At 52.6% G+C, this 70,936-nt stretch overlaps 1 long non-coding RNA gene across 1 annotated transcript; it reads left to right on the forward strand.

Moving 5' to 3' along the window:
* Positions 1-1,034: 1,034 nt before the first annotated feature.
* LOC309807824 lies at positions 1,035-27,751 on the forward strand. The gene is made up of 3 exons (XR_014294675.1): positions 1,035-1,278; positions 3,055-3,245; positions 27,707-27,751. It is a non-coding gene; the product is annotated as an uncharacterized lncRNA (long non-coding RNA).
* The last annotated feature ends 43,185 nt before the right edge of the window (positions 27,752-70,936 follow it).

Consider the following 70,936-nt stretch of genomic DNA (forward strand, 5'->3'; position numbering starts at 1 on the left):
GGTTCCAAATAGTCCAATTATAAAATGAGAGACCACGCTTCTGTGAAGTTAATGAAAAGTGTATTATCTAGTGGGGCATGTTGATAATGGGGGAGGCTACGCAACGTGGATGGGGCTGTACGGGAAATCTCTGCACCTTCTATTCAATGTTGCTATGAACCTAAAGCTGCTCTAAAAAAATGTTTATTAAAAAATTTCGAATGAAAAAAAGAATTCCAAGTGAATAAACAACAAGGTCCTATTGTATAGCACCAAGAACTATATTCAATACAGTAATAAGTATATAGTAATAGTAATATTCAATATTACTAATTGAGTATAGTAATATTCAATATAGTAATAAACCATAATGGAAAAGAAAAAATATTCTGGTTTGGGAACACGGTTTCTTAGCATCATCAAGAAAAGGAGACCTTAGGTAGCTATAGTCACTGTCCTAAAAGAATTTCTGCATAAAATAAATTTTAAAATGTAGTAAGTACCTTTGCTATGCCTCTAAAAATTCTGAGCTATGGCACTGCTCTCAGCGAGGCAGCCCAATCCAGAGCTTTAATAGATGGCCTGTATGAAATAATTTTAAAAGACATATTAAATGATTTTCATAGTCAAATGTCGTAGTATAAGAATACTTTGAAATGGATACATTTTTAGTTTGGGGACTGATTTTTGTTTTGCAAGCGGAAATAAAGCAAACATTGAATTTAAAAAGTGGATTATTTTCCTGGCACAAAAAGTAAAGACAGTTCAAATTACACTACGCATAACTAAACTGACGCTGACGTGAGAAAGTCCCGAATGGTCACAGGCTGTGCTTCCTGGACATCCTGTCCCTGCCCCCAAAGACGTGAACTTGAGTATTTCCTTGTTCACCAGCAGCTGATGGTGGGGGGTAGCTGGAAGGCACGAGGAAAGCCCCAACTGTGCTCTGTCTGAATGAATGTTATGGCAGGATTTTCCTGTGATTCAAGCTCTATGATAAATGCTCCCAGGGTCTGAGACAGAATAGCAGAGGGCCGGCCCTGGGTGAAGAGGACCCCTAGGGAAGCTTCTCCCAGGGGCTGATGTTTGTGCAAGAGGAATGTATGGAAGGAGTTCGAGATTGGAATGAGGGGTAGGTGGGCTGCAGGGCTGTGGGCGGAGGAAGGAGACGGTGCTCGTGGGAATCCCAGAGCAGACCAGAGGCAGCAGTCCTGAGACCTCGGCTTGGGGAGCCCAGCACCCAGGCCAGGCCTGTTCTCCAGTGAAAGCCGGCGTCTGCATCTGGCTGCTTCTCTTCAGGTACCAACTGCAGTGTTCATCGTCTGTTTGCTGCATTGTTCTGACTTTGGCCCATCCTGACCTCTTTCCACCTCCCCCTCAACCCTAGGAAGTAGGTTCTGCTCTCATCCCCATTTTACTGCAAGGAGACTGAGACACAGCTTAGGTGAGCTGCCCAAGGTCACACAGAGGGTCAAACTCAGGCATTGTGTCTCAGAGCTGTGCTCTTAACCAGGGCCACCTGAAAGTGCACCTCACTGGGGCACCGCCTCACCGCTCCTGTCCCCTGCCTCCAGCCCTGCCAGGGCTGGCCTTGTGGGTGTGTCTCCACCTCCCTCACCTTTATGGCCCCTGCTGGGACATCAGCATGTGCCCAGGCCTGGCGGGCTGCTGCTGGGAGGAACAGGAGGGGAAGGCTTAGTGAGTGCAGCTGCTCACCACCCCTCCTCTGCCCCCCAGGGGCTTACGGAGCGTGTATGCAGGGCAGGGGCCTTCCTGAGACTCCTCACCCATGCTGGGCTCTGATCTCCAGCATCCTTATCACTGAGCACCAACTCCGTGCCAGACTCTGGGCTAATGCTTTCATTTCAAGATGACCCTGTGAGCAGGATACAGGTTCCAGCTATGGCTTTTCTGACCTTAGGGTGACAAGGGGTATTTGTTACTTGGATACCCAGAGATCGGGGTTTGGGGATGCAGAGACATCAAGGCAGCTTTAGCAATGGCCTTTCTGCTGTCTCTGCTTCTCTCTGCATCCATTCCCCTCTCTGCCAGCCAGACTGCTCCACTCACTTAGATTTCTGCTTCCCTGTAAGTCCTGTGGCATGAAGCCCACTGTGGCAGCCTCAGCCCTCACATTACGGGGTCTTTTTTTTTTTTTTTACATCTTTATTGGAGTATATTTGCTTTACAGTGGTGTGTTAGTTTCTGCTTTATAACAAAGCAAATCAGTTATACATATACATATGTTCCCATATCTCCTCCCTCTTGCGTCTCCCTCCCTCCCACCTCCCCCATCCCACCCCTCTAGGTGGTCACAAAGCACCGAGCTAATCTCCCTGTGCTATGCAGCTGCTTCCCACTAGCTATCTATTTTACATTTGGTAGTGTATATATGTCCATGCCACTCTCTCACTTCGTCCCAGCTTACCTTTCCCCCTCCCCATATCCTCAAGTCCATTCTCTAGTAGGTCTGTGCCTTTATTCCCATCTTACCCCTAGGTTCTTCATGACATTTTTTTTTCTTAGATTCCATATATATGTGTTAGCATACAGTATTTGTCTTTCTCTTTCTGACTTACTTCACTCTGTATGACAGACTCTAGGTCCATCCACCTCACTACAAATAACTCAATTTGGTTTCTTTTTATGGCTGAGTAATATTCCATTGTATATATGTGCCACATCTTCTTTATCCATTCATCCGATGATGGACACTTAGGTTGTTTCCATCTCCTGGCTATTGTAAATAGAGCTGCAATGAACATTTTGGTACATGACTCTTTTTGAATTATGGTTTTCTCAGGGTATATGCCCAGTAGTGGGATTGCTGGGTCATATGGTAGTTCTGTTTGTAGTTTTTTAAGGAACCTCCATACTGTTCTCCATAGTGGCTGTACCAATTCACATTCCCACCAGCAGTTCAAGAGTGTTCCCTTTTCTCCACACCCTCTCCAGCATTTATTGTTTCTAGATATTTTGATGATGGCCTTTTTTGTTTTTTGATGTGGACCATTTTTAAAGTCTTTATTGAATTTGTTACATGATTGCTTCTGTTTTTTTCTTTTTTTTTTGCAGTATGCGGGCCTCTCACTGTTGTGGCCTCTCCCGTTGCAGAGCACAGGCTCCGGACGTGCAGGCTCAGCGGCCATGGCTCACAGGCCCAGCCGCTCCGCGGCATGTGGGATCTTCCTGGACCGGGGCACGAACCCATGTCCCCTGTATTGGCAGGCGGACTCCCAACCACTGCACCACCAGGGAAGCCCTAAGTGAGTATATCTTAAAAGTTCCCATCACAGGAAAAAAAAATTTGTAATTATGTGTGGTAATTGTTGTTAACTAGACTTATTGTGATCATTTCACAATATATATAAATATTGAATCATCACATTGCATACCCCAAACTAATATAAAGTTAGACGTCAATTATAGCTCAATAATTACAAAAGACGATTAACAAATTTGGGGGATGTAATGTACAGCATGGTGATTATAGCTAATACTGTATCATATACTTGAGTGTGGCTAAGAGAGTAAATCTGAAATGTTCTCACCACAAACAAGAAATGGTAATCATGTGACAGGAAGGCGTGTTAGCTAAGCTATGGTGGTCATCATCTTGTCATATGTAAGTGTATCAAATCAACATGTTGTACACCTTAAACTTACACACTGTTCTGTGTAAATTATATCTCAAGAAAGCCGAAAAAATAAAAGAAAAACCAAAACCCAAACAAACGAAAAACCCTCTCCATTTTACAGATGGGGAAACTGATACTTAGAGCAAGTAAGTTATTCAGGGTCCCTCAGCTGGTCAGTGCAGGCGCCAGGATTTGCAGGCCTCCTCTGGACTCTGACTCTGGAGCCCACACCATCAGTCACAACTACACCACATCTTTAGAACTTCAGCTGAGGTGGGAGGTTGGGGGAAGGGGAGTGGTGGGGTGGGTTGGGGTCATGGCACTCATAACCTTGGGAGTTCAAGCAAGTCTTCCCAGATGGAGTGACACCTAAGGCTTTGTTACTCCTGGAGGAGGTAAGTTAAGCAGCTTAAAATGTGTGGGAGGAATGGTATGGGGATGGGTGTGGGGAGGGGAAGGGTGTTCCAGGCAAGGGAAACAGCATGTGCAAAGGCCTGGAGCACCTACTCTGTATCCCACCTGGTTGGTGCCAGGTGAGGAGATGGAACACTTACCTTCTAGGCCTGTGAGCATCTCAAGGACAAGGACTGTGCTGACTTGCCTGTGCATTCCCAGCACCCAGCCTAGTGTCCGACACATAGCAGGGCTCAAGAATAATTCTGGACCAGGGAACTTTAAGGGGAGGTGCTCGGTGACAGGGAAGAGGGACCAAGCTGGGAAACTGCCACACCCCTTCCTGGCAGCACCTTCCCTCGTGCCTTGGTGACATAGCAGGAAGACGGGCCCTTCCCACAGGCCCTAGTTTGGACATGGTGTCCGAATGTCATTCAGCCAGTGGCTCCTAACATTTCTGAGGCCGCATATGCCTTTGAATGGTTTGGGAAAGCATTTCCTGCAGAAAGGGCACCTGCTGCACCCACATGGCTCGACCTGGAGGCCCTCCCCCTTGAGGCCCACCTGGGAGGCTCCCCCTAGTGGAGTCTAGACCCTCTTCCTCCCACCCCTGCCTGGCCCTTCTCCCTCCTGACTCTCTGACACCTGCTGGGTTAGGTGATCCAGCCCAATCTGGGAAAACTCCTGACCAGTTTCTGCCTCTCCCCTCTCTCTCTTCCTCTCTCCCTCCCTCCCTCCCTCCTACCCACAGCTGGGCCTGAAACAGCCTGCTCCCAGCCTAGGCAGTCCAGCCTGCCCCGCATCCTAACTCAGGCTCCTAGACCTTGAACCTGAGGGGCTGCCATGATGCCAGAGGTCTCCAGTCCTCTGGGCCCCTCCCATCAGCCAGCTTTGCTCTACCCTGGCCCCTCCCTGTCTCTTCTGATTCTGCCAGTGGCCTGGGGAAATCCAGAGTGGCCAGGATCTCCAGTGGGAATGGCCCCCATTCCTGCCCAGGGCTCAACCAGCCCTGCCTTCCTCCCTCCTGCCCTCCCCTTTTCTGTACTGACTGTGCGACTTTCCAGCTATCCTGTCCAGCCTCCTCCATCAACTCCTTCCACAAGAGTTTTTTTTTTTTTTTTTTTTTTTAGTGTCATTAGAACTTCTGTTTTCTCCTCAATCCTCTCCTGTCTTCATTTTCCTTTCTAGTCTGCTTGGATGACATTATTTCTATCATTCCTGCTAACTCTAAATTCCCTTACCAATTTGCCCCTTTGTTGGTCCTGCTGAGCCAAACCCCAGCCCTGGATGGCTGCGGGGCAGAATCACTCCAACAAGGCGTCTGTTGTTTCTCCATGCTTGCGTTTCCCTCCCCCCTCCCACTTGTGCTCCAAAATCCCCTTCTATCACTCACTTGCTGGGCTGTTTTCCAGCTCCCCAGAGATGAGGGGAAGAGAGACCGATGGTGACTGAAGGAGAGCCAGGGGCAGGAGTGGGGAGCGGAGGAGGAAGGGGACCGGAGTACTCAGCGTTACTCAGCAGTACTCCAGCATGACCCCTCCCCTCGAGGCCTTGGCTGCCCCTGTGGACATCCTCGGCTGGCCCGCTGGGGCCGGGGGCTTGGCTGCCCTACGGGGCTGGATGCAGGAGAACAGGCCTTCGCCCCTTGCTCCCTCAGCCCGAAGGAAGGTAGACTGAACCGAGCCGGTGGGAGGATTCCTGCCACACAGGGCAGGGCTGGACGGCCCTGCACACCCAGCTGCCCTCTGTCCTGCACTGGCTTGAGGGCTGCGCCTTGGAGCAGCCGGGGCCCTCTCCTTCACCATCGCATCAGGGCTTTCACCAGGGTGTGTACTCCTGCTTAGAAGCCCCACTGTGTGTCTCTATAGTGACGATTTCAAACATCCAACTCTTTCCCCCTCCCCCCTGGGCTCAGGGCAGCGGAGAGCCACCATCTACTCGGTTTCCAGTTTCCAAAGTTCCAGTACGGAGCCTCCTCGCACCTGCAGCCACCCTCCCTGAGAGCCCTCTGCCCACCTCCCCTCCCCCTTCAGGGACTTGGATTATTGGTGGACATTTTTCTTGCCTGTATCTTCACCCTGTATCCTCCTCCTGGCTTCTTCCCACCAGAATTTAAATATCCACAGACTTTCTCCATCTTAAAAATATTCTGAATCTTTCTTTCCCCGTTTCTACATCACAGACAAATTTCTTGAAAGAGTGGTCCTTAGTGACACCTCCCTTTCTTCATCTCTCTACCCTCTGAGACCAACTCTCATCTTGTGCAGCTCTTCTGTGGCCGAGATGACCGATGGATGGTCCCCATGTCACCAAACCGAATATACCCCTGAATATACCCTCTCGAATATCCTCTTGTCCTTTCTACATCTCAGCAGTTTCGTAACAGCTGACTCTTTCCTTCCTCTTGAAACATTCTCTTTCCTCTGGGTCCAGGGCACAGACTTCTCTGGGTTTTTCCTTTGTCGTCCTGTGCTTGTCCAGTGGGCCATGGATTCTGTAGTTCCTCCAGACGTGGTCCCGGCCCACGGCCCCACCCATATATCTCCCAGTGATGTCTTCTATTCCCACAACGTCAGTTCTCCTCTGTCGAGTGAGAACCCCAGCCAAGACTTGAGCATGCCAGGTATGCCATACAGCCACCTGCCTGCCTTGGGTATCTCACAGGGACCTCATACCCAGGGTGTGCAAAATCCAATCTCTGATTTTCTTCCCCAACCTGTTCCCTCAGAAATCACCTCTAGTACCTCCCCTTCCTCTCGCCCCGCATTCCATGCATCGCCAGGGTCTCACAGGACCACAGCCGCCCTCTTTTCCCCACTGTCCCTGCCTTGTCCGCATCCACCCCCTCCCTTCTCACCTGGTACTCTCTCCCTTGGTACTGCCCCACCCCATCTCAACTTCCCCTAATCCACTTCTTTTTTTTTTTTTTTTTAGTACATTTATTTATTTTCTTTATTTACTTTTGGCTGCGTTGGGTCTTCGTTGCTGCTCATGGGCTTTCTCTAGTTGTGGTGCGCAGGATTCTCATTGCGGTGGCCTCTCTGTTGCGGAGCACGGCCTCTAGGCGCGTGGGCTTCAGTAGTTGTGGCGCGTGGGCTCAGTAGTTGTGGCTCACGGGCTCTAGAGCGCAGGCTCAGTAGTTGTGGCGTGCAGGCTTAGTTGCTCCGCGGCATGTGGGATCTTCCCGGACCAGGGCTCGAACCCGTGTCCCTTGCCTTGGCAGGCGGATTCTTAACCACTGTGCCACCAGGGAAGTCCCCCCCTGATCCACTTCTGCTCACACCTCTCCCTGTTGAAAACCCATCAAAGGCCTCCCAGGGCTCTTAGGAAATAATGCAAACCCCTATATGACCTCTAAGGCCCGCCCTTCCCTGGATGCTCTGCATTCCAGCCCCTGACTGGCTTCGCTCCCCTGAACTCAGCGCCCCACCTTGAACACTTCATCTGCCTGGTCTGCCATCCTCCACCACCTCTGCCAGGAGTTGGTCAGTGAGCACCCCTGAGTGGGGCATACTGCACAGGCGCGGAGGGAGCAAGAGGCAAGGGCCCGGGAGCTGTCCTTGGCGAGCTCCTCACCTGACGGGAGGGATGGGACAGGCCAGAGACCCAGGAGCGAGGGCGAGACGCACACACAAACCTTCACGGGGGGCCTGTGCTGTGGAGACACCAGGTAAGGGCTCAGTGACTTTGCTTAGGCCAATCCCAAGACATCACCCAATGTCACTGTCATCATCATTGTCATCAGCAGCAGCATGCTCACAGCTACTCTTTATTGAACACCAGCTCTGTGCCCTGCCCCGCCACAGGTGTTTTATACACATTACTCATCAGCCCTCCCTGCTGCCCTGACACTCAGCAAGGGTGATGACGTCGCCTCTTTGGGATCTGTTTTGGGCTGAATTGTGTCCCCCTAAAATTCATAGGTTGAGGTCCTCACCCCCAGGACCTCAGAATGTGACTGTATTTGGTGACAGGGCCTTTAAAGAGGCGATCAAGGTGAACCTTGAGGACATTATGGTAAATGAAATCAGCCAGACACAGAAAGACAAATATTACATGATTCCACTTACGTGAAGTACTTAGAATAGTCAAATTGAGAGACAGAAAGAAGAATAGTCGTTATTAGGGCCTGTGGAAGGGAGCAGTGGGGAGTTAGTGTACATGAGTACAGAATTTCAGTTGGGGAAGATGGTGAAAAGTTCCGGAGTTGGATATGGTAATGGTTGCACAACAGTGTGAATGTACTTAATGTCACTAAATGTACACTTAGAGTTGGCTAAAATGGTAAATTTTATGTATATTTTACCACAATAAAAAAGCGTTAATCATAAAATTAAAGATCCATAAACTGGGCTTCAAAATTAAAAAAAAAAAGAGGTGATCAAGGTAAAACTATGACTGGTGCTCCTCTCAGAGGAGGAGGTCAGGACACAGAGGGAAGTTAGAGGGAGCAGACAGCCATCTGCAAGCCAAGGAGAGAGGCAGCGGAAAAACCCAGCCCTGCCGACAGCTTGCTCTGGGACTGCGAGCCTCCAGAACTGTGAGAAAATAAACCTCTGTTGTGCAAGCCTCCCAGTCTGTGGTACTTTTTATGGTAGCCAAGCAAACTAATACAGGACTGGAGAGCTGGGAGAGACCTCAGAAGTCATCTCATGATCTAACCATTTCTTTTTACTGAAGTGGAGATGAGGTCTGGGAGGGAAAGCCCAAGGCCACAAACAAGTCACAGAGGGACTCCCAGCCCAAGGCCGGCTTCTCAGACTGGGGGACCCTAGGACTGAGGCGCTGGGGCAAGACGAGGCTGGGGGAGTGTGGGTGGGGAAGCTTTTGGAGGAGGGAGAGGGCGCCCCCTACTGGGGCAGAGAGGGAGCAGTGTGCTCAGGTGAGCAGGAGGCCCAGACTGTAGTCTGAGGATGTGTGCCAGGGTGTGTGTGTGTGTGTGTTTTGCGCATGTGTGTGCACATGCGTGCGTGCACACGTGTGCTGGTGGCTTGGAGACGGAAGACAGGGAACACATCGTCTCCTCCCTGCCAGGAACACACTGGGAAGAGGAAAGGTGACAGCTAGGAGCCCGAGAGGTGCCTCAGCAGTTTCCTGGCCCAGGAGGGCTGGCTGAGGGCGTAGGGACCCTTGGGTGGAGGAGGGAGAGGGGAAGAGAGCAGGCTGGATGCAGGAAGAGGGATGGCCGCTTGACCCTCCCACAGTTGCCCTAATGGAAGTTGTTTCAAGAACTTGAGAGGATCCAGCTCACTAGGAGGAAGACATGACCAAGAGTCAGCTCTTTCCAGAGCCATGCTGAGCTACCCCAGGAGGCGGGGAAGGGGCAGAATTCATTCAACAGACTCGTGCAGGCTCACGGGGGCTGGGATCCAGCAGTGAACAACACAGATGCGGTCCGACCCCCTCAGAGCTCACCCTCTGCTGGACGGCAGGCACTGAGAGCATAATCACGGCATGGAGAGCACGTTAGCTAAGGAGAGGGTCAGAGGGCTCTTCAAGCATGAACCCAGAGGGGCTTCAGGACAGGCTTCAGGGCAGAAAGGAGGAGGAGGCATTTGCGGCAGAGGGAGTGGTCCATGGTGGGGGAAGGCTGCCTGGCTGGAGGGAGTGAGGCGTGGTGATGGACAGCTGGAGAGGGAGGCTGGTCGTCAGGGCAGTTCACACCCCGGTGAGGACTTTGAACTTTGCCCTGAGAGCACTTCAAAGCACTGGATGGGTTTAGGCAGGGGAATGACACGAGTCCATCCATATATATTGAAGCTTGGAGTTGGTGGCGGGGTGGAGGTGAAGGATGACGGTGGCAAGGCCCAGGGAGATGGGATGGGGCAGAGAGCAGTGCCTGGACTCACGTAGGGCAGAGTCTACTGGAAGTTGACTGGGTTGGGAGTGGTGGAGGCTGGCTGAGGGGAGCTGGCTGTGTGCCCGGGTCACCCACTGCGTGAAGATCTGGAGTCACCGTTGGGCACATAGAATGTTAGGTCCCTGAAGATATCCAGGAGGAGATCAGGAGAAGGCAGGTGGATGGACTGATCTGGAACCCGGGAGAAAAATCTCGGCAAAAGACTTAACTTGAGAACTAAGTCTAGGTCACAGGAATGAATGTGAACACTCGGGAAATATGTACAAAGTAGAAGAGAAGAGGCCTGAGATGGAGCTTTGAGAAATACACACACCTACAGGATAGTCACTGGAAGAGGAGTGTCTCTGAGTTTTCTTGTCTGTAAAATGGGTACGATAATGCAAGTTGACGTAAGGACTAGGTGAGATGAAATAAATATATAAAGTGTTTGACACAGTGTTGGTGCTCATTGATGGATCTGGTATGTGTAGCATGTTTCCACAGTGGCCTTCTTCCTGGGTCACGTTGGTTTACTAACTTCCCTTCAAGAGAAGTGAGCAGAGGCCTGGACTTCCTCGCTGATGACTGTCCTCCCCCGGACATTAGGTTCTATTAATGCAGCCCAAGGTTGCACTTGTGATTTTAGCAATGCTGTCTGCTGGTAAGCGTGGGCTCAGACCTCTGTATCTTTGTCAGGGATGCTTTGAATCTAAGAGCCTACAAGGGAAGATGTAAAAGAGGGGACCAGGTCCTGTGGCAGGAGCCAAGGGCAGGCCTCAGACCTAGCATCTGCTCATGTCCTTTACAGACAGGGCGGGGAAATTGGCCGGCATCCCCAGGCTCCCTTCTATGCTCTGGGCTTTCCAGGCAGGTGTCAGGAAAGGGGGAACGAGGATGGTGATGGGGAATGTGGAGGGAAGGGGCAGGTTTGAGGAGATGTTGGGATGAGGAGGGGTCTCCAGGCTAGGGTGTGGCTGCTCTCGGTTCCCTCATCCAAGTCTCTTATACCTTCAGTGAGCCTGTCTGCTGCTTTGTCTTTGTCTTTGTCTTTGTCTGCTGCTTCTGATGGAGGGGGTCTGCCTTTGTCTTTGGGGAGCTGGGCTCCCGGCTGAGGGGCAGTGGCTGGAGCAACACTGCCCCCTCATGGCTTGCTCTGAAAGTGCGGTCACTGGACCCATCCCACAGCTGGGAGCTGCCTTCCGGCACCCCACCCAACCTCTTCTGGGGTCCACAGGCTGGCTCTGGATCAGCTGATCAGCTGACTTTGTAGTCCTTGGCTGTCTTTGGCAGCCTGTCCTGTGTACCTAGGGGTATCGCTTTGTTTCTGGCTTATGTTAGCTGTCGCTGCCTGGTATATCTCTGTCCTGCTGCCTTGGGCTGCCTGTCCCTGTGTCTGTAATTAGCACCTCCTGCCTCTCTTCCCGTCAGTCTCTGCCCGGGTCTCTGTTTCTGCATCTTCTTCTGTCTCTGACTTGCTCCCTGCCCCCCTCCACTGTCCCTGTGTCCTGGAGCTGGGGTCACAGCCGCCCTCCCCCCAGAGTTGGACTGATTCTTGAGAAGACTGGTCTTTTTAGCTTTTTCCACGATGAGTCAGGAACTCCTTGAGGGATGAGGGCTGAGACCCCGCCCAGCAGTGGCCTCAGAGAGGATGTGGGAGGTCAGAGGAGTCTTGGGCTGGGCTGAAGACTGTGACAAGACTTTCCCAAATATGCTCATGGGGCCAGCAGGAGGCTGGGCGCATTCCTGCCATGTCTAGGAGGCCACCAATGTGGAGCGGGGCTGTTCTGGCTGCCACCTCTGTGCAGACCCTTCCCACTCTCCTCACTCCTCACCACGCTTTCTGTTGTCTCAGGGCCTTTGCACAAACTGTTTCTCCTTGAAATGGTCTTTCCCCCAAGGCCTTAGAAAGCACTCCCTTTAGGAAGTCCTCCTGGATCCACAGTGTCTGTGATGGGGCCCTCCTCTGTGCCCGGGCAGCATCCTCTATACTTGGTTTAATGTTACCTGGTTGCAGTTCCGCCTCCCTGACTTTTGTGTCTGTTCTGGGGAGGGGTGGGTGGGAGCTTTCATGTGCATAGGCAGGGAAGCAGCAAGTGCTGGACACAGGGAGGGGTGGGGGGCACCTGGATGACCCCCATGGTAACGGCCTCCCCCCAACCCCCACTTGTTCTGCCTGCTTTTGTCCTGTTCTTTCTTCCCCCAGGTTTCTTGATATCTTTGTGCCAGAAGCCCTAGAAGTTCCGGGAAAATCCTTCTGGCCTCTGGCCCAGGAACAGGCTCCGAGGAGGCGGCGGGGAAGGGTTGCCTGCTGTCATCTGTCTGTTGAATCCTCTGAGTTGGCAGCACAGGGGTTGGAGGCCACCTGTGGGCAGCCTGGGACTGGGATAGAGGGGGGAGTAGGGGGGCCGGGGGCACTGGTAGCCTGAGTCCTCTTTGGGGGAGTGGCCGTGTCTCAGTGTGGTTGTGTGGCATGGGCACGCTGGAGGGAGAGCCTTCCCGGATACTCACCTTGGTTATGGGTCTGCCAACAGCTTGGAGCTGTCCCTGAGACCACAGACCTCCCTAGTACCATGCGAGAGGGTCAAGGTCCAGCGCTCCCCCAGAGAGCTCCTAAATCTATTCCAGAAAAGGGAAAAGGAAACACTCAGAGGGTGACCTCTGGGGCATGGAGGATGAGGGGTCCACCCCCCCTTCCCCCCTTTATTTTCTATGGGCCACCTGGACCTCCTTTGAAGTCTGAGGCCTGCGGTTGCCCGGCTGTGTGACCCTGAGTGATGGGGCTGGGAGGCTGGGAGACTCATTGAGAAGTGATGGGGCCATTATGGATGATGAGGGGCTGTGGTGGGGAGGTGGGGAGAATGCTGGCTGGGGGCTCAGGAGCTGACGGTGAATCCACCGGTGGAATCTAGCCCGGGACCCCTTGGATCGCAGACCTGAGGCCACTCACTGCCTTGGCACCGAGGGTTGGCTCCAGAGCTGAGGCTGGAAGCCCAGGGCTGGGGCAGGACAGGGCTGGCGGCTGCATCTGAGTCTCAGCACAGAATCCTGGTTCACCCAGAGGAGATGGAATGAGGAGAGGCATGGGCTGTGGACTCAGGAGTGGAGTTCATGTCCCAGCTGGCGACAAAGGCCCTGTCCCTGTCCTCTCTGGGCCTCAGGCTCCTCATCTGCGAGGAATGAGGAAGCCAATTCCCGTGGGGCACTGTGAACGGATGTGTGAATGTGCCTGCTCGCGGCAGTGCCGAGGGGTCCCCTCCCTCCTCCTTCCACTGGCTCTTTGTCCCCCAGGTTGTTCTGGTGCTTTCCAGCTGGATGGACAAACACTGTGGGAGGGCACCCCCCACACCCCGGCTGCCACAGCCCAAGGAAACCAGAGACAGTGCTCAGTCCCACCCCTCCCTATGTCCGTGAGTCCCAGACAGGCTCACTGACCCACGCTGCCCCATGTAGCCACCATGTGCCGCCCACATGGCATGTGATCTCCTCCACCTGTAGCGGCCACCTGGGTGCCAAGACTTTTGACCTGGTGACAGAAGCAGCTCCCCACCTTCCATGAAGCTGGGCAGGGGTAGCCCCTGCGGAGCCCACGGCACAGGGTGTGGGCTGTTGTCCCCTGGAGCCACGTCGACTGGACAGTCGGGTGAAGTGTCTGTCTGTGGTTGGGTGAGACCCGCATTCCCAGCTCCCGAAGGCCCAGGAGGGCAGGCGTCTCAGAAGCTCTCCCACCTTCCACCCTGGCCCTCACGTCCCACCATTGACAGTCACCCCATTGGGATGAGCACTGGCTTCACCTTTTTTTTTTTTTAATAAATGTATTTATTTATTTGTTTATTTTTGGCTGCATTGGGTCTTTGTTGCCGCACGTGGATTTTCTCTAGTTGCGGCGAGTGGGGGCTACTCTTCGTTGTGGTGCACGGGCTTCTCATTGCGGTGGCTTCTCTTGTTGCGGAGCACGGGCTCTAGGCACACGGGCTTCAGTAGTTGTGGCACGTGGGCTCTAGAGTGCCGGCTCAGTAGCTGCGGCTCGTGGGCTCTAGAGCGCAGGCTCAGTAGTTGTGGTGCATGGGCTTAGCTGCTCCGTGGCATGTGGTATCTTCCCGGACCAGGGCTCAAACCTGTGTCCCCTGCATTGGCAGGCGGATTCTTAACCACTGTGCCACCAGGAAAGTCCCTACTGGCTTCATCTTAATTCTCGTCCTGAAGTGGTGGTCAGATGCCGTCTAGTGCACCCACCCCCTCATTTTATAGATGAGGAAACCAATTCCCAGAGGGCAAGGCACAGCCCATGGGGCCACGGTGGACTGGGGGATGGGGGTCAGAGCAATTAATTCAGCAAACACGATGAGCGCTGCCTGTGTGTCAGGCGTGTGCAGGGCTGGGGCTCTGGGTTGAGGAAACCATAGCCTCGCCCTGGAAGGCACACGGCCCAATCAGAACATCACAGGACCCACAGCTGCGGGGGAGGGAAGTGGGAGGAGGAGGCCGGCCTGGACCATGGGTTCCCGGGAGGTGGCCTCTTTCTCAGGTCAGTGGGCTGTAGCACCTGGGGCAAGGGACTTAGCCTTTCGTGCCTCCTTCTTATTTGTGTTTAAAAATCTGCTACGAAGTGAAAATAGTAATATATGGAACCTGTGGGGTTGTTGGGAGCTCATATATGAAGTGTTTAGAATTGTGCCTGGTACACAGTAAGTGCTATATAAGTGCTGGGTATTATCATTAGGGCAGCTGCTTCCGTTGCCTTTGGTACCTTTGGTTCCAGTGCATTGATCAGACACCTTCCTGCGCAGGGAAGTGGCTGGAGGGGAACAGTTGTATGGGGGGAGGGGAAGGGGAGGTTGGGGGGTGGAGCTGGGAAGGCAGGCAGAGGGAAGGCTGCCGGGGACCCACTGCGCTCTGGCCAGGCCTGGCGTCTGCCTCCAGGGACATGGCAGGGCACAGTTGTCTGGGCTGGGGGGATGCTGGCCCCGCAGGGCTCCCTGACCCAGGGCAGGAAAGGAGCCAGGGATAGGGTTGGGGGCACAGCAGTTCTTCCCTTTTTAAATTACAAGAGCATCTATGCTCCATGTTGTAAGTCCAAAAAACATAAAATGCATCAAGTAAGCAATGAAAGTCCCCCTCTAAAACCCTTTTGATCCCTTTAACCCTCTTCAACTCCTTTCCCAAAATCCACACCTCAAGATTAAACATCACTAACAATGTAAATCGCATCCTCTCTAGATCTTTTGTACCATTTAATAACCTATGTATACACTTATAAATACCGTTTTTGTTTTTAAGAAAAGAAAAGAAAATCACGTGACATTACACTCATTGTTCTGCAACCTTTCCCCACCTAATGATGCTGCGTCTTAGCATCCTTCCCTGTCACACACACAGGCTCCTCCAGTGTCTTTACTGCTCTAGCGCTTCCGTAGCACGGACGGACCAGAATTTATTTGACCATTTCCCCATTAATGCACATTCGGGCTGTTTCCAATCTTTTACTATTACTAACAAAGCTGCCGCAAACATCCTGTACATACATCTTGTGTCTATGTGCAAGAGTCTCTGAGGCTAGATTCCCTAAGAGGAGTGGATCCCAGGGTGAGAGGGATGTGCATTTACAATTGTGAAGGCTCACGGGTGGGCATCTTTAGGGTTTGCTGGTGCCGCACCACCATGTGTGTACCTGTGTGTTCGGAGATCAGGAGAGCTGTGTTGTGTGGGGAGCATGGAGCCCCTGACCCAGGTCCCCATACTCTCAAGGCTGCTGGGGCTCCCCCCTCCTCCCCAGCACATCCCTACTGCTCCTCTGCCTTCCTCACCTGGGCCTCAGCCCCGCCCTGCAATCCTACTCAATGTCCGGAGCCCATCCATTTCCTCTGCTTCATTCCTCACCTTCGCTCTTCCTGGAACCGCCCCCCTACTCACTCTCAGCTGACGACCTCACCGCCTGTCTCACTGAGACAGTAGAAGCCACCAGGGGAGAACGTCCAGGGTCGCCCACTACCACACCCAACCGCCTACCTGCTTCAGTGCCCGAGTCCTCTGCCTGTTTCCTGGGGCCAAGGCAGCCCCCCTACTCTGCACAACCGGATCTTTAAAAAACAACAACTATTGTTGAGAAAAAAAATCACAAAGCATAACATTCACCCTTTTAAAGGGTGCAGTTCAAAGTTCTTTAGCATATCCACCAAGTTGTGCAACCATCACCACTACCTGATTCCAGAACATTTTTATCACCCCCAAATGAAACCCCATACCCGTTAGCAATTGCTCCCCATTCTGTCCCCCACTCACCAGTTCCTGGTAGCAGGTAATCTACTTTATGGAAAAGTCTAGTGTCTATGAATTCACCTATTCTGGACATTTCATATGAATGGCATCATACCATCTGTGGCTTTTGGTGTCTGTTTTTTTCCACTTAGTGTAAGGTTGTCAAGGTTCATCCATGTTACAGCATGTGTCAGTAGTTCATTCCTTTTTATGATTGAATAATATTCCACTGTATGGATATACCACATTGTGTTTATCCACTCATTAGTTGATGGACATTTGGGTTTCCACTTTTGGGCTATTATGAACATTTATGTACACATTTTTGTGTGGCCGTATGTCTTTATTTCTCTTGGGTGCACATAGGAGTGGAATTGCTGGGTCATATGGTAACTCCATGTTTAACTTAAAGTTTTTTTTATTGAGATATAATTGACATATAACATTATGTTATATACATACACGTGTACAACACAGTGATTCAATATTTGTATGTATTGTGAAATGATCATCACAAGAAGTCTAGTTAACATCCATCACAAATATTGTTACAAAATTTCTTTTCTTCTGATGAGAACTTTTAAGGTCAACTCTCTTAGCAACTTTCGAATATACAATACAGTATTATTAACTATAGTCACCCGCGTTTAACTTTTTCAGGAACTGCCAGACTGTTTCCAAAGCAGCTGCACCACTTTACATTCCCACCAACAATGTACAAGACTTTCAATTTCTCCACATGTTATCGAACTGAATCGGGTTCTGCTGCTCACGGCTTACAAAATCAATACTCACAGATGTTGGTAGAAAAGAAAGATGCCTTTAATCAGAATGCTGGCAGTCTGGGGAGGTGGTGGACACAACGTCCCCCCAAAACCACCTCCAAAGACTCTGCTCGGCCATGAAAGCTTTTAAAGGGAAACAGGGAAGTAATCTAGTTAATCACTGAGACAGGGGGTCAGAGTTGTCGCCATCCCCCACCGTGTGCAGGCTTATGTGAGGATTTGTCAATTCCTCGTGATCTTCCTCTAGACGTTACCTTGTTCGCAAAATTTGGTCACCCAGTTTGTTCAGGAGGTTGCTGAAGGGGAAGCTAGGGAAGAGATCTGGTCACCAGTTACGTATTCTTCATGTCTACTTCTTCGATCTATGGAAAGAACTGACAAGTTAGACAAGGTATTGTGTGACTTAAAGATCTGAAAGGTGTGCTTGGGCCGGAGACGAGTAGAGCATAGGGGTGACTGGTTTAAAAGTTGGTTACGATATAGTTCCGTTAAAGTGACAAGAAAAGGGGCTTCCTGCTGAGGGCAGTTCCTGAAAAGAGCTGCTTACACGCATCCTCACCGACACTCATTATTGTCTTTTGGGTCTTAGCCGTCATAGGGGGTGTGAAGTGGTACCCATCGGGATGAACAACCGGATCTCATCCCTTCTCACCTGCTGGAGAACAGTGCTCCCACGATTCTCCCCTACGTCTCCTTCAACAGGTTTCTCTCTCTCTCTGCAATCACCCCCGCCAGCATTCAAGCAGGTCCTTATTCTTTCCCACCTTAAAAAACCCCAAACCAACTCCTCCTCCAGCTACCTTCCCATCTCTCTCCTCCCTTTTACAAAAGAGCCCACAAAATCCACAAAAGAGTGGTTTCAACTTGTCCCCAGTTTCTCTCTTTTCATTCTTTCTTGCACTTGCTCTTTTGGTCTCCATCCATTTCCAGAACTGTTCTTCTCAAGGTCACCGGCGCCCTCTATCTTGTTGAATCCAGTAGACCCTTCCCAGCCCTGGGGGAATCAGCAACTTTTTGATATGATTGCCTACCCCTTCCTCTCTCTTGACTTGGGTTCCAGGATCCCAGCCTTCTGGTTTCCTCTCTTCGCTGCCTCTTCCTCTTAATTTTCCTGCATCTTCCTGACCTCATAAGTCAAGGGTTCCGGGGCTCGGTCCTTGGTCCCTCACGTTTCTTTCTACCCTCTTGGATCTCATCCAGTCTCATGACTTTAATGTCACCCAAGAGCGGATGACTCCAACTGTATCTCCAGGCAGGACCTCGCCTCTGAGCTCCAGACTTATTTATCCAACTGTCCCCTGGACATCTAATGGGCAACTCTGACTGGACAAGTCCCAAATGAAGCTCCCAGTTCCTCCCGTCAAGCCAGCAAACCCTGCATCTCAGTAAGGGCAACTCCATTCTTTTTGTAGTTTACGCCAGAACCTTGGAGTCGAAGATGGTGCCTCTCTTTCTCTCCCACTCCAGAGAATCCTGCCACCCCTCCCACTGCCTCAGCTACCCCCGGGCCAAGCCACCATCACCTCCTATTGGAGGTTTCAGTGGCTCCCTAACTAGTGTCCCCGTTTCCACCCTTGACTCCACACAGGGCCCAGAGAGGTCCTTTAAAAACTCAAGCTGGGCTGTGCCATTCTTCAGCTCAGCACCTGCGATGAAGCCCCATTCTGCGGGATCAACAGCCTTACAATGGCCTCTGAGCTCCTACAGAATCTGGTCCCACCTCCTACCACTCTCCCACCCTCCACTTAGTCCTCACTGGCCTCTTCTGTTCCCCAGTCACAGCAGGCATGGTGTGGCCTCTGCACTTGTCTGGAATGTTCCTGCCCAGAAATCTACATGGCTCTCTCCTCATCTCCTTCCAGACTTGACTTAAATGTCACTGGCTCAGAGAGGTCCTGTCTGACCACTCTATCTAAAATCACAACCTCCTGGGCAATCCCTACCTTCTTTTTTTTTTTTTTTTTTTGCGGTACGCGGGCCTCTCACTGTTGTGGCCTCTCCCGTTGCGGAGCACAGGCTCCGGACGCGCAGGCTCAGCGGCCATGGCTCACGGGCCCAGCCGCTCTGCGGCATGTGGGATCTTCCCGGACCGGGGCACAAACCCTTGTCCCCTGCATCGGCAGGCGGACTCTCACAACCACTGTGCCACCAGGGAAGCCCCCTACCTTCTTCTTGATTTGTTTTTCTCCTAGTGCTCACCCTTCTAGCATGCTGTATATTTACAGCATGCTGTTGGCCTTGTTTATTGTTTCCCACACTAGAATATAAGCGCCAAAAAGGCAGGGATTTTAGTCTGTTTTGTTCACTACTATATACTCAGCCCCTAAAACAATGCCTGTCACACAGCAGGTGCTGAATAAATATCTGTGAATGAATGAATGAATGAATGAATGAATGGATACCAGAAGTCTGGAAGTTCTTCCCCAGGCTCAAGAACAGCCCCTACAAGCCATGCCAGCTACTGCCAGCAGGTGGCACTGTGACTACAGAAATGGCAGGTCCCTGACTTCCCAGCCACTATTTTTCCCAGAAATTCACTCACTTAGATGCCCCCGTTTCCGCAATAAAATGCTGGAGTGTGTGTGTGACAATGTATGTGTCTCCCAGGTCAGTCTTCTGCCAGTTTTTTTTGTCTCCTGTCAGCAGTCCTGAGAACCTGTGATTATTTTCGGGCTGAGGAGGATCACCAGCCCTGGCCCTCAGCTCCAGGCATAGGTGATGGTGAGGTGCCTGGAATTGGGCAGCCAGGTTCTGGCAGCTGGATGGATTTGGTTAGACCCTGGGGAATCTTCCAGGGAGCCCTGGGAGAGGAGTGGGGTTTCACCACCTGTCTCCTCTCTGCTCTCAGCCATGGGACCCTTCCCGCATTCCCGGGGCAGCCTTGAGCACTTGGGCTCTGTCCAGCTCCGACCAGTCTCAGCAGCCAGGGAACCCTCTTTCCTCCTCCACAGGAAATGAGGAAAGCTAAGTCCCCTCTGCTCTGTGCTCCTGCTGCTTCTCACTGTCAGCACGTGGAGGAATGGGCAAGGACCCTGGGCTCAGACCAGGGCCCATTGCTGGCTCTGTCACTTGCCTGCTGGATGACCTTGCCAAAAGCTGAGCCTCAGTTTTGTCATCTGTACAATGGGAGAGATGTGACTACCTCATTGTGGGGAAGTTCGGGTGCCTGTAAAACACCTCAGTAAGGACTAGTTCCCATCTTTCTTTTTTTTTTTTTTTTTTTTTTTTTTCCGTACGCGGGCCTCTCACTGTTGTGGCCTCTCCCGTTGCGGAGCACAGGCTCCGGACGCGCAGGCTCAGCGGCCATGGCTCACGGGCCCAGCCGCTCCGCGGCACATGGGATCCTCCCAGACCGGGGCACGAACCCGCATCCCCTGCATCGGCAGGCGGACTCTCAACCACTGCGCCACCAGGGAGGCCCCCATCTTTCTTTTTTTTTTTTTTTTTTTTTTTTAATTTTTTTGGCCATGCCACGTGGCAGGTGGGAATCTTAGTTCCCTGACCAGGGATCAAATCCATGCCCCCTGCAGTGGAAGCACGGAGTCTTAACCACTGGACCGCCAGGGAAGTCTCTAGTTCCCGTCTTAAAGACAGGAGTGTGAAGGCTGTCCAGGCACCAAGATCAGACCAGGAGAGAGGGTGGCTGGCTGGGCCATTGTTGTTCATTTGCTTATTCTGACGTCTGGGTGATCTGCCTCCTGTGAGCCCAGGGCTGTGTAGGGCTTTGAGGCACTATCAGGACCAAAAAGACTTTGTTGGCATTCAAGGGGCTAAGAATGAATGGAAGATACCGGACTAAACCTAGGTGAAAAAAATTAAATAACAAATACGAGACGGAGCACAGGAGATGTCAGCAGGCCACTCATGATGAATCGCCCAGGGATGGTCCATAGAGCAAACCAGGATGATGACCCCAGCAAAGGGCACCCTGGCTCCACTGAGGCTGGTGGGGGTGGGGGAGGAGCCACCGTCAGGATGGGGTGCTCCTTCTGGGGGCGTGTCATAAGGACACTTCAGATGCTGGAGACGACGCCCTCCTGCAGGACCCTGGAGTGAGGAGCGTCATGAAGGATGTTGCCATCCTTCCCATAAAGTCCAGTGTAACCTTCAGGCAACATACACTCTCCAGAGCCACGTACTGTGAAGACAAATACAAGCAGAGGTCGTGAGCGCCGATTCCTGTTGGGACCTCTGCCACCACCTCAGAGAACCTATGGGCCACTCCCTTCCATGAGCGCATTTTCCATGTTACGCTGAAGGCGAGAAGCCGTCGGGATCTTGGGTTTGGCATTTCCGAGGGCGGATACAGCTATAGCTCCATCCAGCTCTCCCCTGGGCCTTAGAACTTGTGGTCCTCCACCCTCCCTGCCAACATTCCTCAGAGCAATACTAGCCTGTGCCCAACTTCCTCTGCCAAATCTTAGGCCTCCTGCCTCTGCCTTTTTTCCTACCTTCCCCCTCTTTTTTCCGGTTCTCACAATTTCCCTGAGGAAGAAACTGAAGCAGCAGGAAAGGACCGAGGAGGCCCAGGTGCTCCCCCTCGCTGACCTCAGAGACCCTGCACCTGCCTGGGGAAACTGCCGTCTCGTGTGGCCCCTGGCAGGCATGGGGCAGAGAGGCCCAGGCCCATCCTGGACAGTCCGGCTGCCTCTGTCCCTCTCCCTGCCCATCTGGGCTTGGCACTGCTGCTCTGCTCGTGTCCTTGCTTTAACCAGCTGCCTGCCTGGCACAGAGGACTTCTGCTGGCCCCTCGGGGCCTGCAGGGCTGGGGCGGCAGCCGGCAGCTGGGAGGTGAGTCTGTTTACTCCACTGCCCCCCCCACCAGCTTCGCCCCATGGCACAGGGCGGAGGACTCACTTAGATTAATTAATCTGCTGCCCAGCCTGCTCCTCCAGCGCATCTTTTATTCATGGACAAGCGGCGTTCTCTGCTTTACCAGGACACGAGCATCAATATTTCATCCTTGCTTCGCCTGCCAGCATCCTGCTCCCTCCTTCCTGCTTCCCACCAGCTCTAGGACCCGGAGAGCTGGGCTGGGCTGGCCTGGCCCCGAGGCGTCATCACAGATGTCCACGCTGCCTTCTTCGGCCCCTCAGCCTGCCCACCGTGCTGTCGTTGGCAGAACCAGAAGCCTTTCTGTGTAAGTGAGCCGGAGATGCAGCGCAGGCAGAGGGGCCAGGCCTGGAAGGAGCGTGTGGGCTCAGGGTCCTGCGGGGTTGAGGGAGATGTGCCCTGGTGCGTGTGTGTTGGGTGGGGTGACGCTGCAGCTGGCAGGACAGGCTTGTCACCGTGTTGCTGGGTGATTGTCAGGACAGGAGATGAGCGCTGTGCCTGGCACACATCTGGGTACATGGCAGGTGCTCATTTTTCTGCCTTCATTTTCTTTCTTCATTTTTCTCTTAGATCAGGTGTCATTGGTTTTTCCCACCCCCCAGGCCTAGGCAGTTGGATGAAGGGAGTGATGCCGGCATTCAGGATTACACGTCCCTCCTGCCAGCACCCAGCCTGTCTCACCTTGTCTGCTTCCCAGCTCTCCAGGCTTCCACGTCGGGGCTCAGGACAATGGGGGCTGAACCTCGGATCTGGAGGGGCCCTTACCCAGATCCTAGCCCAGGGCTTGCTCAACCTGGGGTCCCGGAGGGGACATGAACCCTTGAAACACAAAGTCACTAAAATCACAGGTGACGTGTGTGTTTGTGTGTGTGTGTGTGTGTGTGTTTTCTGGGGAGGGGGACAGCCCTGGCTTTCATCAGATTCTCAGCGAGGTCTCAAAGCCATGAAAGGTTACAAACTACTAAATTCTAGACAGGTCAGATCTCCTTTTTTTTTTGCGGTACGCAGGCCTCTCACTGTTGTGGCCTCTCCTGTTGTGGAGCACAGGCTCCGGACGCGCAGGCTCAGCGGCCATGGCTCACAGGCCCAGCCGCTCTGCGGCATGTGGGATCCTCCCGGACCGGGGCACGAACCCGTGTCCCCTGCATCGGCAGGCAGACCCCCAAACACTGCGCCACCAGGGAAGCCCAGATCTCCGCTTTCTGATGTGTCAGGAAGAGAATTAGTGGGGTCACTCATCCAAGGAGCCACCTCGAAGGTGTAAGTGTGAGTGTGGCAGCACTGGGTAGGTGCTGAGGTCGCAGAGGAATACGCTGCAGTCCTGCCCTGGAGGACCTGGCTGAGTGTGGAGCCGGCATGGAAGCAGTAACTCTCAGGTGGCCTTTGGACAGGCTGTGGTCCTTTCCCAGGCTGGTGGCCAGCACTTTATTTCTGCGTTGGGACTGTGGTTGAGGGCTCCTGCTGAGCTGAGCCCGTCCGGGAATTGCTCTGTCCCTGGCTTGTGCACCAAACTCCCCCTCCCTCCCTGAGGGCCAGGTGAGGCGTCCCACTTCCCTCCTTCCCTCACACCCCATACCTGATCCGTCAGGAGCCCCTGCCCACTAAACCCCCAAATACCTTGTTATTCTACTTTTCTTCTTCCTGAATCTTGATCATTTTTAACAGAAAAGGGAAATTCATCATGGGTGTACAGTGTCTGGTGGACTGGCTCTGGACTCCGGGAAGCAGCTGGGGACCAAGGCTTCCTCTTGGTCTTTCTCTGGAACCTCTCTGGGTCACTGTCTCGGGCCTCTTCACCTCTATCTCTGTGTCTCTTTCCCCTGCTTCCTTCTTCTGTCGCTTGTGGACCTGCCTTCCCACTGACACGGCTGAATATGGGGCCCCACTACTCTTTTGCTTTGATGAGATCATCCATTTATATGTTTAATCTTAGAATATTACATGCATTCTTTTTAACTATTTCAGAATGTTTTGGCAGCAAGATGTGCATAGATTACTGCTTAGAGATGAATGTGCATATGTGCAGGGTGGGGTCAGGCTGGCTCCACCTGGAGAGAGGGGACCAAGTAGAGGATTCCCCAGAGAGAGGAAGCTGAAGGTGATACACCTCCTGTGTTGGGGGCAGGGACCCTTGCTGCCATTCCTCTTGACAGGCCCTCTTTAAAAGTCAATGTGATTTGCTCAGCCACAGCCCGGAAATTGCTTGGGCCAGGTGTACTTTTGTCACCAGCCTGCCATCTCCTGATAAATTCCCCCCTCCTCAGCCAGTCTTGGACTTCACAGCCTCATTCCGGCATGAAATCATGGACCATTCTGTCCTTGGCCCCCTGTTACTGTGACCGGGGCTGGGGTGGCCTTGGATCTGAAGTTTGGTGCCAGGAGAAGGGATAGGTGGGTGTAGGGTAGACAAGGGCAGCTGGCACAGAGGGCCAGAGGTGGGAGACCCTCAAGGGGGAGATTGGGAGGCTCCGGCTGGGGGGGATGGGGTGCTGGCCAACGTGTCACAGGCGTGCCCACGTCTCTCAGCCTTGAATTACACTCTCCCTCCTTCAGCACTGCAGCCTTGAGCAACTAACTAGACTCTAGGGGGGTGGGAGAGGGGTGTGACCAAGAGAGAAGGGGACTTTGGCCTGAAAACCAGAGGCAGAGGCATCCTCACCCTCCCTGTGGGCTCTGGGTCCGGGGTTCTCACTCTGACCCTTAGCCCCCCCCAACCCCCGCTCGCTGCCCCCATCCCCCAACATACCCCCTGGTCTAGGAAGAGGAACCTCAGTAGGGGAAGCAACTTCCTTGGTGCCATTGCTGAGGCTATAAGGTGTGGCTGCTAACTAGTCACATGCCTTTGGACAAGTTAAGTAACTTCTCTGTGCCTCAGTGTTTGCATCTGCACATTGGAGATAAGGGTTCTCACAGGTTTGTTGTAAAGATTAATTGAGTTTACACCTAAGAATTCAGCAGAATGTCTGCATACAGTGAGTACTCAATCAGTGTTAGCCACTATTATTATCATTTGAGATGTTCTAGAAGGTTCTTCCCACCCCTATATCTCCTTCTGGAATTCCTCCTCCACTTATTTCTTTGGATCATAGTTCTTCCAAAGGCTCCAATGAAGAAACACAAAATAGCACCTGACAACACCGTGTGAGGGTTAAGAACAGGAACCTGAGGCCTGGCTCCACACCTCGTCTGCTGTGTGACCTTGGGCAGCTCCACAGCCTCTCTGAGCCTTGATTCCTTCTTTTTAGATGAGATAACAACAGACCCAGCTGTAAGGTTCTTGTGAACACAAAACGAGACCAAGTGTTTAAGACACTCAGCGTGGTGTGCGGCGTGGCATGAGTGGTCAAGAAGCACAAGGCTGTCACTTTACGAGGTGCTGCTCATGCATCACCACATCAGATGCCGCCTCAATTCTCAGCCAGCAGTGCAGGGCTCACCACACCCCTTCCAGGTGAGAAGACTGAGGCCACGAGAGGGGAAGTGACTTTCTGAGCTGGGCTAGAACTTGGGCCTCCCGGCTCAGGGACTGGCCCTCAAAGCCTGGCCCAGGTGGCTGTCACTCTTGGCGTGAGGGGAGGAATCAGGTGCTTTGCTCCTGCTCTGAGGCCTGGAGGGTGAGAAAGGGGCCGCCAGGGGTGGTGGTAGGTGCGAGTGTGAGGTTACAGTTGGGGATGGGGACGAGGCTTCAGGAGACACAGCGAACCTCCCACTTCACAGCTTTGTCCCAACAGAGCCCTACTCTCTGCCGCTGTGAGCACACCCATGCACCCTCCTCCGGCAGCTGCCAGGGCCTGGCTCTGGGCTTGGGGAGCCCTAGAATAGAGCCCCATCTGCAGGACTAGAAGCTGGGTGCCTGCCCCCCACCTCCTGGGATGTGGCCCTCTCTGGTGCCTCCAGGCCTCAGGAGGGCTAGAGACTGGCCCCAACCCAGGGAAAAGCTTTAGACATGATTTCATTTTTTACTGAGATTGTAAGTGGGGGAAAAAGACAAGTAAAAAATAACCCATCTGGACCGGGGTGGGGGTGGGGAAAGCAATTTCCTCCTGAGATCCGTTTTTCTGATTCTTAAAAGATGCAATTTGGAAATGTCTCGGTGCCTCTGGCTGGGGTGTGGGCCAGGCCACCTACAAGGCACTTGGGTGGGCCCTGTGGCGTGGCTGGGGGCAGTGGAGGAGGTGGGGAGAGACTAAGGCCTTGCTGGGTTCCTGCTCAGCCCTCAAGGTCAGGCCAGAGGGGGAGGTGTGGGCGGGGAGAGTGTGGCAGAGGGACCGCTGAGGACCGAGGGCGGCAGAGACGGACCAGAGGAAGGGGTCGGGGGTCCTGATGGGCAGAAGGGTGGGGGAAGGTACAGCGAGAACCCCAGCCTGCTGGGGTTGGGACGGGGGGTGGCCCAGCACCTAAAGGAGGCCCCTGCCTTGGGTCAGGATCTCCGGAGATCTCATGGGGCAGAGGCACAAATCCCCCCTGAAGGACAGTGAATTCTAAGCCCTTTTCTGGAAGGCCCCCTGGGTGCTGGGGAGTCAGGTGGTCCCTCGGGGGCGTTGTCCGAGCCCTCTGGGACATGCGTGGTAAAGGGCCAGCCGGTGCGCCTCAGGGTTCCCGAGCTTGTTGTCCTCTTGGGCCATCCTCCACGTTCCCCGGAAGCCTCCTCCTCAGCCGCTGCTTCTGTTCGCAGAGGTGCTCTGGCAGCCACAGCACAACCGTGAGGATTCCAGCTTGGGGGGCAGGATGGGCCCCTGTGGGTAGGACAGAAATGGAGACTGAGGCCCACGGGAGGGGCCTGCCTGGGGCTTGTCCTTCCCCCTGACGTGGTGCTAACCCCATGTCCTAAAGCACCAACCCTCCAACTCACCCATCAACCCCCCAAGTCTACCAACTTACCAATCAAGCCGTCACCCCACTAACCAATTCAGTAACCACCAACCAATGTATGACCCTACATGGTGCCACACCACCACCCTGGCAACCTTCTAAGCAACTTCCAACCACCCCCGCAACCGGAAACCCACCAACCAGTCTGCCAGCTAACCTGTTCTTCCACCATTCTACCACCCCACTAACTAGCCTATCAACCAACCCGCCAGTCAACCCATCACCTTACTGTCCAATCAGAAGACAGAAACTACACAGTAGTATTAACAGGAAGGGTTTGATACAGACATTATTAACTACAACAGGGGATAACTTCCTAAAGATTACCTACCAACTATTTTAATAGGAGACTGCTTACCTACTCTAAGGAAACAAAGGAATAGCAGACATGGGGAGGGGTCACTGTCTCTGGGTCTGAGGCAAAGCATAAAGGAAGGAGCAAACCTGGAAGAGCCTTCCCCAGAAACACGCCCCCGGGGTTGATGACGTCACCACCCTGCTAAGGGAGGGAATGGCTGGCGAGGCCCCCTAGGTGCCACACAGGTAGAGCTTCCTGGGAAGCTGCCTTTGGGGTGCTGGAGGAAACCGTGTGCTGCAGAGGCCTTACTGCGGGGGCCTGGAAGGGAAACCCCTTCCTCCTGCTGTGTTTAGCCCCTTCAACTAACAAAGCTTAACAGAGAGCCAGCTGGTAAAGGAGAAACATGTACAGAGTCCAGCCATGATCACAGACTAGGTAATGAAGAGTAGATTTGAAGCTGAGAGGCAATAAGGTAATAACTGGCATGCCCATGCTCCCACCTCCTCCCCAACCCAGGAAGCCTCTAACCAACCTATGAGTCCATGGGCCAATCAGCTAATCAGCTAAGAAGCCTAGTCTTCCAACAACCCACCCCATACCCTACCAACTAGCAATCCTCTAAGCGGTATACCAGCCCATCTACCCACCTACCAGCCAACCCAGCAACAGAGTGTTCTTTCTTTTTATTTTTTTAGTGGGTGTGTATCTGTTAATTTCATACTCTTAATTTATTCCCTCCCCTCCTTTCCCCTTTGATAACCATAAGTTTGTTTTCTATGTCTGAGTCTGTTTTCTTGATGTTACCCCTTTCCAGGCGCTGTGCTCCGAGCTGTGTGGACAGTTTCCACCCTGAAGGAGAAACACTTTGGAGTAATTATCCAGCTGGGGAGACATAAGACCAGCTCAGGGTCAGCAGGGACCTGTCACACAGGTGACACCCGTTAAATGGACAAACAGGGCAGACAGCATGCTCTGAAGTTAGTAGTGGGAGAAATGGTGTGAGACAAGCTTCGTGGAGGAAGGGAAGTGATCTGGGTTTTGAAGAATGAGCAGAATGGAGGTTCAGATCTGAAAAGAGCTTCAGAAGGAAAGCAGGTGGGGACAAGCATCTCCAGTGTCTCTGGATCAAGGAGGACTTGGGCACATGACTTTTGCGTGAAGGGCTCACCATGCCCAGGGAGCCCTTTACCCGCAGCTGCACTGGGCCTGCAGGGAGTGAGTCACCATCTTGCCCATGATGGGCAAGAGCCATCATGGCCCTGGGAGAGGTGCTGGTCATACCATCAGCTTTTTTCTCAGGCAGTGGACAGACGTTCTATCTAATGGGGCTCTTCCTTTCTCATCAAGGACAAAAATGAAAAGAAAAGGAAAAAAGGTTCACCCAGTTTCAGGCAGACATCAGGAAGAACTTCCAGTCCAGACCAGCAGGAGTCTCAGGAATTGCTTCTCTCTAGACCTTAAAGAAGAGAGACTCCTATCCAGCTGGGCTGGCTGAAATATTAACCTGCTTAGAGGCAGGGGAATAACGGTGATGACCCATCCTAACCCTGCTGTTAAAGAGTTCCCTGCGCCCCAGGTCCACCTGTTCCCAGGCTCCCAAGAGCCCAGGTGCCATTAAGTATCTTGGAATAAAACTCTGACTTCAGAATCAATTGATGGAGAGCGGTTCTCCAAACATTCGCCAGCGAAGGTAATTAAATTCCGATAGGAGAAGACGGAGAGGTGTGACAGGCCGGTGGGGGCAGTGTGCTGGCGCCGGGCTGCTGAGCAGTGAAATCGCAGGCGTGCGCAGCCCAGAGCTGGTAGCCGCACAAAGGAAATTGGAGCAGTCAAACAGTTCCCTCCTCGTTGAGTTCCATTTACATGTTTATAATAGAGGTTCTTAAGGCCCTAATGAGAAGGCTGCTCATTGCAGGGAAGAAGATGATTAAGGCTCTGCCAGACACGATCAGGGACAGGAACAAAGGCCTGTTAATGACTACAGAAGGACAGGAGGGGAGCCAGGCTCCGCTTGCAGCTCCCCAGAGCCTCCCCTGGCTGGGACCTTCCTGTTTTCCAGGCTCACCTTTGCCCCCCACCCCTGTGACCTCCAAGGGGTGGGTTGGATACATCCCCAGGGCTCATAAAGGGGTTTGAGGATGTTCCCATGTCCCCTCCCTAGGGGGTAATTTCAGGCTGTACCTGTAGCACAGGAAGATCTGTCCCCTGGAGATGCCCCGCGGGGGCGGGGGAGGGGTGGGGGAAAGGAATCAGAAGAAACAACAATGCTGAACTGCTTGGCCATCGCATGGACACACTGCCCACTAGGAGGCAGCTCACAGGAATTTCCGGGCCCTAGAGGGGGCTCGCCACAGGCAGAGGATAAGGCCCCTCTTCCCAGGCTTCAGGACACAAGGCTATGTCTGTGTCGATCCAGGCCAGACTGGTGACCTGATGGCATCTGATACGAAGGCTGAGAGTTCCTGCCGAGTTGACTTGAAGGGATCTTTAACAACCGGAGTTCATGATGTGGTGGAAACTGTATGGGCTTTGGGCCAACAGACTTAGGGCCAGACGACCTAGGTTCAAATCCCAGATCTGCTATTTGCTAGTGAGCGTCAGTCTCTTCATGTGTAGAAAGGGGATAGTCACACCTAGGAATCCACACTAGGCTTGTGTGATGGTTCAGTGAAAAAATGTAGGTAAAGTCTGGCATACAGTTGGTGCTAAATGCATGTTGGTGACCTTCCGCCTACTCTGTGGGGCTGGCTTGGTAGGCTGAGGGGAAGACCTTGGAACTCTTCTCTCGGACCTCCCAGGGCCTGGGCCTGAGTGTGTGCAGCACTGGGTCCTTCAGCAGGACCCTGCTCCACATCTACTCTGCTTGTGCTGGGGTATCTGGGGATAATCAGGGAAGAGCAGCTCTCAGTCCCCCAGGGAAGGGTGGAAATCTGCACCCTTGGGCACTGCCTGCCTCTGGGTGACTGTTCACTGTGTGCTATCACCCGTGTTCCATCCTGAGGCCCTCACCTGTGTTCTGTCCTACTCCTCAGGGCTCAAGAGATGAGGGGAAGATGAGAGGAGAGAGATGAGAGGAACAGGCCTGGGTATCCCCCTGACTTCCCCGTGGGGAAGAAGGATCAGAGGAATAAGAGTTATGTCATACATGGTAGCGTGAATCTGGCAGTCAAAAGAGGAATTTGAAAAACTTTGATTTTTAGGAAAACAATCATCTCATAAAAGCCCAAATCAGAAATTTCCCAGTTAAGATCTTGATTCTAGGCCCAGGGGATATAGGGTCAGAGATGAGAATGATGCTGAAGGAAAGCCAAAGGCTTTACGATGAGAGACTTGGGACTTCCCTGGAGGTCCAGTCGTTAAGACTTTGCCTTCCAATGAAAGGGGTGCCGGTTCGATCCCTGGTTGGGGAGCTAAGATCCCACATGACTCATGTCCAAAACATCAAAACATAAAAACAGAAGCAATATTGTAATAAATTCAGTAAAGACTTTAAAAGTGGTCCACATAAAAAAAATTAAAAAAAAAAAAAAGATGAGCGACCCAAACTCGCTGGAGGATATGGTGCTATCTTGGCCTTCTCAGGGGTCAGTCTTGGGCGAATAGCTCAGAGGCTGTGATGCTGTGGAAGGGGGCAGTGGGGGAAGGCAACAAGGACTGTCTACCGTGTCTTTGCTCACCAAGGCACATTCCCTGGAGCTGTCCACGGTGCTGGCCTCAGATCTCATCTGGCACAGCCTTGCTGGCCACATCTCTCCAGGTGCTTGTCTGCCAGGCCCGTCATGTCCAGAACCCCTGCCCAAGCCCGTAGCACTGACCCCTGCTGCAAGTCCCAGAACTTTCAGGCATACCTAACTCTAAGGTGAATTTTACCTCAAGTCTTACTGTTAACAATAACCTGACCTTATAACAATAACCCGATTATAGCCTATAGTCTAGTGTTCACCTTAACCAGACCTCTAACACGAATGCAGACTTGGGCTTCCCTGGTGGTGCGGTGGTTGAGAGTCCGCCTGCCGATGCAGGGGACATGGGTTCGTGCCCCGGTCCGGGAAGATCCCACATGCCGCGGAGCGGCAGGGCCCGTGAGTCATGGCCGCTGAGCCTGCGGAAAAAAAAAAGAATGCAGACTTGAACCCAGTACAGATATGAAGTTCAGCCCCACCCTCATCCTTTCCTTAATATGAATCTTAATTTAAACACTATCCTCATTTCTAACCTCAGCCCTAGTATTAGTCAGCACTTGACCTCTAACCCTAATCTCAGACTATACCTGAGCCCTAAAGTCTTGGGGTTGGTTGAAGACTGGCTCCTCACTCCCTCCTCTTCTCTCCCTCCTTATAAACATGGTTGAGCACCTGTGTGGGCATAGAGAGATGTGTCACACCACCCCTGTTCTTAGGGAACTTGGCCATGTGCCCCCAGAGCCCTCACTATCAGACGGGGGAGCCCAGGGATTGATAAACTCATGCCAATGTCAGCACTGACAACATTCCCCAAGGGGGAAAGTCTTTGGAGGAGACATCGTTATCATTTTCCAAAGGCAAAGGGTAAAGGTGGGCCATGGGGTGCTTTGGATTCTGCCCCCAACTCTCCACCTTCCGTGTGTCTCTGACTCTGGTCCATCGTGCCCCTGGTGTGGGTGGAAGGGGGAACGCGGGTACCCCTCGTGGAGAAAACTCACAGAGGCAAGGCAAGGGACTGCTTTGTACATAAATGCTGAGGAGTGCTGAGTAGCACAGGAAGTATCAGACAGAACACCAGCATCAAGAGGCTCCTCTCACGCTCATCCTGTTGGAGCCTCACTGCGCTCTCTGAGTGGGGGATGCAGTCCCATTTTGAAGCTGAGAAAGCGGAGGTTCTGAGAGGTGAAATGACTTGCCTCAGATCACAAAGATACAAGGTGGAGGAGCGGGAGTCAGATGCAGGTCTTCTGGCTGCAAGGCCTCGGAGCTGTGGAAGGGGCCCTAGAGGAGGAACGCGGAGGGCCTCAGGATTGAGGGCATGGGGTTTTTCTAGCTACAGGGCACAGTGTTGGGAGGGGTGAGTTGGGGATTGAGGTGGGAGTTGAAGAAGAGAGGTTGGCCAGGGCTGAGATGGGTGGATGGGATGGGATGGCCTCTGTAGGCTGGTCTGGACTTTGCCCTGACTGGAGGTGGGGAAGCTCAGAGGGAGAAGAGAACCCCATGGCCGATTCCTCCTGCAGGGCCTGCCCTTGTGTTCCACATGGGGAACCCAGGGAGTGAGATGGAAAAGGGGGTGGGGGAGCATGACAGCCAGGAGAAGGCACGTGATGGTCCTGGGGTCCACGGTCCACTGACCCTCCGCTCCTCCACAGCCTCCCTCCTCCATCCTTTGGGTCTTCTGCTCACAGCAAGAGGGACCTTCTGAGATGCACATGAGGACTCTCCTCTCCAGGAATCTGGGCTGCTTCCTTTTTCCTGCCCAATTCCACCCACACTGCTCCTTGGCTTTCTGGTCACTTGTAGTTGGGGTGAATATATAACCTGTCTTCCAAACTGGGACATTGCTGAGACTGAAGGGAGTGCTGTCAAGGACTGTGGGGGGAAGCAGGTGTGATACTGGCGTGGACATCATGGGCTCAACCCTGAAGCCTGACCCCAGGGCTCCCCAACCCCACCCTCAACTCCTAAAGATCCTGCCAAGGGGCGGGCCTGCAGCTTCCTGGGCCTGGAGAGCTCTTTACCATGAGAGGAAAGGGCTGGCCTGGGGGTCAGGATTTGAGCCCCAGACCCAGCTCTCCACTCACTGTGTCCAGACCTTGGGTGGGGCACCCCTCCTCCCTGGCTTGTCTCCCTGTAAAATCAGATATTCACTCCTGCTTTGCTCCTCTCCCAACGAGATGCACTGCACACACGAGGCTTGCTGCAGTTCGTGTCCCGTTTCCTGCCCAAATTTTGGCCCAGATTATTTTTTGTATTTAATTATGGTAAAATACACATAACCTAGAATTGCCATCTTAACCATTTTTAAGTGTATGTTTCAGTAGTGTTAATTGTAATCGTATTATTTTGCAACACCTGTCCAGAATTTTTCATCTTGTGAGTCTGAAGCTCTGGATCCATGAAACAACAATTTCCTGTTCCCCCATCCCTTCAGCCCCTGGCAACCAGCATTCTACTTTGTGTTGCCCTGAATTTCACTACTCTAGGAACCTCATACAAATGGAATCGAAGACTATTTGTCTTTTTGTAACTGGCTTATTTCACTTAGCATAATGTCCTTAAGGTTCATTCGTGTTGTAGCATGTGTCAGAATTTCCTTCTTTTTTATGGCTGCATAGTATTCCATCATATGTATAGACCACATTCTGCTTATCCGGTCACCTACTGAGGGAAGCTTGGGTTGCTTACATCTTTTGGCTATTGTGAATAATGCTCTAATGAACATGGATGTACAAACGTCTCCTTGAGATCTTGCTTTCATTTCTTTGGGATATATACCCAGAAGTGGAATTGCAGTATCATATAATGGTTCTATTTTTAACTTTTAGAGGAACTACCATACTGTCTTCTATAGTGGCTACACCATTTTATATTCCCACCAGCAGGATACAAGTGTTCCAATTTCACCACATCCTTACCAACACTTGTTATTTTATGTTTTTTTTTTGATAGTAGCCATACTAATGGGTATGAGGTGATATTTCATTGTGATTTTGATTTTCACTTGGTCTCAATTTATTTAGGCCCCAATTTAGTTTAATTCCCCTCATCCACGGAGCCTTCATTTCCTGCGGCATCCAGCTAACCCCTCAGCATCTTCCAGATTTTCAGGTTGGTCTTGCAGTGGGTACTTGATTATCACCCCTCCTGTCGGTCACAGACTGCCAGCCCCATGCAGGGGAGGTGGTATTTTTCCTCTCTGCTAGCTTTAGCACAGACTTGTGTGCCCAGGGGAGCTCCATCAAGTTGATCAGCTGTTGATTGAACTGGTCCTTTGTTCAATGTTTCTGAAACTTGAATCAGAACCAGTGAATTGGAGCTGTCTGGTGGGCTTGATAAACCCTAAATTGCTAGGCCGCACCCCCAATTTCCGATTCAATAAATCTGGGGAAGGGCCTGAGAATTTGTATTTCTATGTTCTCAGGTGATACTGATGCTGCTGGGCCAGGGACTGCCCTTCAAGAACTACTGCTGTTCTCAGCAAAAACCTTGCCTGCCATCCAGGAAGCCTTCAGTCTAAGGGGTGGATGGGCTGAGAGGAGATGTTCTCACAGGGAGTGTGTGTGTGAGGAGGGGCGGCACCTCAGACACCCAGGAAGCGAGCTCTTCTTGCCTAGAGGCAGAAGCAGCCTCCTATGTTTTTGGAGAACGTTAGTGTTGGCTGTCCTCAGCCAGAGCTGCAACATCCAAGTTTAATCTGTGCAGAGCAATTAGAGGGAGGGAACTGAGTGGGGAGTGGGCGCTGGGGGAAGGCAGCTGCAGATTTCATGCTGTTCCAGGCTTTGAAGGTCCTGGGAAGGCAGGCACATGGCAGTCTGTGACAGCTTCATTGTAATGAAGGATGGGAGATGCACCCAGCTGTGGGGGCTGTGCAGAGCCTGGGGCTCATGGCGAGGTGGAGGGACTTCGGAGCAGGGAGGGGCGGGGGAGGTGGTGGGTGGGTTTGGATGGCAGGATAGGAGGAGAATCTGTCATCTGGGCCCCTCCTGTAGCCCAGCCCCCCCTCCCCCAGGATATAGGGGTGGTGGTGAGTTTCCTGGAAGATTTTCAGCTGTAGCCTCTAAGGGCCTGCCTCTGTCCCCAGGGGCACATCTGGAACATTCCTCTCCCTACAAAGAGATGTCTCAACAGTTGCAGAAGCTTCTGGCAGAGCAAAGCCGCAGTGTTCCTGTAATTGCCCCCAACTGGGCTCTGGTGGTATCAGGAGTCTCTGAATGGAAGAGAGTAGGGCTCATTGCTATTTGGTCTCAGATTCACATCCTGTTTGCTCCTTCCTCCTCCATCCCTCATCCCCAAACTCCCACCAGTAGAGGTCAAGGCCATTTTCTCTTTTTTTTTTTTTTTTGCGGCACACGGGCCTCTCACCGTTGTGGCCTCTCCCGTTGCGGAGCACAGGCTCCAGACGCACAGGCTCAGCGGCCATGGCTCATGGGCCCAGTCACTCCGCGGCACGTGGGATCTTCCCGGACCGGGGCACGAACCTGTGTCCCCTGCATCGGCAGGCGGACTCTCAACCACTGCGCCACCAGGGAAGCCCTCAAGGCCATTTTTAAACAGCTCGTAATTGAGAGCTTGGGAAGAATCCCTAAATGTTCTAAAAATGCCCCCTCCTTTCTCTTAGTTTTGGCCACACAGCCCCCACCCTCAGCACAGCCCTGATGTAGGAATTCAGCATCTGAGATCCAGGTTAATGGGGGAGAAAAGGGCGCAGCGTCCCTGCTCAGAGACAAGCTTGGCTTGGGAACACTGTCTGGGTCCAGAGTGGGGGTCTGCATGGGGTCAGTGACTTCTATTCTCAAGATATAGACTCAAGGGGCTCTCAGCACCCCTGAGTTGGCTGCATGGACAAAGATGTCCCCTCTGGGCTCAGTAGGACACCACGCCAGCCTCTGAGGAGACACAGAATCATTTAGAATCTGTGACTGTGGTTTCTTTATTCACAGATATCCAGATGATCATCAGAGACAGGGCAAGGTGTGGATAGCTGGACAGGAGTGAGGCAGCCTCTGCTGCACGTCTGGGCTGCCCCAGCCCTGCTCCATTTCTAGGGCTCCATTTGCCCTTCCAAAGGACTTTACGACCTTGGGGTAGGACGGGGCCCTGGGAGGTGAGAAGGGACGATGTGGTACGTCTTTCAGTCAGACAGACCTGGGTTCGAATCTGACCCTTGCTTCCTAATTTCCGAAGAGGTGACCTTGGGCAAGTCACATGACCTTTCAGAGTCTCAATTTGCTCATCTTGAAAATGGGAATATAATTTCAATTTTGCAGGGATGTTGTGAGGATATGATACATGGGAAACACTTAGCACAGTGCCTGGCACCCTGCGATAATGGGCATATGCAAGACCTTGAGAGGGATGCATTGAAGCTGCTCAGGGCCTTATCCAGCCCCAGGGGCCCGTCTCTCCAGTCCAGACCAGGTGGAACCAAGGCCCTGGCCTCGAGCCCCCTCCCTTGGAGTAAATTGGAGTGAGCATTCAATCCTGATTAGCTCCCTCGTAACCTTTTCATTAGGAAATTATGTTTAATAGAAATTGTTCTGACACCTCTCAGCAGCGTTTCCCTGCAATTCATTACCACCTCGGGGGAGGGGGGCAGGCAGCTGAGTAGCTCTTGGGCCCGGATCCATGGGGAGCCCCGCCCCCTTCCTTGTCCAGTTGTTGCCTGTGTGGGTGGAAGGGACGCAGGATAGAGGCTTGGCATCCCCACCAAAAGGCAGGCCAGCTGTTGGAGAATATCTGGATGGGAACAGCCTGCTCTTAGCACCCTCCCTTAGGTCCGATTTGGGACTACCCAGCTGCTGCCAATGATGCTTGTGTGTTGATGGTGTCCCGATTCTAGTTCTGTTGTCGCATTGCCCCCAGAAGGGAGAGCACACAGTGGTCTCCAGCTGCTGTGGAGCGGGAAGCACTGCCGTGCTCTGTCCTCTGCCATCTCTCTGTCTGCCTGCAAACTCTGTCCCTGTTCCCTGCTCCCTTCCTCCCGAAGCCTCCCGGGATGGGTTCCCTCCAGCTCTGGTCCGCTATCATTTCCTCCTCCTTTGGCATCTGGTCCAGGGGAGGAGGCGTTTATACCTCTTTCTCACCTGACTCGGGGGAGTCTGGTCTGCATCCTCTGGACCGGCTGGGAATGGGGAAACAGAGACTCGATCAATTCTTGGCCTCATCCATCAGGGCCTCTAAGACCTTCCTGAATCCTGTCTCTGTCCTAGCTCAGACAGTTCTGTTTCTCACACTCAGACTTGGAGCATGGGGTTTGGGCGGGAGTGCAGAGGGAGTGACACCCTGATCTGACAACCAGCTGGGAAGTTCTTCCATGCCCCGCCTCTTTTGTTCTCAGGCCCCAAGATGCTGCTTTCCCCACCTTGGTACCCTGGATTTTCTGCTCTGTGAAATGAACCTGGCCCCTCATCCTGTTCTTCCATGAAGAAAAGAGAGGGTGTGGAAGCTTGGTGCTGAACTGGTCCCTGCTTCACAGGCCTTGGAGATCCGAGGAGCCGGCTCAGATGCCCCAGTATGCTTTTCTGACCCAACAACTGGTGAGACCCCTTAGCATTTCCCTACCCAGTATCTGAAATTAGCAGCAGCCTAATCTCCCGCTGCCATATCACTCAATGGTATAATTGTGCAGAAAAAATGTATTAAAATGCAAAACACTCAGTTGTACTTCTTTATGTTAAATCCCTTCTTTGCTCTATCTCCCTTTTAATTTTACAAGGTTTTTTCCTCTCTCCCTCTTTTATAAAAGGGAAAGCTGCACATGCAGGGAATCATTTCACCTACTCTATAAATCTCCAAAATGAATACTTAACTTCGAGGAAAAAATACATTCTTAGACCTTTAATTTCCCTGCTACGACGTGTAATGAAAAAGCCTGATTATTTTTAATTCTTCCCTTTAATAATTCAGCGGCAGAGTGATTTAAGACTAGGATTCATAATTACCTTTCCGCTTTCTTGGCAAATGAAGTTTTAATAGAAATGAGAGCTCTGGTGACTGAAATGGATTTCAACAGGTGGCTGAGGGGTCAGGCCCGACACCAACTTGTACAGGAGCATCCCTAGGGCCCCTCCAGGGTGTGGGGTCTGGACTGGACATGTGGGCCCAGGTGGATGGAGGGAGAAGTGAATTGCTTTTGCCCACTGGGGACCATCTCTCATAACAGTAATGAATGGGCAGTGTGTGTGTTCAATGACGGACCCATTTATCCTGGAAGGGAGAAATGGGTGAAAAATGGCCATCAAGAAAGGCTTCTTAAAAAAAAAAAAGAAAAAAAAGAAAGGCTTCTTAATTAGCAATAATAAATGAATAACTGAGAGGTTAATGACAGTAGCTACCATTATTTGAGCAAGTACTATGTGCCAGGCACAGTGCTAAGCGCTTCAGAAACATTCTCCCTTCTGCTCCTCCTAATAATCTCTTCTATGCCTATGGAAACAAGAGGTTCAGAGAGGAATTAACAAGCCAAAGTCAAGGTAAATGGCAGAGCTTGGGTTGAGACTCATTTCTGTCTGACTCTAAAGCCACCACTCCCCTCTACTGACTAAGTTCCCAAGCACTGTCCAAAGTCCATCACCCAGACATGGTGCCTGCCCCCAAGGAGCTTACAGATGGAACCAGACCCGGTGGTGGGGTGCGGTTGCAGAGAGACAATGGGAAGTGTACCAGGTTAGGGAGGAGTCAGGAGCCCTGGGAGCTTTTACCAGCCCCACTGCCTATGAGCTTGGAGACACTGGGAAAATCACTCATCTTCTCTGAGCCTCAGTTTTCTCATCTATTAAATGGGGAAAATAAAACCTGACTTGTCTCAATCAGAGGACTGTAATGAGACGCATATGAGAAAATACATGTGGAAAAGCTTTGTAAATCCTCAGTTGCTCTGCCAGGGTAAAGTATAATTACCATTAGTTGATAACAGAATACTTAAAACCAATTCATGTCTATTCTTCTCCCAAAGCCATCTTTTCCTGCCTTTCTACCAAATCCAGCTCAGACTTTACCTCCTCTTCCAGGAAGCCTTCTGGATTGACCACTCTCAGGGCCCGTTATTCCATGACTCTCCACCCACCTCTTTCTCTATTTTTTGCATTTGGTTTTTTGAGTCCTTAAGTTCCTTGACAGCACAGGTGTGTGTGTACGTGTGTATGTGTGTGTGTGTCTGTACCCTCTCTCTCAACTGTCAGACCCCACTACAAGGTGTTTTTGCTCCCTTTCTTTTGTAACCTCAAAACTCTGCCTCTGTATTCAGGCTGTAACACATGAACACAGTTGATTCACTGCCTGAATAGAGACATAGATGGTGAAAACTCACAGATAATCCGAAAGCATGAAATATCGGTATTGGAGTGCAGAAGCACGCAGTGAGACACCAGGGCAGATACACACACACACACACACACACACACACACACACACACAGACTCACACAACCCCACCAACGCGCCTGCACCTGGCTCATCTGAGCTCGCCTATATTGTGATGAGGATCCACGGGGGACAATTGTGCCCAGCCCTCTTTTTACAGTTTACCAAGTGTTTTCCCGTACAGTAAAGAACAGGATTCTCGCAATAGCCCTGTGCAGAGAGGCAGGGCAGGGATCATTGCCCTCTTTCCAGAGCAGGAGATTAAGTAGCTTGGCCAAGATCCCTCTGCGGAGGCAGGAGAGCCTTACAAGGCCTTCACACTCCTGAGCCATGGCTCTCTCTGAGCGGAGCTGTCTGGCTGGAGAGAGAGAGAGAGTTCTGGTCTTTGTGCAAAGGGAGGAGCCTGGCCTTGGTCTTGGAGGACTGTCTGAGGGAGGAGGTGGCTGCTTGGGGCGGGGACTCAGGACTCCCAGAGGCATGAGCCTTGGAGACAAAGCCCTTCTCGGGCCCGGCAGGAATCTGAGCTCTGAGCCAGCCCTTCTGCACACATCTCTTTGAGCCTCTCTGTGCCCAAGGACCCGGGAGTCAAGCTCTCCACTCTGGAGTCCCCCACTCTCCACACTCTGGCATGAGGTAGCTTGCCCCTGGGGGCCCCAGGAAGCAAGAAGGGGGCTGGAGTCAGAGCAGTGGGTCTGAGGGCCTTTGCCCAGACCTGCGCCTCCCCTCCTCCTGTTAATGCTCCCTGGAATGAGAAGGCAGCAGAGGGGCCCTCAGAGACACTTGAGCCCTGATTGGGAATAAGTGTCTGATAATGACTCCCATCAAATGTCAAGCGGCCTGCTCAGCTCCTCCGGGGCTGATTGCTCCCCCTGGGTGATGGGCGGGGGGCGACGTCTGGTCTCGGATGCTTCTCTACCATGGAGACCCCACCTCGGGGCTTTGTTGGGCTTTGTCTTTGAGATGAACTCCTCCTGGTCTGTGGACAGCCTCGACTCTTGTCGCAGCCCTCCCTGTACGGACCCCTCCTGGATACTGCCCTGGGTGGGTATTGCAGGTGCCAAGGTGGGTGGGAAGGGTAGGGCTGGAGCTAGAACTGACTTCCTTGGTCCTGGGCTGGGCCAGACCTAGAGACTGGACAGACTAGGTAGAAACTCAATCAGGCTCTTTGCAGAAAAGAGTTCTGCTCCCTCAAGTCCCTGCAGGGGCACAGGCCTCAGCTTCTCCAGCCCTATGACTTGGGGTCTTTTCTTAAGGCCCAATGTATCTGTTAGATGGTGCTTTGTGACAAAGCACCCCAAAACTCAGGGACTTAAAACAATTATATTTATGATTTCTCATGAGCCTATGGGTTATCTGGGTGGTGCTTCTGGTCTTGGCTGGAATCACTCATGTCCTTGTGGTTGGCTATGGGCAGAGGAGGTACCTCTGTTGCTCTAGGTTGAGTTCTCATGTTGGGGGGTCAGCTGGCCATAGACAGGAGTAGGGAGGCCTCAGCTGGGACAACTGGCCTTTTACTGACTTGTCTCTCACCCTCCAGCAGCCTAGCCCAGGCCTGCTCACAGGGTGCTGGCAGGGCTCTAGGGAGCATGGAAGCTGGCAAGGTCTCTTGAAGTCTCGCCTTGGAACTGCGACACCATGACTTCCATTGAATTCTATTGGTCAAAGCGAGTTACAAGGCAGCCCAGATTCAATAGGAGGGGAAACAGACTCTACTTCTTGTTGGGAGAAGCTGCAAAGCCACGTTGTAAAGGGGCATGGATATCAGTAGGGGAGGATTTGGGGACGTTTTATAATCAATCTACTATATCTTCCAGCCTCAGAAGCCTCTTGTCTCCCCTCCAAGGTCTGAGTGGGAGAACTTGGCTTTGATTACCAGGGAAGGCCTGGCAGGGCCTTGACCACATGACCTTCTAGGATTCTTCTAGTTCTGACATTTTGGGGTGAGCTCATGTTCTTCTGTCAGTGGATCCATCGCATCACCTTCCAGCTGTGTGACCGTGGGCTACTCACTACATCTCTTTCTGCCTCAGATTCCCTGTGGGTGAAATGAAGTATTTGGATTAAATTTGACGATGAATTATTGGGACTGTATTCTGTGCCAGGCATTTTGCCAGGTATAGAGCTAGAGGATCAGTAAAGACCTTCCAGGCTGGCGCAGGAGGACATACGGGAAGAGGGCAGAGTGCCCAAGGGAGTCGGGGAAAGACTGGTTGCAAAATAGGTTCACATCCTTCTTTACCACTTTGGGGGAAGTTGGCGCCCCATTCTGAGCTAGATTCCCCATTGGCAAAACTGGACTGGGAAAGTATTTGGTAAGATACTACCCGAGAACACATTTGTTAACCGCTGAGTGTGGGACACACATCAGTTGCCACTCACCAGCCCCGTCCTGGGCATCGGCATTCCCGTGGATGGCTGCAAGGGTTTTACTCACTTCCGGTAAAATCTGATGTTGGTTTCTCACCATTAAATAAGTGCTCCTCAGGCTGAAGAAACATGGAGGGATTTGCTGAGTTGGACAGGAAGTGGAGAAGGTTGTAGAAAAGGGGTCATTATAAGTCTCAGGTAGAGCAGGCTTAGGGATCTAAGTCTCACTTCGAGCGTTTGTGCAGATCCAGGTTCAACGAACATCCCTGATCCCCCGCCATCCCAGGCACTCTCTTAGGTGTTACTGCATCTGACCTCATCCTATGACTTTTGGAGATGGTGTTCTTTTCCTATTGTACAAACAAGGATGCTGTAGCCTCTGGCCCACAGAAGCAGAGTGACATCTGTCCGTCCACACAGCTAGTAGTCATGTCTTTAGAACCGGTCTTACACTGATTGGATATAAGGAGGATCATGGCTAACAGACTTGAGGTGAGTTTGAACGTAGTTCTTCTGCTTCCAGCACCATTATTTTCCCTACTGCGTCACACTGGAGACGGCTGAGTTCCTGGCCCACCAGGAAGAGAACCAACTACAGTGGCCCTAAAAGGCAGTGGGTAGGATTCAAGGTAGATGAACCAAGAACTTCCTGGCTACAGGGAGTCATAATAATAATAATAGCTAAGATTATTGAAGACTTATTATGTGTTCTTTGCAAAAAGCCTCATTTAATCTTCAGAAGAACCTGTGACGTGGGTACTATTTAGGTAGCTTGCCCAAAGTCACTCAGAGAGTGAGAAGTGGAGCTGGGATTTGAACGCAGGTAGCTGGGCTCTATCTGAACTATGGCCCTGCTAGCTAAGGTAATGGGTCAGGTGCTTTCTGCCTTGGGCCTCCCCAGGCCCCCAGCTGAGGATAGGCCGTGTGCTGCCTGGGGAAGGGGCAAGTGCCTGTCTCGTCCACGCCCAGGAATGTGCAGCTGGGGCTGGCGCGAGTTTGCTCCAAGTGGAGCGGTGCGTGGAGAAAAGGCCAGGCTTTCTTTTTCACGGAGTGATGCATCACTCAGATACCAAGGCCATTAGCTCCCTCGATGGGTGCTGCTCTCTGCTTGGTTGTTTATCATGCCCAAGGCGTGAAATTGATTCCAGAAAACTTGTCCATTTCCTCTGGCTCTTTCTGCAGAGGGGGTAGAGAGTGTGTGTGTGGGCACGCTCGCAGGGCTGGCCAGGATAAAGGATACCCTTGGGTTGGCTATGTAACCCATCTGGGCATATCTCTCCAGGGGCCTTCGGGATGTCATCTCCAATGGGTCCAAGGAGGGAGATCTTCCCAAGGCTGCCCAGGGCAGGGTGGGAAGGAGGGCAAGGCTGAGATGGGACCAGCTGGTTGGCAGGAGTAAATGCAAGGCTGCCAAGGGTGATTAGGGAAATGGGCAGGGGTCAGAAGGCAGTCCTGTGGTATTTTAGGGGACTTTCTTGTGGGGACTGAAGTGCCTGGAGCCCATGGATGTGAACCTGGTCGCTGATTCTGGAGAAGGTAGGACAAGATACGGGCCATTCCCTGTGTGTGTTGCTCAATCCAGAGTCAGCCATTGGTGGCCTTTTTGGTGTCATTAATGAAGACAGTGGCAATGATCGCATTACAGCCAATACTTAGTGAGCACCTATTCTGACCCAGGTTCTAAACAGACCTGAGGATATAATGGTGCAAAAGGTGTGGTCCCAGGTCCCAAGGAGCTCAGAGTTTAGTGTGTGTGTTGGGGGTGGGGTGTAGTGGAGACACACAGAGGGGCTCATGCCTTTGTTAAGACTGCTGTTAAGGGACTTCCCTGGTGGTCCAGTGGGTAAGACTCTGTGCTCCCAATGCAGGGGGCCTGGGTTCGATCCCTGCTCGGGGAACTAGATCTCGCATGCATGCCGCAACGAAGATCTCGCATGCTGCAACTAAGACCTGGCGCAGCCAAAATAAAAAAAAAAAAAAGACTGCTGTTAAGAGGCATGAGCAAAGTGCCTGGGCTCAGTGGGATGCCAGGAAGGGGCTACCTGGGTGAGGTCTTCACAATGAGTAACCCTCACCAAGGATGGGACATGCTTCTGCATCAGGCGGGGTTAGCGGCCTTAGGCAATAGACGGGACTCTGACTGACTGAGTAATCTATATGTTAGAAGAATATGGTGTGTCTCATCTAGTCATATGGAGGGCTGGAGAGCCAGACTTGAGGCTAAGCTTCCAGGCCTGATGCCCCACTGCACACAGAAGCTGACTGATGGGGAAACCACAGCTGCTGCTGCTTTCCCACCAGGCACCAGGGAACCTCTTCTGCCACTCCCCACTGAGCACTTCTGGGCCAGGAACTTAATCCTGCTGTCACTTCTACCCAAAGCTGGACATCTCCACCTCCACCCTTGCCAGCACAGTGCGTTCTGGGCATTGCTTCCTTACTCAGATCCCTCCCTTCTAGAGCAAAGTCTCTTATGAGGGAGTCTGATTGGTGGGGTCTGAGTCACATGTCTGTGCCCCAGCTGCAAAGGAGACCAGGTAACTGAGTTTCTGGTTTCTACCTTGGGAAGGTGTGACTCTTTGAGGCTGGAAACTCCCAAATTTGGCAAAAATGTTTGTGCGCAGCCGAAACAACTGGCAACAAACATGATAAAGTCCACTGCAGGGATGGTAAGTCTGCAAGAACAGGAAATGGGCTCTTTTTTGCCAGTGAAACTTCTGCCCCTAGCTTGTGCCTGGCACAAGGTAGGCAGGCCAGACATACTTGTAGAATGAGTGAATAACTGGCAGTGAGGGGGTGATGCCAATCGTGGGGCTTGGACAAGCCATTCCTCCATTGATGGGTATCCTGGGAAAGAGTTAAGGCATTGGACAGCAATTTGTGTCTGATTTGGTCCAGTCTTGCCAATCAGCCTGAGATCTGGGTCACTGGTCTGACTCTCTACTCTTTGGGAGATGGGCAGCTGTGTGGAAGGGTGCTGTCCTGGGGTTCTTAGGATTAGGCAGAAAGGAATTGACCCATTTCAAGCAGAGGGGGGTTGAAACAAACATGGTCAACCATTAAAACATGTATTGATTTCAACTATTCAACTGTTACTCCAGTGGGTACTGTCTACCCAGCACCAGTCCCCACTTCCTCCTCCCTCACAGGGCCCCATGTTTGTGTAGGAAGAAGCTAGCCCCACCCCCAGCTCCTGGACACTCTGACATTAGGTTAGGATGGGCCAATGAGATGCAAGGAGAGGTTTTTTTTTTTTTTTTTTTTTTTTTTTTTGCAGTAAGCGGGCCTCTCACTGCTGTGGCCTCTCTCGTTGCGGAGCACAGGCTCCGGACGCGCAGGCTCAGCGGCCATGGCTCACGGGCCCAGCCGCTCCGCGGCATGTGGGATCTTCCCGGACCAGGTCACGAACCCGTATCCCCTGCATCGGCAGGCGGACTCTCAACCACTACGCCACCAGGGAAGACCAAGGAGAGTTTTTTTTTGAGGAGTTGGCGGGGAGCCTGCTTCACACTTCTTGAAGTGTCTCTGAGAGTCGCCCTCTCCTGGTTTTTTCTGAACATTGTCATGGTTGGATCTAAGGCTCTTAACTGCCCCTAGCCATCTCGTAATCTAGTCCAAGGATGGTGGATATACAAAAAAGAATCACAGGGAAACAGGATAAGGCTTCCAGATCACACCAGATCTACACCTGAATTTTGCCCAGCCTCCAGGTTTCCAGGGCTAGGAAATTTCTATATAATCTCAGCTACTTTGATGTTCTGTCCTTTGCCCCCGAAAATCCCCTAACAGCTACATGATCATGTAGCTCCCATGTAACGGTGGTCCAATCTCAGGAGATGGCAACGCTGGCATCTAGGTGGTACTAAGGGAGGGGCTAAAGAACGGCCCCTCTCCTCACCCTCAGAGGCCTTCCCATTGACACATGTGACAGTGCCTGAGATGTATCAAGGAAGGGCTTTACTTTCAAGGCAGCCCTGTGTCTAGGAGCCCCTATTTAGGACAGAAATGCTCCAAGGAAAGATGGCCCACAGTCAGGTAGTGTCTTAGAGAGTGAAGGACTTTTATCAGGGAGGTGCGAAGCCCCCCATTGCTTCGGCATCAGATGGAAAGAGACCCTGGGCAGAAGCTGAGGGGCACGGAGCCCCTGCCCCATTGTCACTCCCCAGCAAACAAAGATGGAGGAATTGCTTTCTGCCCACATCCGGGCCGTGGCCTGGCCACAGCTCTCCAAGGTGGAATGGGGTGAAACAGCCCTTGGTGAGAGCTCGGCCTGTCCTGTGACCCCAGCTGGGACAGCAGCTGTCAGCACATTTGTCTCCCAGTCACTGCCCACCCCGGGGGCCTGGGCTGCTCCCACATTCCTTAAAGAGAAGTGGAGGGCTCTGGGCTCCAGAGGGCTCCAAACTGCTCCATATTTCCCTGGGAGGGGATTTGGGTGGAACATAAATAAGACAATTTATTCAGAGAAACCATCTCTCCTATTTACATTTAAATTGAATAATTTAAAAACACCTTTACCCATTTCCATAAATTATACCCTGTTGGACGGGCAGTTCAGCTGCGTGGAGGGGGTGCTGTCCTGGGGAAAGGCCTAATTACATTCCCTGCTACAGGGATGGGGTGGGAGGGAGAGCGTGGGAGGTGGGGAGGCGTGGCAGGCCTGGGAGGAGGGAGCTCCAGAGGAAGCAGACATTTGTTTTAGAACTGGCAGGAAGAAAGAGGGAGCTAATAAGAAGCTGAGGTCTCTTTAAGAGCTTTACAACTGGGAGGTAAAGGACCAAAAAAAAAAAAAAAAAAATCATTCTCTTATCACAGGAGCAAGGCATTGGGACCAATCCCTCGCCTCCCAGCCAAGGGCATCACCCAAGTTTGACCTGGGTCAGCTGTGCTATGCTTACATCTTCCACAGACCCAGTCTCTGGTGCCAGGGAAGAAGGGGAAGAGGAGGAAAGAACAGGGCTTCCTCAGCGATGAATTAATTATGGGTATTTCCCAGGCACCCGCTCCTTCCGGGCTCTGTGCTGAGTGCTGAGGACGCAGGGATAACCAGTCACATCTCTGCCCTCCAGGGCTCTGGGAATGGGCGAGAAGAACTCCTTTCACACAGGCTGTGTGTGCTCAGAGCAGAGGTGGGGAGAGATAAGACCCCCTGGAGGGGGAGGAGAGAGGAGTTGTCCCAGGGCAGTACCCGGGTTCACAGAGGAGATGGCCCATGATGACCCTTGAAGGCTGGGCTGATTTAGGGAGATGCTGAGGCATCACCAAGAAGGGACCAGTGTGAGAAAAGGCTCAAAGGTGAGAAGGTTCCTGGTCTGGGGCCTGAGGAGGCTAGTGTGACTTCAGGGGAAGAAGGATGGGGCGGGTTTGGCTGGGCTCCATCCCTCAGGAGTTTCTGGAGGTGGAGCAGGCTCTGAAGGCAGAGCTGCTGCCTGGGCTTGGTGGCAGTGCCATGGCACAGTTTCCCTCCGCAGCATGCTGAGAGCTTGTGTGGATGGAGGTGGGCATTTGGATCCTTTGTCACTGACTCCTTCTAGGCCCCTCAGGAAGGGGAGCCCTCCTACTCCCCAAGTGCCTCCATTTCCCCAACACAGGGCCAGTGAAGCTGGAGGCTCTTCCCAGCACCCCTTCAGTGCAGAGGGGGTCTGATTCCTGGCATCAGCCCACTTAGTCTTGGGGGCCCCAGGGTCCCTATGCCTCCAGGATCTCCTGGGCTGTCTCCCTGCTTCCCCACCCTCTGGGATCACCTCCCTCTGGTCCTCCACAGAGCTGGAGCTCTCTCAACTCCTCTCCTTTCCACCAGGGAGGGGTGGCCCTGGATGCAGAGTAGAGAGAGCCTCAGAGGACTCAACCTCCTCCATGATTGAAGGCAAAATGGCCAGTGAAGCGTGTGGAGCAGGGGATGGTGAAGGGTGGCTTTGGCGGAGGCTGGGACAAGCTCTTTAATGCTTATGAAAACCCTAGGAAACAGGCATGATTAGCTCTTTTTAAGAGATGAGGAAATGCTCAGTGCTGGGGAAACCAGCATTTGAACTTTGTTCTGTCTGTCTCGAAAGCCTGCATTGCTGCCGGCAGCCTGAGCTGCGGGGCTCATGGGGATGCCAACCAGCAGTCTCCGGTGAGCCGTGCTGTGCCGGGGGCTGTGTGAACAGATGGGGCATAAACCTCTCTGGGAAAACAGATTAAAGTGGCCGTGGTGATGCTTAAATGCTGTGCAATAACCTTGCGTGTTAATGGAATCTTATCGATGTGATCCTTTGTCATCTCCATGGACTCTCCTGGGGGAAGAGGATGGATGCAGTGGTAAAAAGGGCCCTCAGGTCAAGGCACACCTGGTCCCTTCTGCCTTTTCAGAGCCAAGCCTCTTAAAATAAGCTCCTCTCTTCCAGGAAAGAGATGTCTCCAGTGGTGGCCTCTGAGCTATTTCTTAGCCTCCCCCCAGCACCCACTGTCCCCTCAGGTCAAATTCCCCTGGATTTTGTCCTCTCCAACTGGTATCAGACAGATCTAGGTTCAGATCCCAAACTGATCATTTGCTCGCTGTGTGACCTTGGGAAAGTCACTTGCTCTCTCTGAACCTGACTCTCATCAGAAGGTTGTTGTGCGCATTAGACGAGATTAGATAGTGAGCCGCATGGCATAGAGCTCAGCACACACACAGCAGTTGCTCAATAAATGTCAGCTTTTTTTCTGACAGTTCTGCCACCGTCAATGAGGTCCTTCCAGCTACTGCTGGCCTTTCTCAAAAGTCCCAGGGAACTTTGTCCAGGAGACCATCCACAGTTTGCTCCCTGCAGTGACTGTCACCCGCTCAGGATCCCCTGGGGACTGAGGGGTTCAGTTTGCAGGTACTGGCGTGTGAGTGGAGGTGGAGCCCGGCTCCATCAATTTCTTGCTGTGTGACTTTGGGCAGTTGACTTAAGCCATTTGTGTCTCATTGTCCTCTTCTGTTAAAAGAGGCAAAGTAATACCTACCTTACAATGATGTGGTGAGAACTAAATGAGAAATAATTTGTGCTAAGCGCCTCATGATGCAGGGCACACAGCAGTCACTCAGCAATTGCACTGCTATCTTTTCGTGGGCAGGCTGCTCCCCATCAGGTTGGGTCCTTCCAGGCAGAGACTGCCCCCCCTCTGTCTTGGGTCTCCCTGAGCACCAAGCAGAGACAGTCCCCATCCTGCAGGTTTCGGCTAATGAGAAAGAAGTCCCCCCTCCACTCCGTTCACAGGCTCTCAGGCCGTTCATCTTACAAACTTGGTAATTGTGCATTAACTGTTGGTGACGGGGTTGCAGGTGTGGCCAGAATAGTGGTGGAGCTATTTGAGGATGATTTTCATCTCTCTGTTGAGGTTTCCCATTTGAGTTTAGGGTGTCAAAGATCTACAAAAGTGGGCTCTCCTATTTCATTCCACAAAGAGATTTTGAGCACCTAAATGATTGAGGAAAGCCATCTCTGAGCTGCATCCTGGTTAGCATTTGGGCATTGGAGACACCTCAAGATCTCAGCCACAAGTGCCCCCCAGGTACCATCTTGCTCATGCCGGCCCAGCCCCAAGGATGGTTGAGTAGCCAGGTTATGTAGCCCTGGGAGAGGGAGGCAAGCAGGGACAGAGGCTAGTGTCAAGGGGGAGCACTTCCAGAGGTGTCTTGGATTATGGCTCAGACACAACTAGCTGTTTGATTTTTGAGTGTTTCTAATTTCTCTGGGCTGCAGTTTCTCCTAATACAAGGGATTGACTAGATGACCTCCAAGGTCATACACAAGTTTTAAAGTTCCGAGTTTCTAGGTCTAACCTGAATCCTTCTTGCCATATTTGAAGCCAACAGAGACTGTATACTTGATAATAAGTGAGCAGCACTGGGTAGAGGGCTCCATTTTGTTAGTCTCTTATGGTGGGAGAGCTTTGGTGGGATTGTATTCTAATTAAAAAAATTTTTTTTTTTGCAGTACGTAGGCCTCGCACTGCTGTGGCCTCTCCCGTTGCGGAGCACAGGCTCCAGATGCGCAGGCTCAGCGGCCATGGCTCACGGGCCCAGCCGCTCTGCATCATGTGGGATCTTCCTGGACCGGGGCACGAACCCGCATCCCCTGCATCGGCAGGCGGACCCTCAACCACTGCGCCACCAGGGAAGCCCCCTAATTAAATATTTAATGGGATGTGTCTGCCTTTGAAATCACTGCCAGCACCTTGGGGATGGCTCTCCTTTGTGTTCTTATTTGCTGCTTGCCTGTAAATTGCAGGGCTGAGCCCAGCTGGAAATCTCCCCCTTGAGACTGTATGGGATCTACAGGTCTAAATGGACTGCCCAAAGGGCAAAGGAACATCTCAGGGCTCTAAGCTTGCCCTTCTGACCCCACTTCCCAGAGCCTATTATGGTATCCCAAGCAGGGTCCCAGGATAGGATCAGCCCCATTTTGGGGGGCTGCTCTTCATCCTGTCTGCTCTCTGAGAGCTGGGGAGACTGTGTGCTTTTTCTCTGTGTTAATAAAACCCCAAATGAGTCTTCATTAAGGGTTCCATTAAGAAGCCACTGTTATTCTTGGCACTAATTAGCGTTCTGCTCACCACTAAATTGCCACACTGGTGTTTTCCCGGGGCTTTGCAGAGCCCGTTCCTGATGCTGAGAGCTGCTCTTAAGATGGACCTCGACTTACAGAGCCTCAGAGATGGAAGAGCTAGTCCTTCACTAGTTCATCTCATCCATGCCCCGGTCTCCGGACAATTACTTGTCCTATTCCTGAGCCTCTCTCGGCAGCCTATTTAAGGATTTAGTGGATCTAGGTGGAAGTTGTTCTTCTTGTCTAACTGCCGATTTGAACCCTTCACTAGGATAGTGAAGAGCATCTTTCTCTCTAAGAACACTTTGCTGTCTTTCTCCTGGTGAGTTCATGTCTTAGATTCAATTTGAGAAGTGATGAAACCCTGCCTCCTTCCTGTACCCCTGTGATAGGACCCATCCCTAGACAAAGCAGGTAGGGTAAGTTCGTCTCTTAGGTTCCTGCCCATCTCCCCCCATTCATGCCCTCCTTCTCTATCTCCTCAATGCCCAGCTTCGCCCTTGTTCTTTCCAGGCTTCAGGACCACTCTCAGGACCTCATCCAGGACCTGTGTCTGCTTGACCCCTTCCTTCCGAAGAATCAACTAACATAATAAATGCATACTATGTGCCGTGCCAAGCACTGTGCTGGGTCGTCTATCTCATTTAGCCAGAATCCCAGTCCCACGGTGGGGCAGGGGGCATTACTGGTACCATTCTGTAAAGGAAATAAACCCAAGCCTCAAAGGGGTTCAGCTCCTTGGTCACACAGTGGTCAAAGGTATAGCCAGAATCAAACTCAGGACTCCTGACTCCAATGTCACCAAACCATCCTTGTCTTCTTACCCCTTCAGGGCTAAAGGTAGTAATCAACTAACGTAAGAAAGGACTCAGATCCACGTCTGGTGGCTGCTGCTTATGTGACAAGAAGAATTAGATTAAGTTCTTTTCTCACAAAGTCAGAACTTTTACATTCAAGTGGATATTGTTCCCTTCAACGTAATCCACTTGGAAAGTTTGATACGTATTCCAATCATGTCCCACTGTCAACACACCTTCGCAACTCCCCTTGGGAAGTCTGTGGCATATGGTTTTGAATATTGGTGAGTGTTTATCTTGGGGTGACCTGGATCTTTGGAAATACCCCAAAGTCATTTGGATTCAAGTCTGGAGAATAGGTGAGGCACTAAAGTAGGTGATTGTTCTTTGGATCAAAAAACCTTTGAAAACAGTTCTCAGTGAAGTGTAGTGTCAAGACTCACTGTTCCACAGGCCCCAGCTTTTGGGTGGTACAGAGATTTCTCAAATGTTTCAGAACCTTGACATGTGAAATAAAGCTTGATTGGTTATTTGATGGGAGAGAGGGTTGGGGGAAAGGAGGGCACTGATGCCTGAAACCAAATGATCCATGATCTTTTCTCATGATTTGGAGCCTCTTTTTGGCCAGGGGAGCTGGAGTTCTCCTGGCAAATACGTGGGCTCTCTGGTCCTGGGTTAGCCGGGGCAAAGCAATTCATTGATGATCATTTTCTTGCCAGAGGTGTTGCTCAGTCTGACTTTATCTGGAAGACACAATAATGAGAAAGGTCTCTCTTCTGTCACAAGAATGCGGCTCAACCTTTTACAACACAGTTACTTATTTCCTTGTGGGACTCTGTTTCTTTGCGTTGGCTGAACTCTTCAGCCATCATTCTCACTGTTAATCATCTCTTTCAATGAATTGGATCTTTTACCTTTTTCAATATTTTCAATGGACTTGGGGAGGGGGTGGGAGGGGGCTGGACAGTTGCTTCTGGAAATGTCCTGCTTACCCTCCTTTCTTTAAGCCTGATGAATCTGTGTAACATACCACTGCCTTTGACATTATCTCACTTTCACACACTCCTTTGAGCCTCTCAAGTGTCCCCTTTGCAAGATTTCCATGACTTTGGCTCAGTTTGGCCTTGATTTTCAGGCTTCAAGCCTACCCACTCACTCAGCATACTCCTCCTGTCTCCGACAGGCTGGGGCCTTGGGGGAGGCAGGAAACGTGTGCTGGCTGACGTGGAGGAGTTGCTGCTGTGGGTGGATACATGTCAACCTCTCCTCCTTTGCTTTCAGGGAAAACCCATCTGGTAAAGTTATTGCCATATGAAGTATGTACAATTTAATAGGGGCCCCTGGAGTTAGGCAGGCCTCTGTTATTTTAGACAAGCTCAGTGAAAACTTTGGGAAATCACTCCACCTCTATGAGCTTCAGTTTTGTCATCTGTAGAGTGGGAATAACAATCATTACATTCTGGGAGGTGGTGAGGACCCAGTGAGATGATTCATACTAAGAGCTTGGCTTGTGACTGCTGCACAATAGGAGCTCAAAAACGGAAGCCATTTTTATGATTACCAAAATGGTCATCACTACAGCTCTAGTGGGCTGTGGGCTGGCACTGTTTTTGGCCCCGTGAAATAATTGATCACAGAGGGAGGGGAGAGGAGGTCAATGGGATCTGTCCATGGTTCTGATTCATTTAGCCAAGAAGCCATTTTGATTGATCTAATAAACATCAGTGATAACTTTTTTCTTCTTTCTTTCCTTCCTTCCTTCCTCCCTTCCTACCTTCCTCCCTCCTTCCCTCCCTCCCTTCTCTCCTTCCTCCCTCCCCTCCCTCCCTCCCTTCCTCCCTCCCTCCCCTCCCTCCCTCACTCCCTTCCTCCCTCCCTCCCCTCCCTCACTCCCTTCCTTCCTCCCTCCCCTCCCTCCCTCCCTTCCTCCCTCCCTCCCCTCCCTCCCTCACTCCCTTCCTCCCTCCCTCCCCTCCCTCCCTCCCTTCCTCCCTCCCTCCCTCCCTCCCTCCTTCCTTCCTCCCTCCCCTCCCTCCCTTCCTCCCTCCCTCCCTCCCTCCCTCCTTCCTTCCTTCCTCCCTCCCCTCCCTTCCTTCCTCCCTCCCTCCCTCCCCCCCTCCTTCCTTCCTTCCTCCCTCCCCTCCCTCCCTCCCTTCCTCCCTCCCTCCCTCCTTCCTTCCTTCCTCCCTCCCCTCCCTCCCTCCCTTCCTCCCTCCCTCCCTTCCTTTCTCCCTCCCTCCCTCCCTCCCTCCCTTCCTTCCTCCCTCCCTCCCTCCCTCCTCCCCTCCCTTCCCTCCTTCCTTCCTTCTTTCCTCCCTCCCTCCCTCCCTCCCTTCCTTTCTTCCTTCCTTCCTTCCTCCCTCCCTTCCCTGCACGGCATAGCTTGTGGGATCTTAGTTCCCTGACCAGGATTGAACCCCGGGCCCTGGGCAGTGAAAGCGCCAAGGCTTAACCATTGGACCATCAGGGAATTCCCAGTGATCACCTTCTTTGTGTCAGGTACTTTCCTAGGCACCAGGCTGTTCAGACAAAGGGAATGCCTTTTGTCTAGACTCCAAGACAGTCTCATGTGTACATAGGTGAGCGTGTGCGTGACATGCCCGTCTCATGTGCGTGCATATGTGTAGGTATTTTTAAAAACACTTGGGTGTGTAATGTGAGTGTAGTCTGTGTCTGTGTGTCTTGGGGGGAGGACAAGTGGGCTGGGGCTGAAACCTAGGAGAGGTTTGGCTGTCATGCAGCTCACCCGTGCACATAGCTGGTAAGAAGGGCTCAGGGTGGCCATGAGGAGAGGACAGCTTCCTAGAACTTCCTGGAGAGATTGAAAGGTGCACTGGCCCCTGCCCCTCTCCCTCTCCTGGCCACCAGAGCAGTGCAAATCTGAGGCCAGAGCTGAGCTGCCCTCCTGCCCGGCACTCCAAACTAATTTTTTGGTGCCTTATACACTTTGCCTTCTGAACGATCAATGGCCTTAAATGCTGTTTGGTTCCTGCAGCCAAATCCAAGAGAAATAAGACATAATCCATCTGGCTGATGTGGCCAGAGCAGGGAGGGAAGGAGAGAGAAAGAGGGAGGCTTGAGCTGCCCTGGGGATCTCTGCTGGGCTCAGGGTGGGGGAACTGGAGGGACCTGCCAGCTTTTGAGGTAATGGGCCTTTAAGAGATATTATTGATGGCTGGCTAGTCACAGCCCCATTTGTCTCAATGCATCCTTCCCACAGAGCTGCCACTCCCACAGGAGCTGAGCTCTAGCAGGGAAAGGCTGGGATAAGGCTCAGGGTTCAAGGTTCAGAGGGAGGGCCCTGGCGCTTGGTGTGGGTGTCCTCCAATCCTGGATGGAAGGATCTGGCTTGGGTCTCAGTGTGAAGTTCGATTTTTGGGCATAATTCCCTAGAAGCCCTGAGATGGCACCGGGCAGGGTATCCTGGGGGGCAGGGATGTGGGGTCCCAGAGTAGGCTCGGGGCTGCTTGGAGGAACCCACACCTGGCTCAGGAGAGGACAGCATGAGCCCTGCAGGCCCTTCCCCGGGGCTGAGCCTGGCAGAGGGTGGGATGCGAGGAGGTGCATTGGGGGATAAAGGAAGTCGACTTCTTCTGCTTCAGGTTATTCCCCACAGGAAGAGGGAAAACAGAATCACCCTCCTTCAGAGCATCTGCTCCCACAGGTGAGACTGCTAGAAGGATAAACAGTGGCACCTCAGGTGCCCCTGCTGCTTCTGACAGCCTGGCCAGGCGGACTGCCTCCCAAAGACCCCCACACATCTCCCCCACCCTCTGGCCTGTGTTCCACTCAGAAGAATGAGTTGGAAGAGTTGGGTGCTCAGCCCAGGGCTCAGTTTCCCCAGCTCTTTCTAGAAATAGTCACCGTCTAGAGACGGGTAGGTGGAAGACACAGACCTCTGCTGGATCCAGGGGCTTGGGCCATTTCCCTTCCCCAGAAGGAAGGAAGAGTGATGTTCGTGGTATGAAATCAATCAGGCAGTAGCCTGGTGAGATATGGAGGAAACAGGAACACATCTTCCCAAAAAGTTGTTTGGGAGTGTTTCCCAGGAAAAGGCACATAGGCAGACGGGGAGGGGATGGAGGTGGGAGGTGGCAGCTCTCCTGCCCTGCCCTGCACCTGGCTCTGGGGAATGCCACCCACCCTAAGTGCCTGGCTGCATCTCCAAGCACTGTCACTTGCCTAGGTTGCTGCTGGTACCACACCTGAGACACAGGTGACACCTCAGGATAGGGAGGGCAGCAGGACCAATAAGAGGGCCACGCAGGTGCCAGGGCAGAGGAGCTACAGGCAGGGGACAGGGAGCCTAGGGTGGGTACAGCCTCCATACAGAGGGGCCCTCAAGATGGGCTGTTAAGGGCTAACTTTGAGGGTGATGAAAGGGAGGAGAGAAGCTGTGCTCAGCATTTGCTTGGGCCAATGGGGGCTTGCGTCTTCACAGCCAAGGCCCGGGGCTCCCATCCCAGGCCTGGTCATATCCGACCCTGCTTAGCTAGAGCACTGCCCTGCTTCTTTGGTCCCGGACAACTCAGCCCTCAGCTGCTGCAGCAGTGAAAATCCAGCCGTGGCAGCAGCTGTCTGATAAGGGCGGGGCCCGTGCACTTCTCCGATGGGTAATTATGCTTAGAGCATGTTGTACGGAGAGGCGGGGCTTGTCTGACAAGGCTCACGCTTGTTCCTGCTGTCGAGGCAACTGGGAAGCTGAGCGGAGAGGCCAGGGGCTGAAGGTGACGCTGCTGCTTGGGGAACCCATCGTGGATAATGAGATGCTGATCCCAAGGGGCACTCATCCAATTGGGCCTCCTGTTCCTCCCCTGGCCCAGGAAGGACCCCTCGAAACAGAGGGAGCTGGGGATGTCACATACTCTGGTTTTTATAACAATTTATTGTTAATTATTTTAATAGCAAAGGTACCTAATATTTATATAGTGTTTTGTATTTTTCAAAGCATTTTCACATTTGATTCTCACCATAATCCTTTGATGTAGGGAGAGAACTTTAGTCCCATTTGAATGATGAAAAAGGGAGACCCAAGAACATCAGGTGGATCTGTCAAGGTCGCAGGGCAGAGCCAGGTCCGGAGCCTGGTCCAGAGCCTGGTTTCCTGACTCGCTGCTCAGGGAGATTTCTCTATCCCCAAGTTGGGCATCCCTCCCATTGAGTCCCCAGCCCCGTGTCACTCCAGAGGCCCTGTGTGTGTGAGGCCCAGGTGGTAGTTGAGAGGAGGGAGAAAGGGCAGCTCACCTGCCCTTTTCTGAGGGGTCCCTGCATTGGGATGCTCCTGCAGCAGGACAGGCATTCACAGGAGGTGGAGTGAGGCTGACCTGAAGGCACAGGTGATGAGAGAGTGAGACAGCTTGGTGAGTGTATCCACAGACACCATTCCTGCATCCTAGGAGGCTGTGACGCTGATTGCCCTCTGTGTGCGGGTCTGCTTTAAAAGACACTGCATGACAAGCAGCCCCTTCTGTGCACCGCACACGTGAAGATGGTGCCAATGAACACACTGTGGATTCTGTACTGAAAAACTGAGAGCCTAGAAAAGATGACAGGGTGGCTCAGTAGGACTGGGGTCAACCAGGGAAGGCTTCCTGATGGAGGCAGTTCTGAGAAGAGCCTGGAAAGAAGAAGAGGACAGGTGCCGTTCGAGGGGAAACAGAGGCCCTGGGGCAAAGGGGTGAAAGCATGTTTGGGATTGTGAGCATGTTAGCTTGGATGGCTATGGTTGGGGGGACTTAGGGCGGGTGAAGGGCCTGGGGTTGCTGATGATGGAGCTGGCAGGTCAGATGTGAATTTGATAAGCCAGAAATTAAGGAGCCTCTGCGGATGGTTAGAAGGGAAGGAATACGATCAAAACAGTGTGAAATGGGGCTTCCCTGGTGGCGCAGTGATTGAGAGTCCACCTGCCGATGCAGGGGACGCGGGTTCGTGCCCCGGTCCTGGAAGATCCCACATGCCGCGGAGCGGCTGGGCCCGTGAGCCATGGCCGCTGAGCCTGCGCGTCCGGAGCCTGTGCTCCGCAACGGGAGAGGCCACAACAGTGAGAGGCCCGCGTACCGCAAAAAAAAAAACAACAGTGTGAAATGCTTTGCAATGCTTTGTGTAGAATGAGGAGTGGATGGAGAGACTGAGGACAGGTGTGGGTGGATGAACACCCGGGAATTAGCAGCAGTCCACTATGACCTGGAACTCCGGCTGCTGGCTACGGAACCTGGGGTTCTCTGGACGGCTGTGGTTCTTTAGGACCCTCAGCACATTCTGACCCAACCCTGCTGCCCCGATGGATGTCTCCCACAGCCCACTGCCCCGCCCCACGGCGCCTTCCTCCACCCAGCCGGTACCCAGCCTTCCCTCTACAGGATGCCAGTTCGCTGCTGGATCCTGCCTCAGGCTCCAAGACAAATCTTGCTGCTCTGGGAAGATGCCGTGCTGCCCCTTCCGCTTCGCTTCGGGGTGACTGATGGCTGCGGTGGGTGGGTGAGGAGCCTGCCTCCCCCCACACTGCTTCAGTGGTAGGAGTGGTTGGGAAGCAGGGTTCCAGGGGAGCCAAGGACGAGTGGCAGGGAGGACAGGCCAGAGAGATGACCGGGGATGCTCCAAAGCATGGTTCTAGATGGAGTAGCTGGTGCCAGGGGCCAGGGGATGGTTGCAAAGTACCAAACAGTTAGCCCAATATTGGATTCTTCTGAGTAGGAAGAAGGTAACATTTTGCCACCTAATTTCTTGGTTTCTCAAGGCCACCCTGGACTATGGCCCTGAAAGACCCATAATGGCTGGGGAGCGAGGGCCTGCCCTTGTCTTCAAGGGGAAGCCGAAGCTCAGGGAAGAGGGAGGTGGTTTATCCCCCAAAGGGTGCACTCTGTGAGCCCCACTGCAAGGTGGAAGTCCCACTCTCTCAACCTTTGCCCTTCCCTCTGGGCTCCCACAGTGAGTTTCAGAGGGAGTTTCTCCTCTCTTTGTCTCTCTCTGTCAGGTCTTCCTGGGGAATTTTAAAGGGACCAATCCTCTTCTCAAGATTGGGGATGTGGGGAACCCGGGAGCTATAAGCATCTGTAAAACCAATTTAAAAATCAGTCTAGCCAACCAGCCCCCAAAGGAACCAAGGGAGCTACAGAGTAACTCAAAAGCAGACACTAATGGAGGAGAAAAGAAATGTAGTTACATATTCATCAGCTTTTAAATATTCATGAGGATTGTAAAGCAGATTAATTTCCATGCCTCATTTCTCCCATGGTTCCCGCTGTCCATATTTTACCGTAGCAGCAGAAGAGAAAGGAGCCATGGATCACTTGGCCACTGCCCTGGCCCACACTTAAGGAGCAGTGTGCGCGTGCGTGTGTGTGATGGGCGGGGGACAGGAGAGGTGGTCACTATGGAGGTGAAGGTGCTCATCTCCTGAGGGACAGGTCTCTTTGGCAAAGTCAGGACGATGTGAGGACAGCAGGATACGGCAGCACGACAGTGTAGGGAGGGCTGGGAAGCGTCTAAGGGAGAGGGAGACGTCTGGAGCGGAGAGGGCTCTGGGGGCATCGAGATAATTGCTGGTCTCCCCCGGGGTGAGGAGAGGAAAGGACCTTCACCAGAGTCAGCAAGAATTTCATCTCCACTCCCCTAACCTAACTGTCTGAGACGAATGATTGAGTGGGGTGAGAGCAGGGGAGAGGCCGTGCAGAGCGGGAGCGAGGACGGTGCGGACGAGTCTCAAGGACAGAGACGGAGGGCACCCAGGGGAGGAAGAAACAGGGGCAGCAGATAACAGCAGTAAGGGTGCAGGTTAGCTATCTGGAAGGATTTTCAGATCCCAGGGCTCTTGGACCTTCTCTCTATAGGGAGTGGAGAAATGTTCCCCTGAGTCACACACCAGCTGTGAGGCAGAGTGAAGGCAGCCTGAGACCAGAGATGCACCGGGATTGCTTGGAAAGCACAGCCAGCAAGAGCTGGGAGACTCAGTGTCAGACGTGGGGTATCAAGGCGAGCCATCCTAGAGCCAAGGGGAGCAGATATCATCGTCCAGAGTCATGAATGAGAGCCAGGGAGCCTGTGAAATAGCAGATGACAGGCCCTGGGGGACAGAGTTGCTGATGCAGCTTCTTCCTGAAGGTCCGGATGGCGGTTCCTGTGCAATGATGCGATCTGACAGCTCTTAGTGGTTTGGGCCAACTTTCTTCGACTAAGAGGAGGGATGAGCTGGCCTCTGAAGGTCCCATCCTGGTTTGCCAGCTCCTGCCCCCCTGTGTGGAGGCAGAGGGGTGTCCGGGGAGGAGGATTCTCAAGGTGCTCTCTGGTGACCCAGGGTGTCACCAGGAAAGACCTCACCGGTGGGTTATTTCTCCAGCTTCATCCCCTCCATTCTGTCTTGGATCTCTCCACTGAATTCCTAACTAGTGTCCAGCTGCCCACTGGATACCTCCACGTGGCTGTCTAGGAGACATCTCAAACCTAACAGGTCCACCGTCAAAGTGATCTCCCCCACCTCCCACCTACAGACTCAGCTGGTCTGCAACCTACCCTGCATGGGTCAATGGCACCTCCATCCTTCCAGCTGCTCAGGCCAAAACACTCAGGGGTCATCCTTGACTCCTCTCTCTTTCAGTCTTTTGACATAACATTCAGAACCTTCTGATTTCATTTCTCACCATGTCTGTGGCTGCCACCCAGGTCCAAGGTCTCACCTTCTCGTCTCAGTTATTACACTAACTGTCTGCTCTCCTTCTGTGGCCTCTAAGCCTCGCCAGGGTCTAGCCCCTCCCCTAGGTTTCTGACTGTGTCTCTTTCTCATTCAAATCCGCATGGCTACACTGGTCTCCCTGCTGTTCCCTGAGCAAGCCAGGCCTGCTCCCACTTCAGCGTCCTTGTATCTGTGGCTCATTCATTCCCTTCCTTCAGGACTAGGCTCAGTTTACTTATGCAGTGAGGTGTTCCCTGAGCCCCTTATTTAAAATACTGCTCCCTTCCGCAGCTCGCTCTCTCTCTCTCTCTCTCTCTCTCTCTCTCTCTCTCTCTCTCTCTCGTACTGCTCTATTTTTTTCCCCGCAGCACTTTTCACCTTCTAACATGCTATACAATTTTTTATGTTTATTATTTCTTGTCTGCCCCACTAACTGGAATATCAGCTCCGTAAAGGCAGAGATTCTGTCCATTTAGTTCAGCGTTTTATCCCCAGCGCCTAGAGCAGGGCCTCGCACACTGGAAATCTCATTGGAGATTTCCCCAATAAATGTTTAGTGCATGTGAAGCCTTCCCTTCGGCCCATAGATTAACAGCTATGGTAATTGCCCACTTGATGAAAACAACTGGAAACTGGACAAAAGGTATGAAACAACTACTTTCAGACAGTGGGCAACAGTTAGCAGAGGATGGTGGTCCCTGAGAGAAGGGAAACAGCCCCACTATCTCATCAGTTTACTGCCTGGAGAAAGTTTCCAGGCCAAGGCAAAGGAGGGGGGAATCCCAAACAGAGCCTGGGGGTTGAGTTGATAAGACGGGGATTGAGGCTGAGGAGGCTAGGATCTGTGATGAAGAATTCTGGAGAGAAGGGAGCTGCACGTGGAGATTTCCGGAAATCTGTAGAAGGGGCCTCAAAACTTTGGCTGAACACTGATTTGCAAACAATTGGGGTGAAACACCATAATTAAGGAAAGAACTGCCGGAAAGCATAAGACCGAACAATTCCTGGAGCTCACACAGGGCTGGGAATGGTTCAGATTTCCACCGGCGAGAGTGGAGAGAACTTGTAGTATGTGATGCATTGGATACAGTCCTCAGAAGGATGTTACCTTAGCCCGAGACCAAAAGCTGCCCTGGACCCATTCTAATGGAGCTTAAAAACAAGACTTAAAAGGGTCACAGTGACTCCAAATAACTGTGAGGCAGAACAAAGTCCAGCTCTCTTTAAGGGGATACAACAAAATCCAGAACCCAATGGAAAATTCACAATATTGGTCATCAAATAAAAAATTAACAGCCATGCAAAGAAGCAGAAACGTAGGACCTATAACCAGAGGAAAAATCAACCCACAGAAACAGACCCCCCAATGAGAAAGACGATGGAATTAGCAGACAAGGATGCTAAAGCAGTGGTTATAAATATGCACCATATGCTCAGAAATGTAGAGGAAAATGTGAACGTGATGAGGAGAGAAATGGAAGATTTTTAGAAGATGAACTTACAAAGATGAAAATAAAATATCTGAAATGAAAAATACTGTTGAACAAATAAATGATTTTATTTCTGCTGCTGCCATTACCAGAACCACATGGCGGAGGTGGGCATTTTTTCCTTTAAAACTTATTCTGCCAGTAGCCAGCACTCACCCCTTCTGAGAGAGCACTACATTTGGTTTCTCAGTTGTCCAGGACTCTGGAGAAACAAGCTTCCTTTGTATTTGGTCCCCAAATGCAACCTGGATTTCAGGTAGCGAGTAATGGCTCTTCTCAGTCTTGTTTCAGCTGGTGTTTCCTGAAGCCCCCCTGTGCCTTCTGATCTGAGCACTTCACCTCCTGTCCTGCTCCTTAGCGTACCCTCCTCTCCCTCAGCCTCCCTTTATCCGACAGGTAGGTATGGAGCTCTTGATGGGACAATGGCTCTGCCCTATGGAGCTCCAAGTCTAGCCAGGTAGGTACAATGCAAGCAAGAAAATAACAAGGCTTGTGAGACCAGTGTGGATAAAGTACTTAGGGAGAGAGAAAACTTCATTTGGAGGTCAGGGAGGGCTTCATGGAAGAGGTGGCATTTCTGCTGCATTTTGAAGGATGGGTAAGGTTTGGGCTGCTGGGAATGAAGGGACAGGCATTGAAGGCAAAGTTGGGGGTCATCTTGAATTCCCTCACTCTTGTGTTCCCTTTCTGAACCCGCAAGCTCTCCCCTTCTCTCAGGGTTCTAGTCAACTCTTGGATGGGGCTTTGCTGTCGGAAGTGAGTCCTGCAGGCTCCAGGCCCCCAGGTTCTTCCCAGCAAACCAGCGACACCAGTGGGGGCAACCTCAGGTCTCAATCACCCTTCACCTCCTTGGGCTCCAAACAGATGGAACAGGACCCCGGACGGGTAGTTTGCAGTAAGAGTGTTTCCAGGACAGGTTCAGTGCCCAGCCTGAGGGAGCAGGTTTGAGCCAAGACTGAATGACTCAGTCTCTCTGGTTCCCAGCCGCCTTTCAGCGGCTCCCCGATGCCCAGGTCAGCACTGCTGCAAGCTTCCAGCATTGCGGTGAGGCACCCCTACCTGGTTTGGAGCCTCTGAGCACCTCATTTCTCATCTTCCTCTCATCTCATCTTACCTCTCCCCTCCCCGACTCTCTCCCCATCCTCCACGTTGGGTGCAATATGATCAGCTCCTAAAAAGGGCACAGGGCTTCCCTGGTGGTGCAGTGGTTGAGAGTCCACCTGCCAATGCAGGGGACACGGGTTCATGCCCTGGTCCGGGAGGATCCCACATGCCGCGGAGCAGCTGGGCCCGTGAGCCATGGCCGCTGAGCCTGCGCGTCCGGGGCCTGTGCTCTGCAACGGGAGAGGCCACAACAGTGAGAGGCCTGTGTACTGCAAAGGAAAAAAAAAAAAAATAAGGCACAGTTTTTCATGGGCTGCTTCCCACATACCACCTGACCCTCAAGGTTACTCTAGGGCATGGTGGGCATGTGCAAACAAGCAGGGCTTGGGGAGTGGTGCAGGTGTCCCTCCTCCAGGCAGGTTTGGTAGAGATAAGGAAGAGCCTGTTAGTGACAATGAGGTCACTGCCCAAAGCCTGAGGTGGGAGGACCGGGAGAGGGGGCTCTGCAAGGTGGGAGGTTTGAGCAAGGTAAGTGGGGAGCTTCGAGGGGATGTGTGTGCCCCTCCTCGCCTCCCACCTTCCTGGGTCTGCCACCTCCCCTGGAGCGGCTTCCACTCGCCAGCCAGGCCGGATGTTCCTCCTCCACACCAGGGTGGAGAGGTGTGTCCCTGGTGTGGCTGCCGGGGAGTCTGGGCGGGTTCTCCGCCTGCAACCCCCGCCCCTGGAACCTCAAGCCTCAAGCCCAGGGGCAGTGCTGAGCCCAGTCTGGGGAACCCTTAGAAGAGGGCACCGCAGTGGGGCAGCTCTGAGTCCTGACTTTGGTGCCAGATGGAGCCGGGCCTGAATTCCATCTCTACTCGCAGACAGGTTACTTAACCTCTACTCCTCAGTTTCCTTATCTTCTTTGTAGAATGGCGATAACCGTACTCCCACCTGCCAACCAGGGGCCTGCTGGGCACGGAGTAAATTGCAGGTGTTATGATATTTCTGTTGTTGACGGACTTGCTGAGAGGATGGAGGCTGGACCCCTGCAGCCCTGTGCTGGCTCCCCACTCCAGCCCCCTGCCTCTTGTTCCAGACCCTGTCTGACAGCACCCGGAGGGACCCATTGCATCCTTAACTGCAATTTTCTTGCTTGGCAAAGCCATCAGCACCTAATGTCCCATGTCATTGCCGGTTCTCAGCCTGTGGACACGTCGCTCCTGGGGGCTGCTCAGCCACCCAGGATCACTCCATCTGGTCAGGAACGGCCATGGTGGTGGGGATGGGGGCAGGGCCAGGACCTTCCAGTGATGCACTGGTGACTATTTGCTTACAAATAATTTAATGTCAGAGGACAAAGGCCTCTGTGACTCTTTCTCTGGACCTTTCTACCACTTTGGACCTTCAGTTCTTCTCCTTTTAGAAACCACGGAGGTACCTCTGATCTCCTACACCAGAGCCTCATCCATCTCCTCACCCAAGGGCAGGCCCTTAGACCCAGGGAGAAACTGAGGTGCCCCCTACTCCCAGCCCCACCTTAACTGGACTGTGATGCCTGTGTGGGGTTTTTAAGGTAGAACCCAGCAAGAAGTCAGGGCTGGGGCAGATGAGACTGGAGGAAGATTCAGAGCCCCGTGGAGACTGGGGTCAAGGGAGGGCTTATCCCAGGTGCCCAAGTTCCCATTCCTGGGGTCTCAAGGCAGGGCCCCTCCCCTGGGCTAGCACCTGTGGTGGTCCCCTCCCTGCCCCAGCACCCAAGGAGCATCCAGGGCCCAGGAAGCAGCTTCCTCAGGAGTTTATGTGCAAGACTGGCCTGAGGGTGGCTTCGGCTGCCTCCCAGGATGGGGCAGAGAGTAAGTGGGCAGCTCTGCCAGCTTGCCCAGTTCAGGACAACAGACTTTATATTCATAGGAAGCCCAGGGCCTCCCCACATTTGAGAAAGAGCTTGGAAAGAGACCAGGGGAGGAGGAGCCTCCTAGCTGCCATCCTTGCCCCCGCCCCCCAAGCCCTCCTGGCCACGTTCCTGCCAGCACCACCCCTCCCAGGCTCCAGGGGATGTTTCACTTTTACCTTGAGCCTAGGAAGAGACACAAACCCCCTTGCTGTTTCCTCTCAGCATTGCTGGGATCCGCTGGCATTTTCACAAAGGACTTGCATAAATACTATGGGAGAACAAAAGGGAAGTAATTACAGAAAATACAAACAGCATGAAAACAGTCAAGCTTCTAAAGTACAGGTTTCCCAGTCTCAGATAACCACCCTGGAGCCCAAGACGCTGGTCTGCCTTCCCACAGGCCTCGGGCCAGACTCCAGGCCTCGCAGACTGGCCTGCCCCTGCACAGCTTGGCTCCCACGGGGCCAGGGGCCAGGGCCCAGGCCGGGTCCCCCGCTCCTCAGTTTCCCACTTGAGGATTTGCCTCAGCCATAGCTTTGGTGTCTGACCCACTGAAACACTCACCACCTGACTTCAGGTGGAGGCTTCACCCCCTTGAGGGACCTGCTGACACAGGTAAGCCCCCAGCCCCACCCCCAGGCCCATCCACTGCACATGCACTACCCGAGCACATTCTCCCTGTGGAGTTACTGTCCAACTCCCCACGGTCCCTGACCTGATCTGCTCACACACAGTGGAGGGCACACAGCAGCCTTTGTTCAGTGCGACCGACCCTTGGCCTGAGGTTGACCGGACTAGAACAGGCACCTGAGCCAAGCTGGGATGGTCAGAATTCTGTCTCTGGGGTACTGGAATTGGGGCCTAGAGACCATCTCTTCATGCTGTTCTTTACTAGGGTTAGCCATGTAGGCCTGGGAGCCCTGAGTCACCATCTTGAATTTGGGGGTCTGCCCAGGTGTACAAGGAGAAGCCGAGGACCAGATGGGGATGCAGATGCGAGATGGGGAGCAGGAAGGCAGGAGCTCCAGGTTCCGGCTGCCGTTCCTGTCCTTGATGTCCTTTCTTTAAAAAAATTTTTTTTTTAATTTATTTAATTTATTTATTTTTGGCAGCGTTGGGTCTTTGTTGCTGTGCGCGGGCTTTCTCTAGTTGCGGCGAGTGGGGGCTACTCTTCGTTGCGGTGCACGGGTTTCTCATTGCGGTGGCTTCTCTTGTTGCGGAGCATGGACTCTAGGCATGCGGGCTTCAGTAGCTGCGGCACGCTGGCTCAGTAGTCGTGGTTCGTGGGCTCTAGAGCGCAGTCTCAGTAGTTGTGGCGCACAGGCCTAGCTGCTCCGTGGCATGTGGGATCTTCCCAGGCCAGGGCTCGAAGCCATGTATCCTTCACTGGCAGGCGGATTCTCAACCACTGTGCCACCAGGGAAGCCCTGTCCTTGATGTCCTTGACTGAGGCTTGACTGCGTTCCTGCGCTGGGGCTCTACAAGACACTCCTGTGTCCCTTTCATAAACTTCCCCTTTTATTTAAATGCTCGTTTGAGTGGATTCTGTAACTTGCAATCCCTGAGTCTCAGCTGATACCCTGACACCTATAACTCGGACAAACACAATAGTGCAGCTGGGGCCGCAGAGGACCCAAGCTGGGCCAGTGCAGGGACTTGCCTAAGGAACTGAGAAATCCCTTGGGAAAGCATGAGACTTGTGGAACATCAACCTTTTCCAAGCTATTAGAGGTGGGGAGCCCGGGGAGCTCCTGCAAGGGGTCAGCTAGTAAAGGGGAGACCCGTTACAATATTGCTTGCCCCTCAGAGTCAACATCTACTGGTCGGGGTGCGGCCTCCTCTTTCATTCTAGCACTCTGCCTTCCGGCTAGCCCCTCCCCACCCCTCCTGCTCCCTGGGGGGTGTAATACACAGACCAGGAGTTTGAGCCCCAGCTCAGCCACTGATGAGCTGTGTCACCTTAGACGAGTGACTTCACCTCCCTGGGCCATGCTTCCCTCCCCCCAAATGAAAGCCACAACCCCTTGGTACTTCGCAGTGTTGCTTCGAACGTTCCCCTCCCTTCTCCCATCCTTCCTCCTCCTCCTGTCTTCTCCTGCTCAGTACTTGCCTCTCCAGCAAGCCTTCCTCTTCTGACTCCACCCAGTTCAGTGCATTCCGGATCCCCTTCTTAGAGTTCAGGGCCGTCATGTGCTGGGCACTGGTGTATAGGGCTTCTTTGAATCTTACTCTAGGTTGGGATGCTCACTCAGTGTGCCTCATCAGACTGAGACTCCCCAAGGATGGGATCCTTCCCCCACCACACTCCTTCTAGACCCTCCACCTGCCTGGAATAGGGCAGAGCCCAGAGAGGGTGCCTGAAGGCAGCCTGCCCTTCCAACTTGTTCCCTGCCTGGTCTATCTGCTCTTTCCTTCCCTCTCCTGGCAGAGTTGTTCCAGAATCTATTTTCTAAAGTAAGCCAGAGTTATAGGCTCCCCCAGCCTCTCCAGAAGGCCAGCTCCAGCCACGGGAGGGTACGTTCTGGCTAATTCTTCCCCATGTGCCCACCCTTCTTGCCCCTGCACCCTTCTCCCTGCAGGGAGTGTGGGGTGGACGGTGTGCACCACCTGAGCCAGGCACCGTGACCCCCTTGCAGCTGGCTCTCTCCCTTCCTCTCCCACTCCTTGGCACGGACCGGGAGCTCCACTCCCCTCCCATCACTGCCATCATAGTACCCGCACTGTCCCCCCCACCCCCCTCTCCCGCTCTGTGTTCCCATCCTGGCTTGTCTCTCCTAGGCAGCTTGGAGCAGGGCGCCTTCGATTTCTCTATTCAGTCTGAGGCGTAGCAATTTTCTGCTCTCCCATAATTAGGGGAATTTTAAGCAAACTCCCCGACGGATGATTACAGCAGGTTCAATCCCAGCTCCTTTGATCAGGGAAGAATGAAGACGTTGTTGGAATATTCCTCGACCTGCCGGCCAGACTGGGCGGTGGAAGTCTGGCTCTCGGGCTCCCCCTGGAGGGCTCTGGACTTTTGTCCTGGCGTCTGAGCGTCCCTGGGTGCTGGAGTATCCCCAGGGGAGGACTGGGTTCAACTCCTGCTTCATTAAGAATTATCCAAGACATGGCTTTTCTGGCCTAGGGCCAACATCTGGACTCAAAGCCAGGGTTGGGGCTGGTGACTTAAGTGGAAAAGGAAATTAAAGTCATCTAAGCGGGTCTCTCAGGACTGTTGTGAATGGTTCTGCAGGCTGTGCATTGTGTTCTCGAGGGGACATCATTCCCATTGTAGCCTACGTGAATGGGGATTCCTAGGGTTGTACAGGGTCCAGGAAGCTTGAATGACTCCAGAAAGCCTGAATGACTCTATTTTCTTTTTCTTTCTTCTTTTTTTTTTTTTTGCGGTACGCGGGCCTCTCACGGTTGTGTCCTCTCCCGTTGCGGAGCACAGAAGCTCCGGACGCGCAGGCTCAGCGGCCATGGCTCACGGGCCCAGCCGCTCCTCAGCATGTGGGATCTTCCTGGACTGGGGCACGAACCCGTGTCCCCTGCATCGGCAGGCGGACTCCCAACCACTGCACCACCAGGGAAGCCCATGACTCTATTTTCTAAATGTCAGAGGGAGTGGGGCTTCCTTCGAGTTGAAGGGGTCTCTTTTCTTTATTTTGTCCATTTCCCCAAGTCTTCTGTACCTGCCAAAGGCAGTGAGGAATAACGGAAAGAGTGTGGCCTTTGGAACAGCCTGACTAGAGAATGAATTCCAGTTTGGCTATTTCATGGCTGTGTGACCTTGGGTTCATTAATGGACCTCTCTGAACTTTAGTATCTATTTTAAAGGATTATTTTGAGGATTAAATAAGGAATGGATTAAAACACTGCTTGGCTCATAATAGGTGCTCAGTAAATCTTATTTCCTTTCCTTGCCCACTTCATATATTTTTAAATCATCACCCTGCAGGGTAAACCCCATTCTCCTCTGTCTGTTCCCCCAGCCCAGTGAACCCCCAAAGCTATTCCAGAGAGCAGACCGGGTATATTAATAGATTATTAATGTCTCCGGCATTCCCAACCAGTGGCCCTGGCTTTTCCATAGGTTAATTAGACCATATTTCAGGAAAATTACAGTGGTTTATTCCTACACTAATTAAGTGGCTTTAAACCATCTCCGCAACGCAGCTCCGTGAATCATAATTAAGCCTTACCGCCGGGTGCCTCTGCCAGCCATGGAGCCCCGCACACAGTCCGCTCTGCCTGCTCTCAGCCATGGGAGAGGATGCACTGGCTTTGAAAAGAACTTATTTTCCTGGGATCATGTCAGGATGATTCCCAGTGAATATTGGATGAGGCTTTGTACTGTTCCTTTTTTTTTTTTTTCCCACAAGGAGAGAGACGAAGAGAAACACAGTGTGGATATGGGTTTATCTTCTTCTCCTGGCTGCTCTGTTGAGTAGCTTTGAATAGATTCCCAGGGGATGCAGGCGGGGGTGTGAAAAGGAACGCCAGCAAGCTCGGCACACGGGTGCATCTGCCAGTCTATTGGAAGTGAACGTGAGGATGCATGTCACAGCTGTTGTTCAGTAGGGATCTGTGTCAAACATCCGCCAGCTTGGCTCGCGACTACCTGCAAAGGAAGACAGCCACACAAGGAGACACCTGTTTGAGGGGGCTGGACGGACCTCCTCCTTCCTGACTGTTGTGTTCTTGACGTGCCTTGTAAGGTGAGCAGCTCACGTGTCAGCAGGGGCCACCCTTTCGGCCACTGTCAAGACTAGCCTGAGTTATGGAGGGAGGATTGGTGTTGACATCAGAAGACCTAGTTTTGCATCTTGGTTCTACCACTTGCTGACTGTTACCTTCAGAAAGTCGTCTGGCTTCCTGGGCCTCAACTGTCTCATCTGGAAAATGAAAAGAATACCAGCTGTCTCATAGGATTACTGAGAAAATTGAATAAGACAGTAGGATGGTGCCAATGACCCTATGTGAGAAGGTAGCAAATTCTCAGCTGTTCTTCTGGCCCTGGAGCAGGGCTGCCTGGATGGAGCCACTGCCTTCCAGGGCTCCGAGGCTCTGAGGTGCTTATTTGTCTGATGGCTCTTGGGTCTCTGGTCTATCTGTGTCAAGGAGGCCACAGAGGTCCCTGGGGCACCAGGATCCGGGGACTCTGGTCCAGTGGCACCAAGCATTCACCACTGGGGCCACCAGGACTCGAGTTTTCTCCTGCATGAGGGAAAACACCAAGTGTCTCATGAGCTCCTACCATGGGAGCTTGGAGGGGCCTCCATGGGTCACGGTGGCAAGTGGAGGATGGACATGAGATGCCTGGAAAGGTTTATGAATCCGAGTTCTGGGAGCTTCCATCCTAGGCTCACAGTCCTCGACGCTTGGCTTCTCTGATTCTCCTCTGCCTGCCTCCCTGACCTCACACGATGCCATCTCCCCACCCTGCTTCCTGTGGTCCTGCCCCCCCACCCCCACCCCCAGCCACCTCCCCGGGGCCAGCTGCTCAGGTAGCAAAAGGCAAAGGGGAGACTTGTCCTCTCCCTCTCTCTTCCTCTCTGTGGCGCGATGGCCCCAGGCATTTTGAGTAAGACACTAATCAAATAAAGGCAGGTGACAATACACCAGTATCTTCTCCGGAAGCCAGGGAGACACTCAGCTGTCCTCAGCAAGAGGACGGGGAATTGGGGGGATGGGAAGGATACAACGTTTATTTAACCTGGTTGTTGTACACACAGCCCCTGTCTGAGAACACCATGTGAAGATGCAGATAAGCTGAGGTGGAAAATTGACACTTCCATGGCACTTGCCAGGAACAGAGTCTGGAGCCCTGGGGTCCGGCCTAAGGAGACACTCCTCTGCACATGGCCCTCGCAATGATCGCGTCAGGAAGGCTTGCACAAGGGACATTTAAACACTTCACGCATGCCCATGTGCAGGCATACATCTGTGCACACACACCCAGGTGAATACGCATATGTTAATGTGAGGTAGCGGAGGACAGTCCTGGCTAGACCACCAATCCAAAGTCACAGCGTAGCCTTTGGTATGTAACTGTTCCTTGCTGAGCCTCGGTTTCCTCATCTACACCATGGGGACGAACAAGCCCTTCCCTGCTGACCTTCAAGAGCTGTCGTGGTGGCGAGAGAGAAGAAACGGTGGGAAGTCTCTGCTGACTGCGAAATCTCTCAGCGGTGAGGCCCGGTGAGGGTCGTGGTGTTGTCCTTCCCAAGCCTCTCCTGACCAGGGAGGGACGGGCGCCACGGCTGTTCCCCACGCCTCCTCCACCAGCATCTGGCACTGTGGGGAGGAGGGTGAGTGGCAATTTCTCCTCTCTCTCTCCTCCCTCCCTCTGGTCAGAGCCAAGGGGGTTGGGGAAAGGACTGGCCACAGCTCTGCTCACTTCAGCCCAGCACTTCCTAACCCGTACCCTAACCTGGAGGCAGGGGGTGGACCTCCTCTGTCTGAAGGGATGTGTGGTACCAGAAAAGGAAAAGACCTGGGGCCCCAGCAGCTCCCCTGTCCCCAGAGGGAGTGGGGAGAAACAAACCAGGAGTGTTGGGTTGAGCTCTGGTTATGACTTGTCATCTTGGCAGTGCCCAGGGACCAGGCCCCTCTTCTAGATGTGGGACTAGACACCTGTGGAAGTGGTGGGCTCAGGTCAGGGAGGGGAGCCCTAATTTGCCCTGTGTGTCTTGAGCTCGTGGGATTGAGGAGGGAGATCAGATAAGCCCTGTACAAGGTCATGGCCAAAAGGAGTCTGTGGTTATTGATGAGCTTGGGATTTTTCTCTAGATTCTTAATGGAAGGAGGTCTTTTGGAGTCCCTTCCCAATCCTGTGCTGTTGGAGGGATAGGGGTGGGGACCAGCAGAGAGAAAAGCCCTTTCCAGGGAGCATGCTATTCACTGGCGCTCTGAGGGGCACCATGCACCCCTCCAAGCTCCAGATGCCATTGTCCTTCTGGGCTAGTGTTCAGACATGCTCTGAAAGAGCTGAGCTTCAGCAGGAAGGAAAGAGGCAGAGAGAAGGATGAGCACTTCTCCTCCCTCCTATGTCATACTTGTTGAGAACACGGGGGCTCGAGAGTCACACAGGCTCAGATTAAATCCTGACTCCACCACATTCTAGCTCCTTAAGCCTCAGGTTCCTCACCTGTAC

The sequence above is a fragment of the Mesoplodon mirus genome, assembly GCF_964341445.2.
Source record: "Mesoplodon mirus genome assembly, chromosome: 7".
NCBI lineage: Eukaryota > Metazoa > Chordata > Mammalia > Artiodactyla > Ziphiidae > Mesoplodon > Mesoplodon mirus.